The sequence below is a fragment of the Humulus lupulus genome, chromosome 1 (genome assembly GCF_963169125.1).
Source record: "Humulus lupulus chromosome 1, drHumLupu1.1, whole genome shotgun sequence".
NCBI classification, from domain to species: domain Eukaryota; kingdom Viridiplantae; phylum Streptophyta; class Magnoliopsida; order Rosales; family Cannabaceae; genus Humulus; species Humulus lupulus.
Genome location: NC_084793.1, coordinates 29,696,152 through 29,768,240, shown reverse-complemented (window position 1 = coordinate 29,768,240; position 72,089 = coordinate 29,696,152). Strand labels below are relative to the sequence as shown.

General features: G+C 36.2%; 3 protein-coding genes and 1 long non-coding RNA gene across 7 annotated transcripts; 1 reads left to right on the top strand and 3 right to left on the bottom strand.

The window, feature by feature from the left end:
• Positions 1-13,812: 13,812 nt before the first annotated feature.
• Positions 13,813-17,788, bottom strand: LOC133790345 (uncharacterized). Its single transcript, XM_062227952.1, has 5 exons — positions 15,489-17,788; positions 15,158-15,402; positions 14,753-15,073; positions 14,584-14,673; positions 13,813-14,509 (listed from the first exon to the last, which is right to left on the bottom strand). Exon 1 carries the CDS (start codon positions 17,684-17,686, stop codon positions 16,781-16,783), a length of 906 nt encoding a protein of 301 aa, XP_062083936.1. The 5' UTR covers positions 17,687-17,788; the 3' UTR covers positions 13,813-14,509; positions 14,584-14,673; positions 14,753-15,073; positions 15,158-15,402; positions 15,489-16,780.
• Positions 17,789-23,819: 6,031 nt separating this feature from the next.
• On the top strand, positions 23,820-34,788 carry LOC133790322 (uncharacterized). Of its 4 annotated transcripts, XM_062227933.1 has the most exons (5): positions 23,820-24,575; positions 25,700-25,768; positions 26,918-28,080; positions 33,841-33,909; positions 34,527-34,788. In XM_062227933.1, exons 3-4 carry the CDS (start codon positions 26,928-26,930, stop codon positions 33,906-33,908), a joined length of 1,221 nt encoding a protein of 406 aa, XP_062083917.1. In that variant the 5' UTR covers positions 23,820-24,575; positions 25,700-25,768; positions 26,918-26,927; the 3' UTR covers position 33,909; positions 34,527-34,788. The 4 variants fall into 4 exon arrangements, 3 of the variants coding, with proteins under 3 accessions (XP_062083917.1, XP_062083909.1, XP_062083924.1); XM_062227925.1 differs by lacking the exon at positions 34,527-34,788 and having other exon boundaries at positions 33,841-34,526; XM_062227940.1 differs by lacking the exon at positions 33,841-33,909 and having other exon boundaries at positions 23,822-24,575.
• Positions 34,789-35,568: 780 nt separating this feature from the next.
• On the bottom strand, positions 35,569-36,302 carry LOC133821184 (uncharacterized). Its single transcript, XR_009887388.1, has 3 exons — positions 36,103-36,302; positions 35,853-36,017; positions 35,569-35,693 (listed from the first exon to the last, which is right to left on the bottom strand). It is a non-coding gene; the product is annotated as an uncharacterized LOC133821184 (long non-coding RNA).
• Positions 36,303-43,879: 7,577 nt separating this feature from the next.
• Positions 43,880-44,275, bottom strand: LOC133807002 (uncharacterized). Its single transcript, XM_062245145.1, has one exon. It carries the CDS (start codon positions 44,273-44,275, stop codon positions 43,880-43,882), a length of 396 nt encoding a protein of 131 aa, XP_062101129.1.
• Positions 44,276-72,089: the final 27,814 nt, after the last annotated feature.

Here is a 72,089-nt window from a genome sequence, read left to right as displayed (position 1 = left end):
CCATTGCTAACTCAATCAGATAAATAGACAACTCTCTACTGTCTATCTCTACTGGCAATGCTCTAATCCATCTCCTAGAGACTACCAGTTCCCCAGTCGGCAACAAAGTCTAGAATCCCCTAGCATACAAATCACTAGGTCTACACAGCTGATCTATCACTCTAGCAGACACGAATGAATGAGTAGCCCCCAAATCAATTGATGCAGTAAAAGAAGAACCAGCATTAGAAATCTGACCTGTCACGACCGAGGGACTAGCCTCAGCCTCAGTCTGGGTCAAGGTGAATACTCTGGCAGGAGCGACACTGTCGCTCTGGTTCGACTCCTCTTTCCTAGCTTGTGGACAATCCTTCTTCAAATGGTTGACACTCCCACAAATAAAGCAGGCCCTGATCCTACACTCTCCCTGATGTCGTCGTCTGCACCGAGGACACATTGGGAAACTCCTCCAGTTGTCACCCCCGCCCTGACGGTCGCTGAAAGCACCCTGTGCCCTCCTATCCGAGCTAGGAGGAACAAACCAATCTGGGGCCTTTCTCTTCTGCGCAGTAGGGCCACTACCCTGACTAGCTCTTGTAAAAGGAGGCACCGTCCTTCTAGCATCGTGCCTAACAAAGCTCTCTCTCCATATCTGATCCTCGGCCCCCTCAGCTGTAAGGGCCTTGTCCACTACCTGAGCATACGTAGTAGTCCCCGGATCCAAGGTAATCTTAAAATCACGAGCAATCATAACATTCAATCCCCGCACAAACTGATCCCTTCTTGCCGCATCAGCTGGCACCAAATCCGGTGCAAACTTTGCCAACCGGTCAAATCTCAAGGCATACTCAGTAACTGTCATCCGATTCTGAGTCAGGTTGGTAAACTCGTCAACCTTCGCAGCTCTAACTGTAACACTATAATACTTCTCATTGAAAATGTTTCTGAACTCTTCCCAAGTCATAGCTACAATGTTCCTTCTCTGAGTTACTACATCCCACCAGATGCGAGCATCCTCTCTAAACATGTAGTTGGCACAAGCTACCCTCTCATTCCCTTCCTCCCTTATAAAGTCCAGGATGGAAGAAATCATGCTCACTCACTGCTCTGCCCGCAGTGGGTCTGGTCCACCCTCGAAGGTGGGAGGATGCTGCTTCCTGAACCTCTCATACAAAGGTTCCCACCTATTCTCCATAACAAGCTGAACTGGCACTAGTGCCACAACTTGCTGAACCTGCAACCCAACGCCCTGAGGAGGGGCCTATTGCCTCAGCTGCTGAAGCTATTCTTCTGTTCGGTGCAGTCTGGCTTCCATTTTGGCAAACAATTGTTGCCAATTCTGTAGGGCAGGTGGAGGGCGCTGATCCTGGTTGTCATCCTCGGCCCTATTTTCATGGAGTCTGGTTGATCATCGAGGCATCTCAACAATATGCCGGCAATCAACGACACCGCTCATCAGGCATGATAACAACATCCAAAACCACCTCCCAATTCACGTCGACCAACCATAAATAGCAGTCCACATACACAAATAATATACAATACTCAAGGGAGCCATGCCCTATCATCATGCATATGTTACTCATTCATCATGCTCTGTATGAAATAATCAGGCAAACAGGGCATTTAAGCACATAATCAAGCATATAATTCAATCATTACCAACCAACCCTGAGTCGAGATTATCACTGGCAGTGAGCGTACATGTTCGGTCAATCTCCAGGAACCATAAACCTTGGCTCGCTCTAATACCAAGTTGTAACACCATACTTCCTTAGAGTCGTTACTAAGTGAGTTTCAAACGTGCAATTAACTCACTAATCAAGGTTTTAGGTTAAAAGTGTGGCTAAACTGTAATAAAAGTCATATAATTTGAAAATGCAGTCATTCATTGGAATTATAAAGAGTTATACATTTGGGATCCCAAAATACTGTTTAGAAATATTTACAACTCAAAAATATGATTAGAGTCGACTAAACGAAAAAATTTAGATTATTACATAACATCTCCCAAAAATACCCCTGATCGTGGCAGCCAGGCAGGCCTAAGATGTACACGTCGCTCCACGCTCTCCGTACTCATGGTTGGTCGACTTTTCCCTTGCCCTTACCTGCACCATAGAGAACCCGTGAGCCGAAGCCCAGCAAGAAAACTCAACACAAACAATCAACATATAACAAGGCAACCAACAGGCTAAACACATTATGGCCATGCCGTCCCAGGCGCTTTACCAGGCCCTGGGTTCGCGGTTTACACCGTGAGGATGACTCAAGCATCTGAGAAGGGTCTCACCCTACCAGCTTGCACTACGTGTGCTCAACGCCGCTCCCGGCCCTTTGCCATACTCGAGCTTGCACTCCACGTGCTTAACATCGTTCCCAGCCCCTTATCGTACTCGACTTCCTGCCGTTCTCATCCTTCGTCGTTCCCGACCTTCGCCGTTCATTCACAAATATGCAATACATATAATATAATCAATAAATACAAACATAAATAATAGGGCTATGCCCTGCAACACAATCACATAAGGTCGTGCCCTGCAATACAAACTATAGGGCCACGCCTAGCTCTACGGGTACAACAGTTTTCTTACCTATGTTCCAAGCTTCCCGGGCACCGATATCCTGAGCATAGTCCCCTAGTCCGAGCCTTGCTAAAAACCTAGTCACAACGTATCAACAACATCCATCCATTAAGCTCTAATCCATTAAATAACTTTGGGATATAGCTCTAGTCTCCGAGACCTTGGATTCCACCAATCCGGGTGATAAAATCCATCCCGAGCCAAAAACCTTCTCGGGGTCCAAAAATCCCCTAAGAGCTGCGGCCCCATGGCCTTGTACCGTGGCTCGCCTCAACCTCCCCACTCAGCAGACATGCACCGTGGCCCAACCAAAGGGGTGCCGCGGCCCGCCCTTCATCCTGGCCTCCCATCTATTCTAAGGGGTCACGGCTCACCAAGAACAATTTCGCGACCTATAATGACCCAACTACTCTAGACTTTGGACCATTAATGAAAACTACACATAGACCCTATTCCTTAACAAAACTCACAAGTGAAAAGATCATAACTTTATTAAAACTTGTAAAAACAAATGTTAAACTTACATAAAATCTCAAGTAGGATATGGGATCCCATTGTTTTAAAAACAAAACATAATATAATGGTAATTAAAAAGAGATTACATAAATAAGTGCGAAAAATACACATAAAACCATAAGTAAAGACTTCATCCTCGAATCGAAACTCTTGGCTCTTTGATTCCATTCTGCCTCAACACACATCCCCAAAGCTTCCAAGAACCTTTACCGCCACCAAAGTTATTTTCCTGCACATATAAACATAAAAGGAGTGAGCCTAATGCCCAGCAAGGAAAATCTAACATATAACCATATACATAAAATTCATAATGTAACATAAAACATATCATAACACTTATGTCACATACATACTATAATGGCCATTATTACTTGGGGTCCTATAAACTAAACAAGTCATATGCCCATTAGATTAGTGGGGTCTTGCTAGCTAAGCAAGTCATATGCCCATAATCTATTTGGGGCTTATTAGTTGTATAGGTCATATGCCCAAGTCTACAAGCATACTTAACATAGCATTTTACATAACACATATTTATAAGATAACAAAGAAAATCATATAACACATAAGTCCTATCCTATTTTCCTTACTAAAATAACCAGGATATGAGAACTGATTTGGGACCTTAGAACACTCCTAAAAACCATTTATAATAGGGTGAGTATATTGAAGAAAATGGATGAAAGTGTGAAGGAACTATACTATCAAAATACACTTACCAAAAACCTTGTGCTCAAGAACTTAGATTTCCTAACCAAGAATAGGAATAAGGTTAGAATACTGAGTAGAAGACTATGAGAACTTTAAAGAAAATAATACAGAAATGGACTAGAGTTTGGGATACCTTGAGTACTTCTATGATCAATCTAAACCTTGAACCGAAATGTGAATAGAACCTTACTTCCCAAGTGTTTGGTAAGCTTATAGTGATCAAGCTTATAATTCACAACCCAAGTGTTTACACTCTAACACTAACCTAACAACTTGCAGCCTCTAAACTTAGAGTAATAGATGAATAAATGACTGGGTACTAGGTCCTATTTATAGAGTTTAGGAATGAAAAGATCTTCATTTAACTTGAATAAAAATAATGGCTTTTTAAGTGAAAATCATTTGAATTATCGTTCAGCAGAGGCTGAAAACTCGTTCAGAAAGGTGATGGACTTATCAAGAGGTTAAGGATTTAAATGATAACGTTTTTGAAAACTCTCAAAAACACACTGAAGGAGGTGATATATCACCCCCTGTAGGCGATATATCGCCTGGGCCAGTATGCCCGAGGCAATCGTGCAACGTTTCGTGTTTTTCATATCCCCGTACTGCGATATATCGCCCCTATAGCCACGATATATCGACATACGCTGAATATTTAAACACGAAATTACACATTTTTAGCTTAATTTGAATTGAGTAAACAATCTTGACTAAGCCTTTTAACGTTTTCAAAGCTGCTGACTGACCTTAGGATATTCAAATTTTAACCTTAATAAATTTATTCCTCAAAATACTTAATCATTATTAAACATACACATGACATGTGCTATTATCTTATTGGGTCTTATCTAAACCTTATAATATAATTAATATTACCCTCAATATCAGTCATATTAATCAAACCTTAGGTTAAAATTAATATTCCTAGACTATAGGTTAAACTTAGAAAATCTACAAGTGTTACTATGAGTGTCCAAATAAATCCCGGTCTGAACCAAAAATCCACAGTCATAACAATAATACTACTACTACTATTATACTACTATCTAACTAGCTAAGTAAAGTTCTTTGGACTCTACACGACCCTACCCATTCGAACCCAGAAAATCCCCCATTTCAACCACCAAAACCCAGCCAATTTAACTCCAAAATCAATCCAACAACAAAATTTAATTATCACAGTAGTTCTAGAATGGTCCCAACAACAAAACCTAACAAGAAGCTAGCTTAAAACCTCAGCAAATCCCCGATTCAATCTTTAACTTCAAAGACTCAAGAAAGTTAAAACTCAGCCAAGAACTACAGAATTTTTTTGGCTAAAATCATAATTCAAAGCTTACCTTAACCTCTATCTGAAACCACAAGCTAAATTGAGCTAATCTCCAAGTCTAGAGCTCCAATTTGTGACTTCCAGCCCAACAATTCCACTTAACTTCAAACTTTTTCCCTTGGAGAAGTCTAGAGAAGACAAGGGTGAGAGGGAAGGGAGATAGGGTTGGTTTTGAGAAAATTCTAAGTGTTTTTATGTTTTGTCTTACCTAACTTAAGTGACTAAGTGAGTCCCAAGGCTCGGGGTACCGAAAACGTCCTCGAGGGAAAAATGGTAAGTTTTCCCAACATTCCCTCCTAAACGCTCTAACTTCAAATATATCTCCAAATATTTATTTCCATACCCCGATAACTCAGTTATACGTCTATCACTCAAAATACCCCTTGACTCGCCCCGAGTCAGGTATTGGGTCTCGTTGTGACTTCCTAGCTAAACTGTTCCCTAGGACTGTCTCGGATCGTGCATCACAAATATATCACCACTAACACATGGTAAAGATCACAATATACACAAATATTGCATTTATGCCCTCAACGGACTAAAATTACAAACATGCCCCTAATAACCAAATGGGGCCCACATGCATATTTAATTCACCTAAACATCATTTCTAATCATATACTCATCAAATTCACATATTAATACAATAATTCAATTATTGCCCTCGAGGCATGCTATTCAAGACCCTAAACCTTATTAGCAAATTTGGGACGCTACAGCGAGGCCCTCAATAAAGAGCGCCTTGCATCTCAGGGTGAGGCACATAGTCCCTTGGCGGCATCCAAGCGCGGGTGCCTTGCGCACTCGGCCTCGCATAGTGAGGCCCTTAGTCAAGGGTGCCTTGTGCACCCGGCCTCATATGGTGAGGCCCTTGGATGTTGCGAGGTTAAACCTTGCGACTTGGCTTGGGATGCTTTAAGGGGTAATTTCCCATATTCACAACTATTATTTCTAATTGGTCTAATGAAAATCAAGTTTCAGAAAAGTAATTAACTAAAGTAAAATGCAATTAACTTCAAGAAACTAGAAAAACTCAAGAATAATTCAATGGATTAAAGATGGGGCAATTAATTTCATGAACTTTCCACTATATATTTTTCTGCACAATTTCCAAAATTCCTATCTCTATTGTGATAGCGGATTAACAATTGCAAAATTATATTCTTATTAGGATATATAACTATAAACTATATGTAAACTTTCTACATATTTGTGGTAAATTAAACGTAAGAGCAGGCATAATAATCCCTAAGCTACATAAACCATAAAGGTACTCTCGTCCAATATCAAAATTTGTGATTATTCAAGTATAGCATAATTAACCCTCATTGTTTATATTTTAGGTTAAAATCATATAAATCATGTAATTGTAAGTCAATCAATCACAAGCATTAAACAAGAATTGAATAAATCACAATATGGAAAGGAAATTCATATAAATTGCATTAGATAATCATAGAGTTTCAAGAAGAATCCATTAACACCCTTTTAGGAAAAACTTAGTTCATGCTACACATAAAGAAATCCATAGAATTAAGTTTAAAAATCACTACTACGGAAATTAAGAAGAATAAAAGAAGAAAAGAATGGTTGAATCTTGATTATTCAATCTTTAGCCTCCAAAAAGTATAACTTTCAGTCTTCTAAGGTTCAAGAGTCTTTAAAGTCGGAATACATGTGGTTTATATAGTGTCCCAAAATGTTCTGCGCAAAATCCCGCTTCTGCCCTCGCTAAAATGCACTTTCTTTATGCCCATAGAATAAAGCGTCGTGGCTCAAGTAGTAAGAGTCGCGACTCTACTTTGAATGAGAAAATTAAGGTTCTCTCTGACATCACCAAGCGTCACAGCTCATTTGGTTGAGCGTCGCAGCTCAAATTAGCTTCTTTTAGCAATGTGGCTCAAATGGCAGCGCTGCGGCTTTAGTGCTCCCAAGAAATTCCTTTCTGTTTACTATAGCGTTGCGGCTCTTAGGAGGAGCATCACGACTCAAAATCAATTTGCGCCAAACTTTCATCTTCAAGTTCGGGAACCTAGCTAATCGCCAAAATTTCTCCATTAGAGATCTCTTTACCACATTAATTCAACGTGGGCACTTTTCACTCAAAATTACACAATTTTGCCACAATCCTCTCCATTCCCTTAGTTCACGCATAATCCTGAAATCATTAGCAAAAGCAAGTGTAATATTGCACAAAATACAACTTAAAAGACTTAGACTCCCTAAAACACACTCTAAATCACTAAAAAAAAAACTAACCTAATAGTACACTTGCACATTATTGATCAAATTATATCACAACAGGTGGTGAATACTTTTCCAATGAATTCAATGTGTTTTGTGAGATGCATGGTATAATACATGAATGTACATCCCCTTATACTCCTCAAAAAAATTGTATAGCGTAAAGAAATAATAGAACATATGTTGAAATGATAAATGCTATGTTATTACATGCTAATTTGAGTTTTCCATTATAGGGAGAAGCCTTGTTATCCGCTTGTCATATTCTAAACTAAATTCATCTAAAGAAGAATCAAATTTCACCATATGAGATATGGAAAGGAAATATTCCCAACCTATGGTATCTCAAAATGTGGGGGTGTCTTGCTTATTGCAAGAGCACGAAGCCTAAAAGGACCAAGTTGGGTCCAAGGGTCATCAAATGTGCATTTGTAGGCTATGCCTCAAATAGCAAGGCCTATAGGCTATTAGACTTGGAGTCCAATGTAATAATTGAATCAAGAGAAGTTGAGTTCTTTGAGAACCTATTGTATAGTGACAATAAGCCTCGAGAACCGATCTCATTAGAAGGAACTCAAGAGGAATTACCTTCAAAGGTTGTAGAGAAACTGAAATTGCCTAAAAGAAGTCAAAAGCTTAAAGAAAGTGGATCACAAAATGAAACCTCTCAAGTAAAGACTTTTTACCTAGTAGAGGGAAATCATAAGGGAGACACTTTGAATTATCCAATAATACTTCAAGTGGAGAATGATCCTAAAACCTTCCAAGAAGTTATGTCCTCAAGGGACTCTACATTTTGGAAAATGGAAATAAATGATGAAATGGATTCAGTTATGTCTGACCACACTTGGAAGATCGTTGATTAAAGCCAATAGGATTTAGTTATGGATTCAGTTATGGATCAAAGCCAATAGGATGTAAGTGGGTATTTCAAAGAAATATCACACTAATGGGACAACTCAAGCCTTTAAGGCAAGGTTGGTGGCCAAAGGGTTTAGATAAAATGAAGGCATAGATTATTTTGATACCTGTGCACTGTAGCAAGGACAACATCAATAAGATTGTTGTTTGCCTTATCATCAATACACAACCTATATGTTCATCAAATGGATGTCAAAACGACATTCCTAAATGGTAACCTCAATGAGGAGGTTTACATGGAACAACTGGAAGGGATTGTTCTAAGGGTAAATGAACATAAGGTGTGTAAGCTTGTTAAATTATTATATGGTTTAAAACAAGCACCAGAACAATGACATAAGAAGTTTGATGAGACCATTGTTCCGGATGGGTTTAGACACAACAATGCAGACAAGTGATTATATTCTAATACTTGTGATGACTATGTCATCTTGGTGTGTCTATATGTTGATGATATGTTGATATTAAGTAATGACATGAAAGGCATATAAGAAACGAAGAGGTTTCTATCATCCACTTTCAAAATGAAAGACCTTGGAGAGGTCGATACCATACTAGGTATCAAGATTAAAAGAAATGTGGATGGATATGCCTTAGGTCAAGCTCATTATATTGAGAAGATGCCTAACAAGTTTGGTCATCTTGATATCAAAGAGGCAAACACACCCTTCGATTCAAGTCTGAAGCTTGAAAATAATGAAGGGAGAGCGGTGGCTCAACTAGAGTATGCAAGTGCAATTGGGAGTTTGGTGTACGCCGCTCATTGTACTAGAGCGGATATTTCATTTGCGATTAGTAAACTAAGTAGGTTTTCTAGCAATCCAAGTATCAAACATTGGAAGGCCATGGAAAGAGTATTTGGATACCTTAAAAGGACCTAAGAGTTATGCCTCCAATATTCCAAGTTTCCTAAGATGCTTGAGGGGTATTCTGATGCAAGTTGGATATCCGGTGTAGGAGATAATCTTTCCACAACCGATTGGGTGTTCACCCTTGGGTGGAGTGTCGTTTCTTGGGGATCTAAGAAACAAACATGTATATGTCACTCAACAATGGAGTATGAGTTTGTAGCTCTAGCGGCAACAGGCAAAGAGACTGAATGGCTAAGAGATCTCATGTTGGAGATACTGAAAACCGCGGTTGATGTATAGACGATTTCAATACATTGTGATAATCAAGCCACTATGATTAGAGCTTACAAAAAAATATACAATGGGAAGTCTAGACATATAAGTCTAAGACATGACTGCGGGAGAATTGATTGATAAGAGTATCATATCAATTTCGTATGTCAAATCTTGAGAACTTGGCGGATCCGTTTACCAAACATCTTGGGAGAGATTTGGTGAGTTCTACAAATAGAGGGATGAGACTAAAACTCCTTGACCAATAGATTTCCCAATGATGGCAACCCAACTCAAAACTTGTATACATCAAATGTAGAGTTCAGTGGGTAAGACCTAGTCATTGATAAGGTAATAGTTTCAATATTAACAACTTAAAAGTCTCATCTAGGATGAGTTAATGTTGGTTGCTACCATATATATATATATACATCAGAGTTTTATAAATTAAATAAAATGCAAATACACATATACATATATAGTTATAAAATAAACAAATAATTTTAATTAACAAATTGATTAAAAAACACATAATAACGTAAATACACAAAAACACATATGCACTCAAAAATATATATGCAGAAACGCACACACACATATATATGAGATTAACACCAAAAAAATGATAAAAATTAAAGAAACTACCTTAGATTGAGCCACAGACATAGACACGACCAGATTGGGATGGAGACGAAGAGAGAGAGAACCGGAGGGGGGATTTTTGGGTCTGGGACCGCTAGGTGTGATGGCGGGTCTTACAGCGACGCGAAGGAGGGCTTCCGGGGTCAGACGAAGTGGGCTAAGGGGGTCAGACGCTGTGGGGATGGGGGGTATGGGATCAGACGCGGTGGGGATCTGTGTTTTTTGTGATTGCTTGCTTTTGCGTAAATGAAGAAGACGATTCAAATTATAATGTAATGAGAATATTAGCGGCGATATCAAAATGATGTCGTTTTTAAATTAGGAATCCTAACATCATAGCGGTGACAATAGTCGCCCCTAATAATATCAGTCGCCGCTAAATCTTTTCACGAAATAACCCCGCGAACATTTCTCACTTTTTTCAATCAAAAGCTTGATAAATATCTATATTATTAGGGGCGACTCACCCCTATATAATATTTAATTCGCCACTTGGCAAGTGAAAACTTTTAGATGTCGTATCATCTGCAGCGACATTCCACAGTCGCTCTAATAACAAGATTATTAGGGGAAATATAATGTCGTCTTTAATAATATAGAAATGCTAAAGGACACCAATGGTGTCCAACACTTCCATAGGTTATCGTACTGTTATTAATACAATTCAATATCGAGTCTCATATATTTTAATTTAATAACTATTATATAAAATCCTTAACCACTCATGAGACTATACCTCATGGTAATGTTGAGCAACATTGGTGCTAAATAGCAATGCTCTTACTAATATCACCCCTAAACACCTTTATTATTGTAGTGGAACCAAAAACAAATAGAACAAAAGCTAGCACATCAAATCTAGAAGTTCAAGATGCAAAATAACTTAATTGACCTAGCTGATAGAGATAGGCATGCAATATACGCTCATTATAGCATATATATATATATATATATATATAAACACACATACATGATAACACATATCTGTCTTTTCGAGGATTTGCTTGCTAAAAAACCTATCTTTTCGGTTACTGCTTATCGAGGCTTGATTACAGTAAATATTTTCCATTAATGTCTCGGTTACCTACCTAATCGTTTTTTGTTTTAATGGATAAGGGAGTCGTTTAATCGTCTTTATTTGAAAATGGTAATAATATTGATTCAAGTTTCATGGTATCCATATTCAAATTTCAAGCTTTAATGAGGGCTGATTAATACATGATGATCATGTACATTTTAGATGGAAATTACATTTGTATTCGAAACAGTACGTACAGTTATAAAAGAATTCCATTAGTAATTTAATTAACTTCTATGAGTTGATATTGGAACGTTTTCAAAGTCCATGAATTTTAAATTTATATAATTAATTACCAAAGAAGAATTGACATTTATTTCAAAACTCATCCGCCGCCTTTTCCATCTTTCCATTTTGCAAGAGGAATACATTTAATGGGGAATTGTGTTATGTTAAATTTACATTATTACTACTGAGTTAATAGTAATACGAATCAGCTTCCCTTCTAACACCCCTAGCCTATGAAGCGCATGAGACAGCCAAAACATTTATTTATTTTGAAAGGAGCCTAAACATTTATTAGAAAAATGCATTTTATTAGTCATTTGAATCTGTTTTAGTTTTATTAATGCTATGCCATATATTAAAAAAAAGAACACACAATTTTTATAGATAAAAAACACAAAGGAATGTGACATGTGTTCTAATTTCTAAACCACGCAAATTCATTAAGGGGGTGTTTGGAATGCCACCCTATAATTGGAATTGAGTATACTTGATTTTGGGTATTTGTATAACCATGTAATTTGTGGTAATTGAGGTGTCTCAATTACACTCTTTGATTCTCATAGCCTCCATGAGAATTAGGTGTAATTTGATTCTCATAGCCTCCATGAGAATTAGGTGTAATTAGTAAATACTATTAATTTTAAATAGTATTTATTATATAATAATATTGATTTTTAGTATAATTAATAATTATTTTGCCAAACACGACAATAAGAATATTTATAAGTAACTACCACTTGATACCCAAACACACCTGGTATTTTAAATTATCGTGTAATTACTACCCTAGTAATTACACGACGTAGTAATTACATAGGTACTTTGACTACTACAAAAACGGGATTTCCCAACAGTTTTTAACTATCGCTATTGAGCAACGACGACAGTTGACTAACTATCGTATTTGCCTATGCCGACGTAGGGATAGCTACGCCGACAGTTATTAGGTGTCGTCGTTGCTGGCTACGCCAACAGTTATTAAGTGTCGTCATTGCTGGCTACGCCAACAGTTATTAGGTGTCGCCGTTGCTGGCTACGCCGACAATTATTAGGTGTCGTCGTTGCTAGCTACGCCGAAAGTTATTAGGTGTTGTCGTTGCTGGCAACGCCGACAGTTTTTAGGTGTCATCGTTTCTTACAAAAAAATTACTTATTTTTATTTTAAATTAAAAATTATAATTTAAATGAAACATATATATAAAAATCTAAAAAATTATATATTAAAATAACAAAACTTATACAAAGTATTTACAAATCTAATAAAACAAATTTTGGACAAATATAACACTACTACTTGACTCAAAAATCATATAGTCTTGTCTATAAACATAATCATCTTGACCATAAAATATATATAACTAGATTTACAAAGTAAATAATTAACCACTCAAAAAAGAATCATTTACTCTAATAAAAATTACAAATAAAATAAAATACTAAATTCATTTCAAACAATATATCTTTCTTCTTCTTGTCCTTATACTCACTCTCGTCACCAATAGTCTTTTCAAAGTAAGAATTAGCTACCATGAATTTCTTTCTAAAATCATCCCTGAAACATGAAAAATCACATTATAATACACCAAACATGAAAAATTATAACTAGATTTTTATTGTAGTGTAAATAAATAAATTTACTCACAATTGTTACACAACTCTCTTGCTACCAATGTCTCAGTCCAAGTCATAAGTTTACTCTCTTGTTCTTTTAATATTTTTCCATACTCAATAGTTTCAATAAACTAAGTTTGTCTCTCTAATACTTTATTTCACTCAAGGTATATTAAAACAAAATAAAAAAGTCAATATATACCAAAGGACCCAAGTCGCCAATGCTTACAAAAACACAAATTCTTGTGGAAATTTGGCATCATGAACTTAGTGTGCAACATCACTCGCCAACTCCTACAAAAATTTAACATTCTACATGAAATAAGAACTATCACTACAACGAAAATGAGTTTTAGGGGCGACGCATGTCGCCCCTAATAACCCGAAAAGTCGCCCCTGATTAGTCGCCAGTGAAAAAATGTCCCTAAAGGGTACATTAGGGGCGACTCGAAGGGTCGCCTCTGATATTCAAATATCAGAGGCGACACAATCGCTCCTAAAACTTGAAATGTCGCCTCAAAAATTTGAAAATTTTGAGTTATTTTTGTCGATATGTCGCCCCTGATACTCCATTAGTCGCCCCTAATACTATACTATGTCGCCCCAAATGGTTACACGTGGGATATTATCGCCCCTAATACTATTTTATTTATAAAAAAATAAAAAAATTAATTAATTAAATATAATTTTAATTAATTAATTATCGAAATCATTATTTAAAATTTAAATAATTGAAAACAAATATATTAAAAATAAAAATATTATATTAAATATTCAAATTAGTTTATTAAAATAACAATTATACATATTCATAATACATTAACATAGCAAATATTCATATTGTTCATAAAATTTAACAATAATTAATAATAAAATAAACCTAGTCTCCTAAATCTGCTGCCTCGTCCTCCTCCCTATTGTCTTCTTGTTGTGGTTGTTGCGGTGGGTGTGGTTGTGATTGTTGCGGTGGCGGCATCGGCCAAGGATGTTGGGGAGGTAATGTGGACGATCCAGCTCCATACATGTAGGGATACGACGGCTGGGAGGACGGTGGAATCGGCCACGGATAAGGTGTTGCTCCGTACATATATGGAGGTAGCATGTGTTGAGACGGCGCTGCCCCGTACATAGAAGGATGAGTTGGAGCTGGAGATTGAGAAGACGAAGCCCTAGAAATATTGTCACTATCAGGCACAGGCGGCATCTGAACGTTTGGTGGACGAAATGAAGGTACAAAAAATTGAGTTAAGAAATTAACTTGATCAGTCAATTTCTGTAGATTATTCTCCAAATTTTCTATATATTCTCTTGAATGATGAGGAGGAACTTGAGACTCGCTGAAGTAAGAGTGTTGGGTAGATGATGACCCCGACCCCGACCCCTTCAATTTACGGCCCACTCCTCGCACATGTCCACGCCTTTGACCTAATACTTTTTGTAGCACCTCCACCTAATCAACTGATGACGGACTATCATTATTAGAAGCATCAGTGGATGTTTGCTGAGTTTGTAATTCAAAATCAGCCTTCAGTTTTTCCTGTTTTCAAAAAATGTTAGACACTAACATTAAATATAACTCTATTAATATTAAAAAATATAATTCAAACTTACATAATCTTGGCAAGCATAATCGTTCACGAAATCATTTGTTGCTTTCTTCCAATGATAATCCTTCCATGACTCAATGAGGTCCGGGTTCGTCTAAAAAATATAACCCAAATGTTAGAGAACATATCATTTAAAAGAACATAATTTTGATAATATTTTATCTTTTACTTACTTTTTCAAAACGGATGGCTGCCAGCGATTTTGTACCCTGCATTGTAGAATACTTTTGTTTCTTCCGATTTTCCTTATTCTTTACGGAGCGCGCAATAAATTGTGGACTTGTAAATAACTGACAGATCTGCTTCCACTCCTCCTTGTTAACATCATTGGTCGGGTTGTTTAGAACATTATCTCAATCCTCTGGTCCTTTGTAGTGTTTCTCAAAGTGTTCGTGTCTTAGTGTTTTCCTATTACGGTATCGGTCTTTCATCTCTCGATCGATACCATCTAAACACTTTAAGAAATCCTCGCGGCCCGCTATTTGATAATAGTACTAAATTGAAAATTAAACATATTAATAATATATGTACTATATTAAAGATAAATTTTTAAAAAATATATTTAATACTATTTTTACCTGAATTATGCCAAGGACCTGATCATTGTATTGTTTAGGCACTAGTTCCCATGAACCGTAATGTCCGGGAACTTTCGTTTTAATTTGGGTTCCCACAAGGCGGACAAAAGCAGCGTGCTCGCCCCCAACAACCTTGTACGTTTGTGGGCAAAACGTTACTTCCAGTGGTTTTCCATTTTTACGCCACCTCTCCTCTAGATCTTTTCCAATAGCTACGCCACGACCCTTTTTCTTAGTTGGGATTCCTGTATTTTTTTTTATTAATAATACATAGAATATTAGTATATACATGATAAACATATGTGAGTAAATAAAATAACAAAAAAATTACCTGAGTCGCATGTAGTCGGGATCCTAGTAGGATCCAGTGGAGGATCACCGCCAGCGTCTCCACCGTGAGCTCTAGCCACATCTGCTGACATCTACTAACACGACAGTAATTTAACCTATCTATTTTAATATTTAATTATTATTTATAATTAATTTATTGAGTATTATTTCAATTGATTAGGTAATTTGAAACATGCTATTTGGAAACGAACTTTTTATTTCTCAATATGTATAATACTTTGAACACTAGATACAAAACTAAGTAGAATAGTCACTATCCTCACTAATTACATCAACATCTATCGGGCACACATCATCAGTATTATCATCACTAAGGTCGACAATTAATTCATCCTCATCTTCTGCTTCTTCTACACTGTCTACCATATCATCTTCATTGTCATTAATAAATCCATCATCTTCTTGAACAACTAAAGAAGGTCGATGGGCCGTGTTGACTTGAGTCGTTGGTACATCAGATTGCTGAACAACCAACTCTCCGAGATCCACATTCAAAACAAAATTCGATGAGTTGGTGTCATGTACAACATCAACACCAGCAATCATATCTGAAGCATCTGGAAAGTCCCAAACTTGCCGATGATTCACTTCTTGGACAACTTTCCAATCTCGTCCTCTAACGAGATCATCAATGTAGAATACTTGTTTTGCTTGACTAGCTAGTATGAATGGTTCATCTTTATACCATTCACCGCTAACATTGATACTAGTAATAATATTTACAGTGATGGTTTTCTTTTTTTTCGGATCTGTATTGAACCATTTACATCGAAATAATACCACCGAATAAGAACCAGTAAAAGACAGCTGGAGTATTTCTTCAAGTTGCTCGTAATAGTTAAAACCTTCTGTTCCAGCAACACACACTCCACTATTTTGTGTAATTCGATTCTGATCTCGATTGTATGAGACAAATCAAACTCCGTTCACTATACATGCTTGGTAGGAGTAAGCCAATAGATCTGACCCAGATGCTAAAGCTAGTAATTCATCAGCATGCTCTAATGACCCAAGCTGGTGCAAGTCATATATCTAATAATAAAGAAATATATTAGAATGAGAATGTAATTTGAAGTATGCAATTTTCTAAGTACAAGTTACCTTCTTATGAAACCATGAACGAAACTCTTTCTTATGTATCAATTTATGATTGGCAGCCATATCTCTTTGTTGCACCTTAGTTAGGTGTTCCCTGTTAATTAATTAACAATGTCAATATTGTTAATTAAGGAGTAGATTCAACAAAGAATAAAATGAATATTAATTATGTACTTACTCTAAATACACTTCAGTTTCTAGAGAATTATCCAATATGAACCACTCAGCTTTATTCCGAGTATTTTCATCGAGGGGCATGAGAATTCCCTTACTAAGAGGACGACATTGAGATTCAAACACTGTGAGGTGTCGATTCACATACGGTGCATCTTTGTTACGATCAGGCTGATTAAATTTTGTTTCCACACCTTTGAAATACATTGAACAAAATGTCAAAGCCTCGTCTGCAACATATCCTTCTACTATAGATCCTTCAGGACGAGCTTTATTCCTGACATAGTTTTTTAATTTTTTCATGTATCTTTCAAAAGGATACATCCACCTCATAAATACAGGTCCTCCCAATATTTCTTCATCAGGCAAGTGCAAAACCAGATGGATCATTATGTCAAAGAATGCTGGAGGGAAAATCAACTCCATCTTGCATAAAATAACAATCAAGTCATCCTTAGCTTTCTCCATATCAAAAACGTTCAGTGTCCTAGAGCACAATTGTTTGAATAAATTACACAATTCAGTGATGGTAGTGGATATAGATTCTGGTAAAAACTTGCGAACACCTACTGCAAGTAATCGTTGCATTATCACATGACAATCATGGGACTTCAACCCAACAATGTTTGAGTCATTGTCTGTGACTTTTTTCTTTAGATTAGAACAAAAACCATTGGGCATCTTCACTCCTTTCAAAAATTGACAAAAATCTCGCCTCTGTTCAAAAGTGAACACGTATGGAGCATACGGTTTCATTAACCTTTTATTGGCATCCTCGTAAATCCACAACGATTTCCTAACCCCTATATTCTTTAAATCATGTCTTGCGTTAGTGGTGTCCTTAGATTTATCATTATCTAACAAAGTCCCAAGGAGACTGTCGCACACATTCTTCTCAACATGCATCACATCTAGGTTGTGTTTTAACTAATTTGAACTCCAGTAATCAAGTTCATAGAAAATACTTTTTTTCCTCCAATTACTTTCCCCTGCACCTCGCTTGCGCTTCACCCCCCCCCCCCCCCCCCCCCAAATCTGTCATGTTTACCAGACACTTGAAGCGGTAAAGCATTGACTTGATCTAAAACTTGTTGACAAGTATACTGTTGTGGAGGATTTCTTTTCTCAACTTTGCCATCAAATTCCTTGTCCCTTCTATACTTATGATTACTCCTCAAGAATCGCCTATGACCGACATACGATGTCTTACCAATCACTCGAATGGAAGTGGTGTCTTCATTGCACGTTGGACATGCTTTATACCCTTGCCCGCTCCAACCAGACAAGCTACTACGAGCAGGGAAATCGTTAATTGTCCACAGAAGGGCTGCACGCATCTTGAATAATTCATTCCTTGTGTCATCTCTTGTGTCGACCCCGTTAATCCACAATTGTTTTAATTCATCCACCAAGGGTCTTAGAAATACACCCATGTCTTTACCCGGTGATTTTGGCCCAGGAATAAGCAGAGTTAGCATAAAATACTCTTCCTTCATGCATAGCCAAGGGGGGAGATTGTAGTTCATCAAAATCACAGGCCACATGCTGTATGATAAGCTCATGTTGCCAAAAGGATTAAACCCATCAGCAGCCAAGCCTAGACGAACATTTCTAGGATCTTTTGCAAAATTAGGATGGGTGGTATCAAAGTCTTTCCATGCAGACCCGTCAACCGGATGAAGCATCACCCCATCTTCTATTGATCTCCCAATATGATGCCATAACATGTCATTAGCTATATGTCTTGAACTGTACATTCGCTTTAATCTGGGAGTCAACGGAAAGTAACGCATCACCTTGTGTGGAACCTTTTTCCCCTTCTTCTTTTCATTGACCCATCGGCTACTCCCACACACATGACATGAATCTTTGCTTGCATGCTCATTATAAAATAAGAAACAATCATATTTACACACATGGATTGATTGATATCCCAACCCTAACTTACTCAGCTTCTTTTTCGCCTCATAGTGTGTTGGGGGGATTTTATTATCTTTCGGAAATGCAAATTTTAGTAACTTCAACAATTCATCGAAAGAGTTATTTGGCCACTTCCCTCTAACTTTCAAATGCATCAACTTTGCCAAAAAGTTTAAGGATGATATCCAATCACAACCCGAATACAACTCAGCTTCAATCTCGTCGAACAACTCGTCATAATACTGTCCCATTCGACTGCCAGACACACCATCTGCTTCCTCTGCATTTGTCGGTAAGAGGAAATCATCAACGACGTCAACCATCTCGTCTACATCTTCATTCTCCTCAACTACCTCATTGGCGACACTAGCTTCCACCTCACCGTGGTAAACCCACCTTTGATAACTCTGTTGAAAACCCTTGTCAAAGACATGAGCCTTCACTGTATCTATAGTTTGTAGTTTAACATTTAGGCACCTCACACACGGGCATAAAATTCTCCCGTCGCAGTCTACGTGTTCTTTTGCCATTCTCAAGAAGGCTTGGAGACCGTTCCAATAAGCATCACAGTTACGATTCCTTAATGCCGTCCAACTCTTATCGATCGGCATCTACAATACAAGAATAAACAATAATTCAAACTTATTGACTATGTGTGTGTGCCCTAATCCACCTTTTCACTCCACTTCTATAAGGGTAAAGAACCTATCCCATTCAGATTTGTAGTATACATATAATTTAATCTACACTCTTAAAATTGTTTCGTTTATGTAAAAATTTCGGCAGCACCTCCCTATAGTTCTCATAAGTGGGCACACTAAAATTAAGTTTGCCCACTTACGAGAACAAATAAGGAGACACATATTGAAATCTCTATTAACGAAACAATAAAATGAGTACTAGATCAAATTATAGGTACACAACAAATCCAAACTATCCATGCGGACACATACCGTCCTGGATAATTCGGAGAAGCATATTTAAGAGTTCTTACTGACTCAGCTTCACCAAACGGGTCTAAGGCTTTTCGTGATTGAAAATAATTAATAAAACATTATCACTAAGTGATAATATATAAAACGTCTATCCAATCTTTGGCGATCAAACTTTATCACCACAGAAAAGCGTTCAAAAAAAGAAATATTTTTTAACACTAGATGTTTTATGATGTCTTATAAAATCTTATGATATTAAATTATAATTTTGTAATTTATTTTGAAATTATTTATCTAACTTTTAATTTATTTTTAAATTACTAAATTTGTTAATATTAAATAAAATTATAATTTTTTAATTCATTTATCTAATTTTGTAATTTATTTTGAAATTATTTATCTAACTTTTAATTTATTTTTAAATTATATATCTAATTATTTAATTTATTTTTAAATTACTAAATTTGTTAATATTAAATTATAATTTTTCACTTTATTTTAAAATTATTAAATTGTTAATATTAAATTAAATTATTTATCTAATATTTTAATTTATTTTGTTAATTCTAAGTATTCAATGTCTTATTTATTATATTATTATTTATTTAGTCCTCTAACTCTACCAAAATTTTGAAAGCATAACATCTCTATTATAACATATCCCAAAAATTTAAAACCCTACAAAAAACACTCAGAACATTCACAATATACATATTATTAATCAAATTTAAATACTAACACATACTACAATTTTATACACATATATAAATATATCACTAAACGCTTCTCACTTTGTACACGCATTCACATATTAATTATATTAATTAAACCGATAACATAATTAAAAAATAAATATCTTGATGCCACAAAATTATATTATACCAGTGACCGAATTTCCAAGAGATACTCCTTCAATTTCTACACAAAATCAACCCAAATAATTAAATTTAAACAAAATTAAATCAACTTAATATATATATATATTTATATATAAATCCACAATTTTCTTTGTCCCTTGTGAGCATACCAGGAAAATCAAAGAAATCAAAATGTGATAACAAAATTACATCTCAAAAAAATCAAAGAAATAAAAAAAAACTTTCGGACCAACCAAAGATTACCCAAATATTATACATATATTTATAGCATCACACAGATTCCACAAACAAAATCAACACCCAATTCCAACAACCCAAACTTTCGGACCAAATACATAGATATATATACATATAAATAATCAGGGTATACATATTTATATATTATACATATATATATATAAATATATATAAAAGAAACTATATATATACCTATGAATGTCGTGAATGCCGCCTACGTTGATCGGAGAACTTGGGGACACCGCCTACGATGGAGCTGTCCGAGAGGATGCCGCTGCTCGAGAGGATGCCGCTGCCCGAGGAGATGATCGGAGGATGCCGCTGCTCGAGGAGATGATCGGAGGATGCCGCTGCCCGAGAGGATGATCGGAGGATGCCGCAGAGTTTGGGGTTCAGTCGTTTGGGGTTTGAGTGGTTTAGGGTTTGGGGTTTGAGGTCTGAGAGAAGAGAGAGGGAGGTTTGGGGTTTGAGTTTTGGGGTCTGAGAAGAGAGAGAGAGGTTTCAGGTTTGAGATGAGAGATTGGGGTTTGGGGTATGGGTCTGAGAGGAAAAGTATTAATTACAGAGGGGGAAAAAAATTTGGGGGTTTTTATTTTGGTTTCGCGCGTAACAAAAAAATATAGGAGTAGAAAATGATCAGTGGCCGCAGCCACCAGCATTCACTGGCCGCGGCCTGGGAGACAGGGAGTATTGGCCGCGGCCAACATGATCTCCTGGCCGCAGGCTCCGCGCGAACATGGCCCAGAATATGACCCGTGGCCGCGGCCATCAAGAATCACTGACCGCGGGCGTGCGACAAATTTTTCTTTAAAATTTAAATTTTAAATGTAATTATTGGGGGCTATAAAAGGGACTAGGGTTAACTTTTATCATAACTTTGGATTGCGATTTTTAGAGGCTAGAGCAGCAGAGGAGGAGGAAAAAACATCATCATCTATATTCTTCAATCTAGTTTTTCTTTCTTCTCAAAACACTTTTATTTTCATTGAATATTTATGTTTATGAATATGAATATGATTATGGATTAGTTTTCTTTATAGTTAAGGGTTATTTCAAAACCCTAGACATGATATCTTGAATGCATTGATGAATTTTATTTTTTTTATTCCCTTATATTAAATTGCTTCTATTTTTCTATTTGAATGTCATGGATCTTGTAAAATCTTGTTTAGATGGCCACTAATTAAGGTTTTGCATTGTTCTACTATCATCTTAGGATTTCTATTCACCTAATAGTTTAGGATTCTAAGTAAAGTGATAAATTACAATTAAGGTATTGTGACGGGTATTCTAATTGTGATGAGAAATAGAATCTAGGTTAAATGAATTGCATGCTTAATGAATTTGTTGACTAGATTAACCTGTTTCCACAAAGTGTAATGCTTTTACTAGGTTAAATAGATTGCATGCTTAATGGGTTTATTGATGGGTAAAAAGGGTTAATTAAGAGCGCTTAGCTTTAATTAATTATATTAGGGAAACTGGGATAATTGACTGCTTAAGTGTTATCTGCGGGGTTAATAGTTTAATTGGGAATAGGGAATATTATTCATCATTGTTGATAGATTGATCGTTGAAGGTGGAGAGTAATTCTTGACTATTTCTTTAATATCGTTATATCCTTAGTTATTCAATCATTGATATTTATTTCATTTTATGTTTTCAGCTATTAAAACTAAAACCCCTTTTTAATTTTAATCTAGTATTAGCATTGGTCTAGAATTAACTGTCGGCGTTGGGGTCAATAGCGACACATTTTAACTATCGGCATTGGTCTCGAATTAACTATCGGCGTTGGGGTCAATAGCGACAGTCAAAAGCAACGGTGATAGTTATTAACTGTCGGCGTAGAGTCACACTAAGCAAGTTGACTGTCGTGGTTGGGTGTCGGGAAAGCCCAGTTTTGTAGTAGTGAGTGAGAGTGAGGGTGAGGGTGCGGCGACGGTGGCGGTTACAATCAGCTGGCTGAGATCGAGAGTGAGGGTGAGGGTGCAGCGGCGGTGCGGCGGCGGTGAGGCTGAGATCGAGAGTGAGGGTGAGGGTGCAGCGACGACGGTGGCGGTGAGGCTGAGATTGAGAGTGAGGGTGAGGGTGAGGGTGCAGCGGCAGTGCGACGGCGGTGAGGCTGAGATCGAGAGTGAGAGTGAGAGTGAGGGTGAGGGTGAGGGTGAGGTCTACGGCAATAAAGAAATCGAAACTATAAGGCAAAGAGGAAAATGAGGGTCTGCGGCTGTGTAATTAGGTTTTATGCAGTGGAGGTGAATGATAAGATGTATCAGGGGTGACATTTTATAATATCGCCCCTAATAATTTTCAGAAATGGGGAAAATTTCTCAACATCAGTGGCAATTTATACCAATATCAGGGGCGACTAATAATGTGTCTCCCTTGATTTCTAGAATATTAGGGGCGACACGTCGCCCCTAATAATTTTTACAAATGAGGAAAATTTCTAAACATCAGGGGCGATTTATACCAATATCAGGGGCGACTAATGATGTGTCGCCCCTGATTTCTAGAATATTAGGGGCGACACGTCGCCCCTAATAATTTTTACAAATGGCGAAAATTTCTCAACATTAGGGGCGATTTATACCAATATTGTAATATCCGTTTTCCCGGAAGGGCAATTTCGTAATTTTCCCATTGTGTGCATCCTTGTCATTTTTTTTTTTCTTTTCCTTTGATGGATTATTGGATATGTATGACTTCCAATGGAAATAAAATTCATGGTTTCTCATGTTTGAGTTTTTGTGGAATCACAACATGAGAATAATGTCAAGTGAATAAATAATGGCTCGGGTTAAGTTATTTTATTTATTTAAAAATTATAATAGTAATTATTATTACTATTATGAGCATAATAGTAATAATAATATGCTTGAAATTATTTTATCTTATTATGTGTAATTTTTGATTTACCATAATATTAAATATTAGAATTTGTGAAAAGACCATAATACCCTCAAGTTTGGGATTGGTTCAAGGGGCATTTTAGAGACTTTATTTCTTCTGTTTTAACATGATTAAATATTCATAAAATTGATTAAATTTTTGAAATTTAACTGATAATATCAGTTGTGGAACTTAGTCAATTTATTTTATTTTTTTTTAAAGAAAATAAATAAATAAATTCCTTGAAAAGAGGATTTTACCACTTCAAACGCTAATTTATTTTTTTTAAAACCTATTTCCAAAACGTGTTACCATGATAATCTGATGAAGAAATCGTGGGAATATTGAGGGAATCAAAGGATTGAAGAGAGAGAGTGTTCTTATCGTTTTTTTTAAAGAGAAGAAATTTTTGAGTTCTTGCACTTGGGAAAAATCTGGGCAGTAAAGAGCATTGTAGAATCATTCTAGGGGAGGAAATAAACATTTTGAGTGTGAGAAATACATTTATAAAGCCTCGGATTGTGATTCACCATTTTTATCCAAGAAAATGCATATTCTTGGATAATTTTGGATTTAAGTGTGTTCAAGAGTGTATGGTGTGTGTGGGTGGTGATAAACAAGCTTAGGGGACTCCAATAATCGGTTTTGACGTGAAGAAATGGGCTGAAATGGTCTAGAGCAAGAAAAACTAATTTTGAGCTCCATTTTTGGCGGTACACCGGACTTGGAGAAGAAGACTTCGGAACAAGGGGTTACGGACATCTTTTTGGGCTGGGGTCTATTGATTTGAAGTTCTGGACATAAGGGGATCATTTTCCAAGCAAGAGAAGGATTGGAAAGCAGCAAAAGTCAGCCATAGAGTCGCCGTCGCCGGAGAAGAAGACAAAACCGGCGATATTTCCGGCGAACCCGATCTGGGTGTTTACTGAGGTGTTTTTTTTTGTTTTTCAATCTTAAAAATTAGTACATTAATTTTAGAGCATTTTCCAACTGGTTTCATATTTTTCTGATTTTTCTTTGAATTATTATGATTTATTGAAGTTTAAATAAAGATTAATTATGAAAAATATTTTTATTGTTCAGAAAAATATGATTTTATGTTTCAATGATATCTGTATGTTTTAGAATGACTTTGTACGTTTAGATTTAAGTTTTGATCGTATTTGATAATTTTCTTCAATTATTTACTTTTAAATGTGTGATTTAAGAAAATAAATGTGGAAAATTATTTAAAGTATTCTGAAAATTCTGAGAATTTTTGTATATGTTTAAAATGAGATTCTAAGGCTCTCTGTAATTTTATTTCGAATTTGTATCATTTATGAAATTTTCATGATTTATTTGGCTTATGTTATATTTTAAATATAAAAAAATATTAATGCTACTGTTCTGAACCTTAGATAATTTTTGTGTGTTACTGTAGGGTGTAGAAACCGATCTGTATAGTTAGATTCTATTTTTAATCAGTTATTAATTTTTCTTTAATTAATTAGTTTCTCTATAAATTAATTAAGAAAATTAGTTATTTTGCCCAGAAAATTCTAAAATAATTTTTATAAGTTTATTTTGGAATTTTAAACAGTTCTGTATGTTAGTTTGATTTTTGGGCTTGGTTGTGTATTTATTTATATTATTTGGGTTTTATTTGAGAAATTGAGGAAAAATAATTTATAAATGTTAAAAATTATTTTTCTGGTCGTATATGAGAATTTGCTGATTATTTAGGGTTCTGGAAAAGTTATTTATTAAATTTTGTTGTCATATGATAATTTTTATAAAATTATTGAGTCTTTAATGTAATTATGATATTAAAGGGTATTTTGGTAATTTCACATAAAAAGTAATTATATGAATTCATGCGATATGTTAGAAACATCATTGTTTGTGTATGTGACATGATGGTTTGGACCTTTTGTGGAAAATTGTTTTAATTTACGTGTCATGCATGTTAAAATGGCATAGTTAAATTATTTCGATAATTAAGGTTTCGAAACAAAACCTTAACGCCTATTTTATTTTTTTCCTAAATTTTCGCTGTGTAATTGGACGTCTAGGAGCTAGTGGTCATCGAGGTGACGCAGCGAGTGGTTCGAGACACGTCAGCGGAAAACGCACTGTGTAAGGTAAGAAGAGTGGACATCTGCGCATAGGGTGTACGTTATGCGTACAACCTTGTTTTCTTATTTGTTAGTTATGTAATTATATTTGTGACCTGAATTGTTGCATTAGGTTGACTAGCATGAGGATAGTGCTAGAGATTTTAGTTAGTAGACATGCTAAGAGGATAGAGTAGGCGTGCTACTAGATTTTAGCTGCTTGTGTGAGTATAGCACTTGCAGGAATTATCTTGGGTGTGTATAACTCATGATAATAGGATGCCACCACGGAACTGCCGAGTGTGAGTACAGCGCAGGCAGGGCAACGATGTCTCGAGGGAACGGCCGAGTGTGAGTACAGCGCAGGCTAGACTAGTAGCCACCGTGGGAATGCCGAGTGTGAGTACAGCGCAGGCAAGGCAGATTACATTTCATGTCCGATCAACATGACTTGTTAGTATTTATGTGTGTGAGTGTAACTCACATTATGTTAGTGTGATATGGTGTTTATATATCACACGATGATTATTGTGCTTATGATGTTTATTTATGTTTAGTTGAAAGTTTATGTTTTCTGGTTTGGGGAGTTATGTCCTACATAGCTCTTCTTACTGGGCGTTAGCTCACGGGTACTCTGTGTGCAGGTAAAGGCAAAGCAAAGCAGTGAGTGGTGCGGGCTCGAGGCATGGACGAAACATGTTAGAGGCTGGGCTCCAGTTATTTTATGTTTTTAGAAATAAATGTTATGTTTTTAAATTTTCAGACTTGAATGGTTATTTTCCTTATGTTTTGTTATTAAACCTAGCGTCCAACATTTTTATTTTTAAATAATGAGATCTCATTGCTGCTTAAATTTTAAATACATATGTTCTCTTAGTGTCTTAAAGTATTTATTGTTTATTATTTTTAAATGGACTCCCTAAGTAACGTCTCGGGAAATCGGGGCGTTACAGTATGGTATCAGAGAAAAACGGTCCTAAAGAATCTGTGATAAGCCCTAACATGTAAAGTTCATCGCCAAGGACGAGCTCGACTCACTGTACTGTAAGCGGTTAAAGATTACTTAAGAATTTTTGCTTTTTGACTATGCACATTTATGTACTTAGTGTTCTCTTATAATGATCTCTTACCGCAATAATTCCTTTTCATTATAAGTTATTTACGTGTGTGGTTCAGGAAATTGAGAATGCTCCCTCGTAGATCAGTCAGAGTAGGACGTGGTCGAGGTAGGGGGAGAGCAGCAATGAATGCAGCACAGCCCGAACCGCCACAAGGATGGGAGGAACGTTTTGCGAGAATGGAAGAGACCATTCAAAGACAGAACGCAGAGATCAATCAACTGAGGCAGCAAGCTGGGCCACCTGTAAGGTCTGAAGCACCAATGGTTAGTCAGCCACCTGCCATCGTAGGGTTACCAGTTGCGGAGAATCGTATGGAGCCTTTGTTTGAAAGGTTTCGAAAGCAACACCCGCCAGTGTTTGAAGGCAGCATCGATCCTGTCCAGGCAGAGGAGTGGATCAGTGGGATGGAGAGGATCTTGAACATGATGGGAGTTCAAGGAAATGAACGAGTGGTGTGCGCATCTTTCATGCTGAGAAAAGATGCTCGGATTTGGTGGGAGGTAGTGGAGCAATCACGGGATGTTAACACTATGGATTGGGACGGATTCAAACAAGTGTTTAATGATAAATACTACAACTCAGCAGTGTTAGCAGCAAAAATGGATGAATTTACCAAGCTGACTCAAGGTAATCTCTCGGTGACAGAATATGCACAGAAGTTCGATCGGTTGGCGAAGTTTGCCAAGGATCTTGTACCTACTGACAAGGTACGAGCGGACCGGTTTGTGAGAGGTCTAAAACCAATGATAGCTCGGGATGTGGAGATTGTTTCTAGAGGTGCTTTCACCTATGCTGAAGTGGTGGAAATGGCTCTTACGGCTGAAAGAAGCGAAGAGAGAATCTGGAAAGATAATGTTGCTAGAAGAGATGCTAAGAAGAGTGGGGCAACCACCTCCACTGACAATAGGAAAAGGGTACAGGACCAGCCAAGCCAAGCCAGAAATGATAAACGGCCCAAGCCCAACAATGACAACCGTCCTGGTGGAAATGGTAGCAGAAACATTCCACCTTGCCCTAAGTGCACAAAACGCCATCTTGGTGAGTGCAGAGCTGGAGTTTGCTACAAATGTGGGAAGGAAGGTCATGTGAAGCGCAATTGTCCGACATGGGAACAATCTGGCAGTAAGGAAGAACAGAAGAAGGATGACAAGTACGTCCCAGCCAGAGTCTTCACCATCACCCAAGCTGAAGCTGAGGCAAGTCCTTCCGTCATAACAGGTCAGATCCCTATGGCCAATATCACATGTAAAGTTTTATTTGATTCTGGTGCATCACACTCTTTTATTTCTAGTAGAACTGTAAATGTTGTAAATGCACCTAGTGAAATATTTGATGTGGGGTTTGGGACTATGTTACCTTCTGGGGAAATTGTAATATCTAAAAATTGGGTTAAAGCTGTACCTTTATGGATAGGTGGGAGGGAATTGTATGTAGACTTGATTGTATTAGATTTGTATGATTTTGATCTAATTCTGGGGATGGATTTTCTTTCCAAATACGGTGCATCTATCGACTGCAAACGCAAGAAAGTGGTCTTTGCACCGGAAGGTGGAGATTCGTTTGAGTTCGAAGGCATAAGCAAGAAACCCAGAACTCCTATCATATCAGCGATGAAAGCTAGAGAAATGTTGCAACACGGATGTTTGGGGTATCTCGTGAACATGGTCAATGAAACCGAAGAGACAGAAAGGAGACCTGAAGAGACAAGAGTTGTAGCTGAGTTCCTCGATGTTTTTCCAGAAGAACTGCCAGGTTTACCTCCGCACAGGGAGATAGAATTTGTAATTGATCTGATGCCCGGGACAACGCCAGTATCTCGAGCACCATACAGAATGGCACCAGCAGAATTGAAAGAGCTCAAAACTCAATTGGAGGAATTACTAAAGTTGGGGTTCATCAGACCGAGCTATTCTCCTTGGGGCGCACCAGTGCTTTTTGTCAAGAAGAAAGACGGGTCTATGAGGATGTGTATTGATTATCGGGAGCTGAATAAGGTCACAATAAAGAACAGATATCCTTTGCCAAGAATCGATGATCTGTTTGACCAGCTTCAGGGGACCAAGGTGTTTTCAAAAATTGATCTTCGGTCGGGATACCATCAATTGAGGATCAAGAATGATGATATACCAAAGACAGCCTTCAGAACCAGGTACGGGCATTACGAATTTCTGGTGATGTCGTTTGGACTCACAAATGCCCCAGCAGCTTTTATGGACCTCATGAACAGGGTTTTCAAGGAGTACTTGGATCAGTTTGTCATTGTGTTCATAGATGATATATTGGTCTACTCCAAGACAGAAGAAGAACATGAGGTTCATTTACGTCTGACCTTGCAACGATTAAGACAACATCAGCTATATGCCAAATACAAGAAGTGTGAGTTCTGGTTATCTGAGGTTGGTTTTCTGGGTCATATTGTCACCGATGGAGGAGTGAAAGTAGATCCTGCAAAGATTGCTGCAGTGAAAGAATGGCCAAGACCAAAGAATGCCTCGGAAGTCAGAAGTTTTCTGGGTTTGGCGGGCTATTATAGGAGGTTTGTCGAAGGGTTTTCAAAGATAGCCGCACCGATGACAGAATTGACAAGAAAGAATCTGAAGTTCAATTGGTCAGATAAATGCGAGCAGAGCTTCCAGGAATTGAAGAGTCGGCTTATATCAGCACCTGTACTCAGCTTACCCTCAGAGGACGGGCAGTTCGTGGTTTACTGTGATGCATCAAAACAAGGGTTGGGATGTGTACTGATGCAGTCTGGTAAGGTGATAGCCTATGCCTCTAGGCAACTGAAAGATTATGAGCAGAGGTATCCGACACACGACCTGGAATTAGCAGCGGTTGTCTTTGCACTGAAGATTTGGCGTCACTATCTCTATGGGGTGAAATGTGAGATTTACACCGATCACAAGAGCCTCAAATACTTCTTCACCCAGAAGGAGTTAAATATGAGACAGAGGAGATGGTTGGAGTTAGTCAAGGATTATGACTGCGACATACTATACCACCCTGGTAAAGCCAATGTTGTGGCGGATGCACTTAGTCGCAGAGGGCCGGGAATGGTTTCTTATTTACAAGGAGTATCAAGGAAGATCCTAGAAGACATGGAACGCGCTGGTATAGAACTGATCACAGGAAAACTTGCAAAGGTTACACTTCAGTCCACCTTGTTAGAAAGGATCAGGGAAGGACAAAATGCAGACAAGAAGTTAAGTGACCTAAAGCAAGAGATGCAGGATGGGAATGCCAAGGATTTCACTATGTCAGATACTGGACTAATCAGATTCAAGGGGCGTATTTGTGTGCCAAACAATGATGAGCTGAGGAAAGAGATTCTGGCAGAAGCTCATACTACCCCATATTCAGTTCATCCCGGGACCACTAAGATGTACCATGACCTTAAGGTATTGTATTGGTGGCCGGGAATGAAAAAGGATGTAGTGGAATATGTGGCAAAATGCTTAACCTGTCAACAGGTTAAGGCAGAACATCAAAGACCAGCGGGGCTATTGCAACCGTTGAATATTCCTGAATGGAAATGGGATGAGATATCTATGGATTTTGTGACGGGGTTACCTAGGACCACAAAACAGCACGATGCAATTTGGGTAATTGTGGATAGGTATACTAAGTCAGCTCACTTCCTACCAGTGCGCATGACTTATTCTATGGATCAGTTCGCCGAGTTGTACATGAATGAGATAGTACGGCTACATGGGACACCGTACTCTATTGTGTGTGATCGGGATGCTCGGTTTACATCATCATTCTGGGAGAGTTTGCAAAGAGCGATGGGAACTCGGTTGAAGTTCAGTACAGCTTATCACCCAGAAACGGATGGTCAAACTGAGAGAACAAATCAAATCTTAGAAGATATGCTCAGAGCGTGTGTCATTGACTTTCAGGGATCCTGGAGTAGATACTTGCCACTAATTGAGTTTTCGTACAACAACAGCTACCAATCTACCATCGGGGTAGCACCATATGAAATGTTGTATGGAAGAAAGTGTAGGTCCCCACTTCACTGGGATGAACTAGGAGAGAGAAAACTACTTGGACCCGATGCAGTGCAACACACCAATGAGGCTATTCAGAAAATCAGGGCTAGAATGGTCACAGCTCAGAGTAGACAGAAGTCTTATGCAGACCTAAAGCGCAAGCATGTTGAGTTTGAAGTTGGTGATCATGTATTTCTTCGTGTGACTCCAAGGAAAGGAATCTCGGTGAAGAGGTTTGGCAAGAGGGGAAAGCTAAGTCCCAGATATGTCGGACCTTTTGAGATTTTGGATAGAGTGGGCAATGTGGCTTACAGGGTAGCTTTACCACCATCATTGTCCGGGGTGCACAATGTATTTCATGTGTCACAACTTCGAAAATATGTATCCGACCCATCGCATGTGCTGAGCTACGAGACCTTGGGTTTGCAGGAGGATTTGTCATTCGATGAGCGTCCAGTGAAAATACTCGATCGAAAGGACAAAGTTCTAAGGAATAAGACCATTTCCTTTGTAAAGGTATTGTGGAGGAACAGTGTTGTTCAGGAGGCAACCTGGGAATTAGAGTCTGATATGCTGCAGCAGTATCCCGAGTTGTTTGAATAAAATTTCGGGACGAAATTTCTTTTCAGGGGGGGATAATTGTAATATCCGTTTTCCCGGAAGGGCAATTTCGTAATTTTCCCATTGTGTGCATCCTTGTCATTTTTTTTTTCTTTTCCTTTGATGGATTATTGGATATGTATGACTTCCAATGGAAATAAAATTCATGGTTTCTCATGTTTGAGTTTTTGTGGAATCACAACATGAGAATAATGTCAAGTGAATAAATAATGGCTCGGGTTAAGTTATTTTATTTATTTAAAAATTATAATAGTAATTATTATTACTATTATGAGCATAATAGTAATAATAATATGCTTGAAATTATTTTATCTTATTATGTGTAATTTTTGATTTACCATAATATTAAATATTAGAATTTGTGAAAAGACCATAATACCCTCAAGTTTGGGATTGGTTCAAGGGGCATTTTAGAGACTTTATTTCTTCTGTTTTAACATGATTAAATATTCATAAAATTGATTAAATTTTTGAAATTTAACTGATAATATCAGTTGTGGAACTTAGTCAATTTATTTTATTTTTTTTTAAAGAAAATAAATAAATAAATTCCTTGAAAAGAGGATTTTACCACTTCAAACGCTAATTTATTTTTTTTAAAACCTATTTCCAAAACGTGTTACCATGATAATCTGATGAAGAAATCGTGGGAATATTGAGGGAATCAAAGGATTGAAGAGAGAGAGTGTTCTTATCGTTTTTTTTAAAGAGAAGAAATTTTTGAGTTCTTGCACTTGGGAAAAATCTGGGCAGTAAAGAGCATTGTAGAATCATTCTAGGGGAGGAAATAAACATTTTGAGTGTGAGAAATACATTTATAAAGCCTCGGATTGTGATTCACCATTTTTATCCAAGAAAATGCATATTCTTGGATAATTTTGGATTTAAGTGTGTTCAAGAGTGTATGGTGTGTGTGGGTGGTGATAAACAAGCTTAGGGGACTCCAATAATCGGTTTTGACGTGAAGAAATGGGCTGAAATGGTCTAGAGCAAGAAAAACTAATTTTGAGCTCCATTTTTGGCGGTACACCGGACTTGGAGAAGAAGACTTCGGAACAAGGGGTTACGGACATCTTTTTGGGCTGGGGTCTATTGATTTGAAGTTCTGGACATAAGGGGATCATTTTCCAAGCAAGAGAAGGATTGGAAAGCAGCAAAAGTCAGCCATAGAGTCGCCGTCGCCGGAGAAGAAGACAAAACCGGCGATATTTCCGGCGAACCCGATCTGGGTGTTTACTGAGGTGTTTTTTTTTGTTTTTCAATCTTAAAAATTAGTACATTAATTTTAGAGCATTTTCCAACTGGTTTCATATTTTTCTGATTTTTCTTTGAATTATTATGATTTATTGAAGTTTAAATAAAGATTAATTATGAAAAATATTTTTATTGTTCAGAAAAATATGATTTTATGTTTCAATGATATCTGTATGTTTTAGAATGACTTTGTACGTTTAGATTTAAGTTTTGATCGTATTTGATAATTTTCTTCAATTATTTACTTTTAAATGTGTGATTTAAGAAAATAAATGTGGAAAATTATTTAAAGTATTCTGAAAATTCTGAGAATTTTTGTATATGTTTAAAATGAGATTCTAAGGCTCTCTGTAATTTTATTTCGAATTTGTATCATTTATGAAATTTTCATGATTTATTTGGCTTATGTTATATTTTAAATATAAAAAAATATTAATGCTACTGTTCTGAACCTTAGATAATTTTTGTGTGTTACTGTAGGGTGTAGAAACCGATCTGTATAGTTAGATTCTATTTTTAATCAGTTATTAATTTTTCTTTAATTAATTAGTTTCTCTATAAATTAATTAAGAAAATTAGTTATTTTGCCCAGAAAATTCTAAAATAATTTTTATAAGTTTATTTTGGAATTTTAAACAGTTCTGTATGTTAGTTTGATTTTTGGGCTTGGTTGTGTATTTATTTATATTATTTGGGTTTTATTTGAGAAATTGAGGAAAAATAATTTATAAATGTTAAAAATTATTTTTCTGGTCGTATATGAGAATTTGCTGATTATTTAGGGTTCTGGAAAAGTTATTTATTAAATTTTGTTGTCATATGATAATTTTTATAAAATTATTGAGTCTTTAATGTAATTATGATATTAAAGGGTATTTTGGTAATTTCACATAAAAAGTAATTATATGAATTCATGCGATATGTTAGAAACATCATTGTTTGTGTATGTGACATGATGGTTTGGACCTTTTGTGGAAAATTGTTTTAATTTACGTGTCATGCATGTTAAAATGGCATAGTTAAATTATTTCGATAATTAAGGTTTCGAAACAAAACCTTAACGCCTATTTTATTTTTTTCCTAAATTTTCGCTGTGTAATTGGACGTCTAGGAGCTAGTGGTCATCGAGGTGACGCAGCGAGTGGTTCGAGACACGTCAGCGGAAAACGCACTGTGTAAGGTAAGAAGAGTGGACATCTGCGCATAGGGTGTACGTTATGCGTACAACCTTGTTTTCTTATTTGTTAGTTATGTAATTATATTTGTGACCTGAATTGTTGCATTAGGTTGACTAGCATGAGGATAGTGCTAGAGATTTTAGTTAGTAGACATGCTAAGAGGATAGAGTAGGCGTGCTACTAGATTTTAGCTGCTTGTGTGAGTATAGCACTTGCAGGAATTATCTTGGGTGTGTATAACTCATGATAATAGGATGCCACCACGGAACTGCCGAGTGTGAGTACAGCGCAGGCAGGGCAACGATGTCTCGAGGGAACGGCCGAGTGTGAGTACAGCGCAGGCTAGACTAGTAGCCACCGTGGGAATGCCGAGTGTGAGTACAGCGCAGGCAAGGCAGATTACATTTCATGTCCGATCAACATGACTTGTTAGTATTTATGTGTGTGAGTGTAACTCACATTATGTTAGTGTGATATGGTGTTTATATATCACACGATGATTATTGTGCTTATGATGTTTATTTATGTTTAGTTGAAAGTTTATGTTTTCTGGTTTGGGGAGTTATGTCCTACATAGCTCTTCTTACTGGGCGTTAGCTCACGGGTACTCTGTGTGCAGGTAAAGGCAAAGCAAAGCAGTGAGTGGTGCGGGCTCGAGGCATGGACGAAACATGTTAGAGGCTGGGCTCCAGTTATTTTATGTTTTTAGAAATAAATGTTATGTTTTTAAATTTTCAGACTTGAATGGTTATTTTCCTTATGTTTTGTTATTAAACCTAGCGTCCAACATTTTTATTTTTAAATAATGAGATCTCATTGCTGCTTAAATTTTAAATACATATGTTCTCTTAGTGTCTTAAAGTATTTATTGTTTATTATTTTTAAATGGACTCCCTAAGTAACGTCTCGGGAAATCGGGGCGTTACAAATATCAGGGGCGACACATCATTAGTCGCCCCTGATTTCTAAAATATTAGGGGCGACATAATTTTCACAAATGGGGAAAATTTCTCAACATCAGGGGCGATTTATACCAATATCAGGGGCGACTAATGATGTGTCGCCCCTGATTTCTAGAATATTAGAGGCGACATATAGTCGCCCCTAATAGAGTCGCCTCTAAAACCAATATTTCTTGTAGTGTATATTCCAAAATAACTAATAAGAAATGAGCATGAAGTCATTTTCCATACTCTTACAAAAGTGAGACTTTTTTATGTCAAATAATAGTGGTTAGATCTACTGATTTTTCTCTTAAAAACAAAAATCAAAGAATGGTTATATTCTAAATCTCTTACCTGGCATTCCTAGTTGTCTGGGACATTTTGATCTGAAAAATGGAGGGGGAATATTAAAAATGGAGCTGTAACAGGTTCAATCTCCCAGATTGAGACCCTATTATGCCTTTCCCCAGCAATTGATTCGTCCCAACCAACCTAATCAAGTATACAAACAAATGATGGTGGTATTATACAATAATAATAATGAATTCATTTTGCTTTCAGCCACAAATTATCCTTATTCATCAGTATTACAAAAAACATTCTTGAATTTTAGAAGGCAATATGTGAATTTAGATCCAAGAAAATCTAAGCATAAACCAATGTCATATTCTTTTTTCCAGCTATTATCAAAACAGGAATAAAGATTCAAGTATAGCTACCTTCTTGTTCCAGACTCTTCGATTTCAAACATCATATGAAAATGCATGCCTAGTGATATTTGGTTTCCACACACTATCTTGTAGTACTTGGCTAAAGGAATAACAAATTCTGATGGACTAGCGCTGCACATGCAAAGAAAAATTACACAGTTCACTTTGTAGCCTAATTATAATGCCCTCTCAAACTGATCAAAGTGAAATAAGATATTGAAATTTGCAATCATGAAAAATTAGTAGGTATTTGTGTTTCTGAAAAGAAGACAAAAAATGTAGAATCCCAACCTAGGATTGTAGAACACAGTGAAGGGACTATTGTTGGCTGCAACGTGAGCGGCAGTTGCCAGAATTCCAATATGCATACTGTCACTTGACAATACAGATGATGATAGGTTCGTAGGTTGCCTGTAAGCTCGTCTAATACAGAGAAGTAGATGTTGCTTTTCATCCCTGATCACAAACAATGAAGTTAAAAAGGTTTAAACAAAAAGTACTTTACAGTTCATAAAGAATATATATCCTCAGTTCATCATACCTGATAAATAGAACAGAGTCACCAGCAAAATGCCTCTTTCCACTTAAAAATAGACTCCATTATAAGCAATCATTTAACTTTAGCAGGGAAACAAAACAAAAGATAAAACAAGCTCAATTAAATTCCAACTAAGCCAGATATATTCAGTAATTATCATCTTTTGATAGCATATAAACTATCAGAGTTCCAACAAGTAAAACCATTAACTAAAAGATACGAAGTAAAAGAGAGTAAATTTATTTTTCTTAATTTAAACAATAATTCCTGGCTCTCAAGTGGTTGCTTTTTCAAATGCTCCAGATGCATTAGTGTCAAATGCACATAATTGTGTTATACTCAAGAATTAGGAATTTAAGGGAACAACACAAACATATTTACATCCACATGCATATGGTCAGATAAAGCATCACTGAGCCTCTCACATTCTTGTTATGAATATTGATAATTCAGCCAACAATAGTGTTGTGCAAGACTACAAGGAACATTAGGGGAAATACTATAAAATTATAGTACCACATAAGATACACAAAATCAAGAGCTCTTACAGTTATAACCATTGCATAGCTAAGAATCTCAATAAATTCCCAATGCATGAATCCCATAATCTGTGTTCCAAAAGAATCCAATAGCTTTACATCCTTGCTGCTAAATGGCTAATAATTCCTGAAAGATTAAAAAAAAAACCTTCAAAAACTTGTAAGTTGTTTCCATTTTTCAATAAGAAATATAATTTAAATATTTAATTGACGCAGAAAAGAGATTGAAAAGTCCAAGTTGCAATAGATATATGGATTCCACATGATTCAATCAATAAATGCTTCATCAATCATCTTTAGTTTTTTACATGCACAATTAATCATGATGTATCTACTCTTGCTTCTTATAGAACTAAAGGTGCAATAGATGTCTACTGTTGCTTCTTATAAAACTAAGGGTGCTTCTTTTAGGCTTAAGGTTTATAATTTTTTTTTATTCTGTTTGTAGGTAACAATTTTTTTTTAAAACAAGTTAGTTTATTTGGATCTTCTTTTTCCGTCATTTATGTGTCTATGAAGTTTCGAATAGGAAAGAGAAAACTAAATAGAATGAAGTGAACTCTTTTAAAAGTACCTAAAACTGATTATTAACTTGACGATACAATCCGTTAGGCACAAATATAGTTTCATTTGATTCTTGAATACACCTCAACCAATTAGCCTACAACACAGTAGGCATTAACCACAACACATATATTATCTATACCTCTTAAATATATTATCCCACACATGATGTATCACAATAACTAGAATTAATTATATATGAAATAGAATTGGTTATCAAAAAACAAATGAACAATTAACATTGACAACACCCTTCACAATAGAAGCCCCCTCCAACATTGCCTTAATGAATTAAGCAGCTAAGCATTAACCACAACACCATATTGAATCTACACCTCTTAAAAATTCAATTCTTGAAGAGCATAAATACAGATTACTTGTAAATGAAAAACTCAAAATCTCATACAAACCAAACACGACAAACACTTTAAAGAATCAAGCAAAACAACAAGTATCAAACAATTTTGAAATCAAAACAGATCTATTCATACCCAACGACAAAAAATTAACTTCAAACATTAAATTATAAACTCATATTTCAGAAAGGAAAAAAAGATAAAAAAAAATACCTCCATCCCAAACGCACCCACGGCCCCGTCGAAGGCCACTCCTTTACTAAGAACCCAAATCGGTGCATTCACGCCTGTGAGAGAGGAAGAACGAATGAGAGAATGAGAAAGAGAGGAATTGACTGTGATGTGAGAGAGAAGAGTAGACAATATTTGTTGTTTCTTTTTTGGTGTGACAGTAAAATAATCTATAAATTTAAATGGGCCAAAATTTCATTGAGTATTCATTGCCCGCCTTTTTTTTATGGACCCCCCTAGTCTTTAAAAGCCTTATTTTATGACATTTTTATAATAATGTTTATATGCAATGTCATTAATGTAAATTTTTGTTGTAGTGGAAGCAATATTACGGGTCTCTTGAATAAATTGAGCAGTAATATATATGTATATAGGGGATATATATATATATATATGAATGTATTTATATACTCCAAAATTAATTTTAATAATTAAATTAAATTATTGTTACTTTTAATATCATAATTAATTTAAAATTTGATATAAAAATTATTATAAATACAAAAGTTAATAATATGAAAAATTTAGAAAAAAAAATCTAGTTTTAAAAAATTTTAATAAATAGATATTTACATAATTTAATTTATTTTTAAAATTTTATTATTCATTAATTATAATTTTTTATTTGAATTTTGGCGACATTTTATGACTGTCGGCATTGGACTTTTATTAACTGTCGGCGTTGGGGTCAATAGCGACACATTTTAACTGTCGGCATTAGTCTCAAATTAACTGTCGGCGTTGGTGTCAATAGCGACACATTTTAATTGTCGACATTGATCCCAAATTAACTGTCTGCGTTAGGGTCAATAGCGACACATTTTAACTGTCGGTATTGATCTCGAATTAACTGTCGGTGTTGGGGTCAATAGCGACAGTCAAAAGCAACGATGACAATTATTAGCTGTCGGCGTTGGTCTCTATGCCTACAGTTTTTAACTATCGGCGTAGAGTCCCGCTAAGCAATGTTGACTGTCGTGGTTGGGTGTCGGGAAAGCCCAGTTTTGTAGTATTCCAAACACACCCTAAGGTAAAAGCAAACTATTTTCATGTATAGTTTAAAATATAGTGCACAATGTGTGCATTTTTTTTATATATGTTTAGACCATCTTAAGTGGAAAATGTGAAAAATGTGCTATATTTGACACAAAAAGTTCATAAGAAATATATTTTACACAACTTTTACAACTATGATCCAATACACAATTGTAAAAGTTGATGCAAATATGAATTTTTCATTAATTCTCATTTAATATTTATTAAAAATATAAAAATTAATAATTTCTTTTTTTCATTTTATTGTCATCTAAAAATCTAACAGAAATGGCCACAAATGCCTCTTTTTCATCACCACATACAATTACCCACTTTTTTATTTTTCCTTATAAACACTTGTTTTTTATAGTAAAATTTTCAAACTATCATTTTTGAATAGTTTGATTGTTTCAAACTCTCACACTTAGATTATTATTTTTTCAAATTTCTCAATTCTATATACTTTCATAGTCTCTTTATTGACGTCGTTTTTCATCAACTTAAATCTGAAGAGCACTAAACACAGAATTAAGAAAATAAATCAAAACAACCAGGATTTTACGTAGTTCAGCAAATAAAATCTGCCTAGTCCATGAGTCAATATTATTGAGTGGTGGTATTCTCTTAAAGCTTTTACAAAGCAATCTTGCAGAGTATTCTCAATATCAAATTGTGTGTATCTACAAATGAAATTCTCCGGTCTATTTATAGACTGGTTAACAAAATATCTTCCCTTATATTTCGGGAAGTTACAATTCAAATTTGAAATACGTGTATAATTAAATATATTAATCATGCAATATCCCATGATAATCGAGATTTATTATCAGATAACAACAAATCCCCAAGAAATAGGGATTTCCTAACAGCCACCGCATTCAAACTAGGTTACCGACCTCGAACATACAATTTACACACTTTCGAGATCGACCAATATCACGAGCTCGTCATTCTGGTTAGCCTCATCCTTAGCCAGCAATTTCATCGAGCTTAACCCTCGAAGATCAACATTTTCGAGCTTGAAATGAAGGTTTGAATTGCCTTAAAATACTTCGGAAAATATCCATTCTTTCGAGCTTGATGCTTAAACTCGAACCTTCTGAACTGGCGCTTCGGTCATCAATATGAACAAATTAGGAAACATGTTAATTTATACAAGTGCTGAGCTCTTACTTAGCATTTTTGAGCTTACACTTTACGAGCCTATATTTCGAGGCTTATTTATGACGATTTCGAAATTTGGGTGTAACACTCTTAATATCATATTCAAATAAATATAATTTATTTGTTCACAATTTTAAATATAAATTATTATTGTTCTTCAACTTTTTTCCAAAAATTATAATAAAAAAACTTGTTATATCAATTAATACTAATAATTTTAAATATAATGTTAAGAAAGTTTAGAATTTTTCAAAATAAATTATTGCAAAATAAACACATTACTTACAATTTCATTTAAATAATTAAAGAATAAACTCATTAATTACATTTTCATTAAATAAAAATTTGCATTGTCTCTACAAGATATAGGCTCATAGATATTTTACTCTTACTTTACTAAATTTTAAACTCGTTATTTGCAATTTCATTAAAATAAATAGTAAGGAGTAAACTCGTTGTTTACAATTTTGTTGTAAGTAAATAAAAAATTATTTTCTCCACAAGCATAGAATCTAGGATAATTAAATCACTTGTTTGTAATTTCAAATTTAAAACATAAATTTATTTTTTAATTTCTATTCCAATAAAAGTGATTAATTTTCAATAAAAAAACTCAAATGATAAACAAAAACGTAAACGTAAACTACTTGTTTACAATTTCAAACCAACTTAAATATAAGTTGTAAACTATCTATTTACTATTTCAAATTTAAATATAATGTAAAAAACTTATTTATACTTTTGAATTTTTAAGGAAATAGTAAATTGGTGTTCTTGATTTTTGTTTACATTTTAAATTACTTTTTTAAAATGTAAAAAAAAAATGCTCTATAATTTTGTACCTCAAAATAAATATAAATTTGAAATCCTAATTCAATAAAAATTAATAATTTTTTTAATATATTTTTCATATATGTTAACGCTATTTTAGTCAAATATTATAAGAAAAAGAGCATAGATGTCATTTTTTTTAAATAGAGGGTAATCTTGTGTATTATGTATGAAGAAAGGGTATTTATGTGGTTATCCCATTTAATTGTATAAAAAATATTTATTTACATTTAATCCTATAATAAAAGTAATAATAAATATTAAAAATGTCATAAAAGTAAATAAAAAATTAATTAACTAATGTTACTCCAAATATACATCATGTTAGAACATCTTATGCAAATCTATGATATATATATATATATTGCTAAAATATAACACACTTTTTTTTTAAAAAAAAAAACCTTATCCAATGGTGTGCTAAAAGTTGATCCAAATTTGAATCAAAATATAGTATGTAAATATTCATTTTTTTATTTATATTTTTGTCATTGCTTATTATTTTATTATATTTTGGTATCTTATTTATTGTTGGCATTAAATGTTCATTTTTTATTTTCTTTGTTGCCATTACTTATTATTATTATTATTATTATTGTTGTTGTTGTTGTATCTTATTTATTATTAACATTAAATGTAGACCTTTTAACATCACTTTTACATTTATGTGCATTGGAGCACTGTAAAAGTTGTGCTATATATGACATTTATTGATTTTTTTGTGTTAAATTTGGCACAATTTTTAAATCTCCCATTGGAGAAGGTCTTATATTATGCCCTAAATTTTGTACTAATTTTAAGCATGTGTTAAATTTGACACAGCTTTTGGCACACTATTTGAGTAATTTTTTTGTAGCGTGTGCTATATTTTAGCCTTGCATCACCAATTTGGCACTCTATTGGAGATACTCTTAGTGTTATTTTATAACTTATTAATTATGTGAAAATTCTACCATCTAATCAATATGATCAAATTAACAAAATGAGTTTAGGAACTATTTATATATTTATGTATGAGTAATGATTTGTGCACAAAAATATTACACCAACTAATGTGGTAGTTTCATTTAACTAATCAAATTTATTTCAGGCAACACCCACTATTTTAAAAAACTAGTGTTGCGTCAGTTAGTGTAATATTTTGGTGCATAATTAATTTTGGTGCATATAATATTATTTTATATATATATATATAAATTGGACATGCATGGTTAACTCATTTTCGATTAGATAAATGGCCTGAATTTTTACATAGAAAGCCATTTTATAGAGCAACGAGGTTCTTTTCTCTAAATAAATAAACCAATAATATAAATGAAAATTAAAATGGGTCTCTAAGATTAGGCTAATAATCCCTTTTAAAAAAAATTATATTAATAATGCATAATCAGAGTGATTAAAAAAAAATCAGATTGAGTACGTATAATTCCATTAATATAAAATCATATACATAGTAGTATCAAGACACAACAATGGTATTAATCAAGAAAGGGTAAAAAGGACCAAAACCTATACTAGACCACAAACTTGGAGTTTTACACCGAAACATTAACACAATCAAGAAGAACACAATTGGGATAATAAAGGTGAATAAGCCACCACTAATTCTAGTGTTTGATGATGCCTTGGCTGATTTTGTTCTTCTCCTTTCCATGCAAGCTCTCTTTGATTTCTTCGCCAGTTGAAGTTGCACAATCTCCCTCACCAACCTCCGGTCATAAGCATCCAATGCCGGCCCTAGTGGAGGCCTCGGCGGCTTCGGCGCAACCTTCTTCGAGTTCATCTTAGTATCTTTATTCTTATTATTACACGAACATTCTCGACAAATATAAATACTCGTCTCTTTCTCCATTCTCCTATTACTACTTTCTATTACTAACTCCACCTTTTCATTTGTGTTAACGTTACTATAGCCAGATTTTACCGAATTGGAACGTGAATTGAACCTATTTCGAGTACGATTATATATTGATTTAACAACAAAGCCCAAAATACCACGTAGAGCTTTTGAGAATATTATTACTTTCGTATTTCGATGATCTTCATATGATGAGGTTGTTCTTCTTCCACTTTCGAGATCTAATTCAATATGATGATCTTTCTCTCTTGGTGCCATGATTAGTTTCGCCTAGGATTAATTATATGAGTTTGAAACACAAAAAGGAAAAATAGAAATAGTTCTTACAAAACTATGGTAGACTTCTCAACAAACAAAAAAAGGTTATATATATAGAGGGTTAGAATTTGAAACCCTAGATCAAGATCACCATTCATGCAGCTGAGACAGTTAGTCATTACTGGATATAATAACCAAAAAGAAAGAAAAGGAAGAAACCAATGACTAAAAAATTGACAAGAAACGGTGATAACCACCATATGGTCTTATCAAATAATTTACCAGAAAAAACCATCATTAGAACTACTACTCTAAAAAGCTGCGATTAATCCTTAAACCGTCTTCTTTTAGACACAGATATAACATTGATAAAATTAAATAATCTATTTTCACTTGTACAACGTTGTGGTTATTATATCTGTTATTTTCTTTTTTAAGATTATATGTTGGTTTTATTCATTTATTGGCGTTATGGCAGGTAAAAACAAATATCATAAAACAACTAATATAAGGTGTCAGCCTGACATGGTTGACCAATTAAAATATTTGTACGTTAAGTTATTGTCAAAACAATGAAACTGTATGAAAGAAACTGAAATCGGGATATTTAGCACTACTGGTCCCTGAACTATACCACTTATTACAATTTGATCCTCAGAAGTTCAATATGAACAATTAAATCCTTAAAATTCCAATCCAATATGAACAATAAAGTCCTTTATTTGTAGTAACAAAAATAATAGAAAACAATAAGTAGAGTTGTATTCGCCTGTCATCATATCTGAATGTAAAGAAAAATTAAAAAAATTATCTGCACAATCTAATAAATTAATGCACATTGAAGCTGCTGAAACTTAATTTTAAAACGAAAAAACAATAATAAGTAGTTTAGTTCAAGAACTAGTGGAGTCAAAATCCCTTGAAATCAAATCAGAAACGTACATTTAGATTTCCTTGATTAGCTTGTGACCAATTCTAAACGAAGCATAAACATCAATACAAGCACTCTTAACAAGCTCCTTCTCAAGCTTCAAAGACTCAAAATCATGACTTAAATAAACAATATTATCCTTACGTGGTTTCGACCGAGGAAGTTTGACCAATTGATAAGCAAGTGTTTTGAGGCCAATCAGCTCTGCTCTTCCACCGAAGCTAAAGGGGTAACGTTCTTTAGCCAAACTACGTACATCAATCAACCTCTTCATCTCATCATCGCAACATGATATTCCATACTCATGACGTAGATTAGAAACGATATCTTCAACTCCAACTCCCACAAATGTGTTGTTTGGATCACTAATAAAGCTCTTCAGAGATCGAGTAATGACGAAACTGCTCATGTGGGTGAGTTGGATAAAGAGACATTTGGTGCCTACACAGAATTGCATGGTGGAAATTTTGTGGCTCATTGGATTGATAGGACCCCATTTGCAGTTGAGCCCTATAATCTTTTGTGGTTGGGGAATGGAGTCAACCACGTTGATCTTCCACCAGTATTCGACTATGGAAGTGTGACTGTTGCTTCTATGATTTGACCGGAGTATGAGACCAAGTACACTGACACCACCATTTTTTTAATTGTCGTTTTTGGTCTTTCACCTAATTAAACCCTATGGATGCTTGATGTTTCGAATGTAATATTTATATTTATATATATATACATAATGTTAGATTATATTTTGGGTTTAATGGGAATTCAAGAAGTCAGAATAACCATATGTATGAGATTAATAATGAAAAAAGAGACGTTTTGGAAGTTGTTGCGCAGTATATTAATGGGTCACCGTTTTCAAAAAAAAAGGTTCACTGAAGTGGTTTATATAGTTTCTTTTCACAATAATAAAACGAGCATTGAACACAGGGATTATTTGTTAAATTTTTTTTAAATATATATTTGTATAAATCAGTATATGTAGTCTTGTGATTAGATATTGTCATTCCATAATCTCAATATTTGATATATTAGATCGTAATTATCAGAATTTAAATTTATTGTCCAAAAAAAATTTATATCTTGAATAAGACACTATTTATATTAATTTTTTAACAAAATATTAATTCTAATAAAATATAATTTAATATGTGTCTTAGTCTAATTAATTAACAAAACATTAAATCATAGTCTAATTAATTAACAAAATATTAATTCTAAGATACTATTTTATTTTGAAAGGATAACAAAATACTTTTAATATGTATGTCTCAGTCTAAATTATTAGACAACAATTAAAATACATTTTTTAGAAAGAAAATTATTAATGTTGTCCATATTTTCACCTTCCCTCTCCACACATATCACTTAAGAGTGATTAGTGATGAGGTATGTAAAAACTGAAGACTTTTCAGGTTTAAAAGTCAAAATGAAAAATAGGGAAAAAAATTTAGATTATATATAAATAGTGGGACCCACATTTTTTTTATTAATATTCAGATTTTTCTTCTCTTTTCTTTCTCTCTCCCCCACACTCTTCTCTTCTTCTTCTTCTTCTTCTTCTTCTCTCGGCAAACCATGGCAAGGCACCAAACCCAACCACCATCGGCCACCACTTTTGACGCACGACAGCTCATCGATTTCGCCTTCTTCGGCGACCTCAACTGCCAAGCGGCATCGCCCAACTCACCGTCAATTGTTCAGAATCGCCAGTCAAAGTCTTGGTCCGTCAACTTTGACTGTGTTTTTCGGCCAACTTCGACCACCTCTCGACGAGTGGTTGATACCCTTGGAACCATCATGGAGAGAGGAACAAAACCCACTAAGCCATTCTGGTCAATTCGCCGTTTTTCTCCGACGAGATTTTGGATATCTCCGCCCTTTGGAAGCGTTTTTTCAGCGACATCGGCGGTTGTTTGGACTAATGAGTTGCATATTTTTTATGTACTCATTGAGGGGATCATTTTGATATATGCCATGCATATTTTCGTCGACGTTTCCGATACACCGCTCACTGCCGCCACCAACTGCTATTGTGCACCGCTTGGGTGAGGTTCTAGAACTTGAAATTTTAAATATGGTCATATTATATGTCATTGGGCATGATTTTGATTAAGGAATGCAATGATGATAATCTTTTGCTCATTTGATGCATGTAGGAAAAACGTGATATTAAAATCGGACTAAATCACTCTAGGATCATCGTTAAGCTTAATAGTGTCACTTTGAGCTCAGATTGAAAATTCTGAGGTAGGGACTCAACTTGACTATTGGACTTATTTTACGCGTATTGAATTGCATTAAACATATTCCAATTTTGATATTTATAAAATGTTTGAAAAATTAAAAACTTAATATGCATGTTTTCTGATCTGTTCTGAGGGCACTGAGTGCCAAATATATTGTTTTCACATATTTATGCAGGTTATGATTTTTGGGTTTTATTCAAATGTAGCTATTATGCTGCCCAATTTTCTAAAATATAAAGGGAATATGTTTCTTTCTTTTCATGTTTATCTGCATTTGGTTGTATTGATGAGAGCCATAGTGATCATGATTTGTGCATGTTGGTGTTCACGACCTAGTCTCTGTGTCATCATAGGTCGATCAGGTGTCCACTCACCTGTAGGTGTAAAGACCTAGTATCTGTATATAGGAAGTGTTTTGAGCCTCCCATTTGTGGTGGTTATCAAGTCCGGCTACCCAGTTTAGGATGTCGGTTTTTCTATGATGGGTAACGGGAACTAAGGATCTGGTGGACGGTGTGATGTGCACTTGTAGCTATGCTCTTATGATTATTTGTGGTTTCTCTCTATTTTGGTTTATACATGATGATGTATGTTTTGTTTTCAAAGCTAACCATGCAGGGGTTGTATTAAACTTCTGGGTTCTATGTTATTAGTCGCTTTCCTACTGGGCTTTATAAGCTCACCCCTATCTCTCCCATTCCAGGAGCCTAGTGACGCGAATGTGGAAAAGATGAATTATCGATGGAGCCAATGTGTTTAGCCTATTTCTATTTAGTGTCATTGTCTTATCTTTTGAACATTATATGTATTCGACTTCGAATCTAATGATTGGTATATCTGAATGAGCTATGAAATAGTTAGGGATGAGGAATGGTGGATGCTAAGTATTATTTTGGGTGTTTATGACTTATTAAATTTAACTGTTTGGTAATTACATAAATGTGGGAATATTATTGTTCTATGTATAATAATAAATGATCATGTTTTTATCACTAATATTTTTATATATAATTATAGGAGCTATTCCATTATTTTAACTTATAATTATAGTACTATTTACAATAAATTAAATGATCATTTATAAAGATTATTTTCCGACAAGAGTCAAAGTTTGACCTTTGACCACCCAAGTTGTGGATATTATAAATCTGCCACGGCCTAAGGCTCGGGCCGTGACAGAAAAATGGTATCAGAGCACCGGGTTTAAATACCTCGGAGTGTGTCACCAAATAGATTAAATTTATTTTAAAATAAAGTATTTTGATCTATAAAGGCATATGTATATAGATAGCATCCATTCCTCACTAACTAGTTAGCTTTTGATTTACTGACCTAAGAAAATGCCTTTGAAAGGAATCTACATTCCTGAGATTCCCTGAGAAGGAATAACATGGAGAAGGCCTGCAAATGATGTCCCTGAGGCTGAGATTCCCTCTCCGCCAGCTACATTCCCAATGAATGCCATTCTTGAGGCTTTAAGAGGCATTCTTGCCCAACAGATGGATCCAACTGCCCAACAGAGAAATCACTGTCATATCTTCCACCGGATTCAAATGCTTGAGTTTAAAGGTGGACGAAATTCCATGGTGGTTGAAAGATGGTCGAGGTAGATAAAGAAGAGTTTAAACATTATGGGAACACCTGAAGAGTATCATATTAATTTTAATGCGTCCAAGTTGGAAAGGAGCACACCGGATTGGTAGAGAGCCTTAAGTAGAATGAGAGGAATTGATGGGATGACTTGAGGAAATTTTGAGAAGGGTTTTCAAAGAACAACATTTTAACCCATCTCATAGGAGGACTTGATTGGATCATTTGATTGCTCAAGATCAATGATAGGTTGATGAGATCACAGAATGACTAGATAATGATGGATGTGAGTAAATGAATTTTACATGAAGTTTGTAGAGTTATCTTCCTATGCTTATGTCGGTACGGTCGATCAACCTCTTTTGATTGAGCAGTTCCTTTGTCACTTAAACCCTTCCTATGACCTTTGGAAATTTGAATGAGTGTGTGACAGCAGCCTTACGGACTGAGGTTCATCAAGAAGGAATTGAAAGAAAGATCTGACCCGAGAAAGAGGAACTGATAGGAAAATGAACAAGAAGAACCAAGGGCGATGGTTATCCCAAGGACAACGACTTAGTGGGGAGCAATAGTACCGAATATTCAGGAAAGACTCGAATTGGGCTGTGGGTGTTTCAGTTGTGACCAACAGGGTCATAAGAAGAAAGATTGCCCAAGACGACTACAGAGGTTCCAACCACCACATGGAGGACCCATAGGGAGATATTGTAACGTCCTGGTTACCCCAGAACAGTTACAGTGAACCAAAAATTTAACTCGTTACTTGAGCTCTTTGGTTAAAAATGTGCTTATAGGTATTATTAACAGGTTAAGGTAGAAAACCAATCAAAAGGAAAGGATATATTTTATTTAAAACATAAAACTGTCCATGGGCCCATCAAAAACATTTACAAGTTATTTACAACTCAAAATGGTCATTACTGTTTAAATTTACAACCCGCCGACCTAAGCGGCAAAAATAGGGTAAACTCTTCAGTTCCTCTGAGAACTCCTTGGCCACGGTGGTCAAGCGGCCGCATATGTACACATCACCACCTAAGCTCTCCACTCAAGGCTGGGTGAGCTTCTCTTTCCCTTTACCTGCACCACATAGCACCCATGAGCCAAAGCCCAGCAAGAAAACACAACATAGCATGAATATAATATCAACAATGATCATAATAATCATTCAGGAGTTTCAGTCCAAAACAAATGAGTGACAATTGCAAAAGTCACTAAGGTGGGTTCCGTTCCCTCTAGCCATGTGACGATAAGGTCACTGGGGCTTTACAAATAATTGATCCTTTCACTAGCTTAGACAGGATAGGTGCCTAATGAACTAATCACCAACATAACCTACCTCATGGCCATAGAGTCATAACCATGGGATTCTGCTCCCTAGCCATGTGACAAACTGTCACCTAGGCCTTTGGCCCTGGCTCTGAGTAACTAATCATAGACTAGATAAGCGCTTATAAGTTTCTTCAACCTTAGAATCGGTCCAGCATTAATGCTCCTAGAGTCATTCAACGCTGATATCGATTAGATCTAATCTTTTATCGGCCCTGCGTTCAGGACGCTTATGCCGTTTTTGACTCTCAGGTCAATAATATGCGACCAGTGCTGACCCTGACTAATCAGTACCATACTCAAGTAAGCAAGCTCTGCTAAGCATTTAATATGCAATCAATGTCCACATTTATCAACCAACATGCCTCAACAATAATCATGCATTTCATATACACAGGGTGCAGTTTTCTTACCTCTGATTCGAGCGAGAATGAATAAAAGAACAACCCTTGAGAACGATCTGACTTTTAGTCCTTTAGCGGTCACCTAGTCATAACCAAATATGGGACACCATCAATAAAATGAATAACAAGGGTTCCCAAACCAAGATCTAGCCTCCGGGACATCAATCCCCACTAATTCGGGTAGTAGGAACAATCCTGAGGCCTAAAACCAAGTTCCCGAGGTCAAAACACTCAAACAGCCTCAAAACCTTGCCTAAGCCGCGGCCCTAGCACCTTGAGCTACGGCCCCCATCCACACCAGGAGCAAGGGCCGCGGCGCCCCTTACCCAGGGCCGCGACGCCCAACACGCCCAAAACACTTCCAGCTGCTTCTTCGATCTTGGGCCGCGGCACCCAAGAACAGGGCTGCGGCCCCCCACCCAGAACCAACCAAGAACTTGATTTCCTTCATCCTAAACCTTCCAAAAACACACCTAAACACTTCCAAAACCAAAAATCAAAGTTCCCAAACTTCCCAATGATCGAAAACCATCAAATCCCGAGGCTCAAATGAACCAAAAACTCAACGATTCCCAAAATCCAATTCGAAGCTTAGAAACTCTAAAACTCAAAACTTAAAACTTAGATTACCTTTGATTGGGTTGTTTTCCGTCAAATCCTTCGGTCAAGAGGCTTCTAATCTTTCCTAGGATCGCTATGCCTCAATCCTCGCTTGATTCTGACTCCTAGAACTCAAGATTTCTTTGAAATTTCCTCGAACGGTAAAATGAACTAACAGGAAGAGAGAAAGTGTTTTCTAACGTACGGTTCTATCTGACAATTTACTTCAAGCTTAAGTAACCTCAAATAAAACCTAGTGCTCGGGGTCCCGAAAACATCCCCGGAAACATTATAGTCAAAACTCCCAGAATTTCCTTCTGATCTCAATGACTCCCAATTTATCATCAAATAAACATTCCCATTACTCAATATCCCAATAAATGACCATGTTATGACAAAACCGCTAATCCACAATATAAGACCGTCTCATGCCGAATAGATCGAATATATCTCCATAATAATGGGATCTCATCCATAACTCACAATATGCACCAAAATACACAAATATGCCTGCAACAGTCCAAATTACCAAAACACCCTAATAATCAAATGTGGACCCACATGCATGCATATAACATCATATTATAATATAATTCACATAAACATGCACATTATCATTTAATGGCATAATTAAATAATTATGGCCCTCCCGGCCTACTAATCCAGCCATTAAACTACATTAGGGATTTCGGGGCATTACAATTATGCTAGGTCTACTCATTTCAGAGGGCAACCTAAGAGTAACCAGTCTCAGAACCTGCGCCAGGGCAACAATCCCAATATCAACATTAGTTCAAGCCCCAAGGTTTAGGATTCAACCCGGGGTACTCACAGAGTTTCCAAACTCCTATTTCTGATGGGAGTCAGAGAGGGTTCAATCAAGGAAAAGGTTCTGGTGCAAGCACAAGCCATCCTGGTCAAGGAAAAAGGAAAGCAAAGGAAAGAGCCTCTGGTCAAGCTTATGTTCTTGGTGGTGATGATGTGCAAAGAGGAACATGCCAAGGAGTTGTGGATGGTATGGTTCTTATCTCACACTCTTAGGCTCATGTTTTATTTAATACTGGCACATCAAATTCTTTTATATCTTGAAGGTTGCTAGCCTGCTGTGTTTGAGTTGGAAAAAAATTTAGTCCTATATTGCCGTTAAGTATGCCTATGGGATGGCATGGTGAAGTATCAACCATCTTCAAATCGGTTTGTATTGTGTTTGAAGGGCATAAGTTATTAGGAAACCTGATGGTGTTACCTATGGGTAATTTTGATGTGATTCTTGGCATGGATTGGTTGTCTAAGTACCAAGTCATTGTAGATTGCTCACGCAAAAGGGTGACTCTTTTAACTCCAAGTGGAGATTTCATTGTACTTCGAGCCAACATGAATGCAATAAGGTAGAATCTTATTCTTAAGGCATGTTTAGGTGGGAAAAGAAACTTAGAGTGTTACGGGAGTCTATTTGCAATTGAGGATGAGTCTAGGCCTCTAGACAAGTTTCCTTGGATGTCAGTGGTTAGTGGCTTTCCAGATGTGTTTCCTGAGGATTTGCAAGGACTACCACCTGATATAGAGATCGAGTTTTGCATTGATTTGATTCCCGAGACTCAACCAGTTTCTATTACACCTTATCGAATGGCACCTACAAAGGTTGGCAGAATTGAAAAAACAATTGGGTGAGCTAATGGATAAAGGTACATCAGGAATAGTACTTCCCCGTGGGGAGCTCCAGTTTTGTTTGCCAAGAAAGCTGATGGATCCTTGCGATTATGCATCGATTATAAGAAATTGAATCAGATGAAAATTAAGAACAAGTATCCCTTGCCAATGATGTAGGAGTTGTTTGATCAACTCATAGGTTCAAAGTATTTTTCCAAGATTGACTTAAGGTCATGTTGTCATCAATTGAGGATTAAGGAAGAGGATATTTCTAAAACTGCTCTCAGAAGATGTTATGGACACCTTGATTTTTTGGTGATGCCATTTGGATTGATGAATGCACCTGCAGCATTTATGGACCTTATGAATAGAATCTTTAGACCCTATTTGGATAAGTTTGTGGTTGTTTATATTGATGACATTTTGGTGTATTCCAAGACACTTGAGGACCATACAGAACATTTAACAATTGTATTGCAAACTTTGAGAGAGCATATATGCTAAGAAAGAGAAACGTGATTTTTGGATGAGCGAGGTCAAATTCTTAAGGCATGTAATATCTAAAGAATGCATAACTATGGATCCTGCAAAGATAGATTCTATCTTGCAGTGGGAAAGACCAAAGAGCGTTACTTTCAAAGTTTCTTGGGTTAGCAGGTTACTATCATCGCTTTGTGGAGAATTTTTCTCAAATTGCTATGCCTTTGACAATGCTAACAAGAAAGGATTTAAAGTCCACGAGTGATGACAGTTGCGAAGAAGCTTTCAAAGAACTTAAGCCAAGATTGACTATGACGACTATTCTCGCTGTGCCTAATAGTGATGAACCTTATGTGGTATTCACTGATGCTTCTGGAACTTGTTTAGGTGGAGTTCTCATGCCAAATGGCAAGGTTGTTGCCTATGCTTCATGCCAATTTAAGCCACATGAGAATAACTATCCTACACAAGACTTGGAACTTGCAGCAGTGATTTTTGCCTAGAAAATTTGGAGATGTTACTTATGGGGCAAACTTTGAATTATATTCTGATCATGAAAGTTTAAAGTATCTCTTTACTCAAAGAGACTTAAATTTGATGCAAAGAAGAAGAGTTGAGTACATGGAAGATTATGATTTCACTTTGCAATATCATCCTGGAAAAGAAAATGTGGTCGCTGATGCATTAAGTAGAGAACCTCATGGCACTTTGGCTTGTGTTGGCTCTTAAGGATTGGAAAAGAACGATCGTGGTGGGTGATTATGAATTAGAGTACTAGGAAGGAAAATAGATTGTTAGTGTTTCAAACGTAGTGGTTACACCAGTGATACTTCATCAAGTTAAGCAATGTCAGTGGCAAGATGAGAAATTGAGACTTATCTGGAATCTTATCTGAAACGGTGAGCAGTTAGATGGATGGACAATAAATGCCGAAAGATTCTTATACCATAAGGGAAGATTGGTCGTTGCAAATATCCTTGATCTTAGAGAGTCTGTTATGATCGAGGCTCATAGGTCTAAATTTTTTGTACATCTGGAAGCACAAAGATGTACCAAGACTTGAAAAGACAATACTGGTGGGAAGGTATGAAGAGAGATGTGGCTAACTTTGTAGCTAAGTGTATGGTTTGCCAGCAGGTTAAAGCTGAGCAACAGAGACCTTCAGGGTTGCTTCAACCTTTACCTATACCAAAATGGAAGTGGGACAAGATCATGATGGACTTCGTGACGGGATTACCATTAACACCATTAAAGCATGACACTTTCTGGGTGATTTTCGATCGTTTGACCAAATCTGCTCATTTCATTCCAGTTAGGAAGGATTATAAGGTTTCTAGACTAGCTCGACTTTATGTGAGTAATATACTTCGACTGTATGGGTTGCCTTCCAGCATTGTTTCTGATAGAGATCCTCAATTTACATCAAGGTTTTGGTGAGCCTTGCAAAAAGATTTAGGAACTGAACTTAACTTGAGCACCGCTCACCCCCCTCAGACAGATAGACAGTCTGAGAAGACTATCCAAACTTTGGAGGACATGCTTCGTTCTTGTATTTTGGATTTTTGGGGTAGCTGGGGAGAACACTTGTCATTGGTGGAATTCACTTATAATAATAGCTACCAGGCCAGTATAGGCATGACTCCTTATAAGGCCTTATATGGGAGACCATACAGATCACCTTTGTGTTGGGCTGAATCATATTAGCATGTCACAATTGGACCTCAAATTATTGCTAGTACCACTGAGAAGATCAAAGACATCCAAGAGAGAGATAAGGTTGTTCAAAGTCGTTAGAAGAGTTATGCTGATCTCCATCGACGAGAAGTTAAGTTTGAGGTTGGTGACTATATCTTCTTGAAAATTACTCCATTGCGTGGTGTGATAAGATTGGAGTGAAGGGTAAGCTAGCCCCGAGGTATATTGGACCTTTCGAGGTTATCGAGAGGGTTGGGGAGGTCGCTTATCGATTGAACTTACCATCGTGGTAGGGGCATGTTCACAATGTGTTCCATGTGCTAATGTTGAGTAAGTATGCTCCAGACCCGTCGCACGTCATTGCGTATCAGGCTATCTCTCTTCAAGAGGACGTGACATATGAAGAACAACCTATCAGAATCCTGGCGAGAGAGTTAAAGGTCCTAAGAATAGAGAGATTTCTGTAGTCAAGGTCTTATGGCAGAACAATAGAGAAGACGAGGCTACTTGGGGGTTAGAGTCGGAGATGTATGAGAAGTATCCTCATTTGTTTAATTTTCAGCTTGAGGTTGTACTTTGAAAATTTCGGGACGAAATTTCTTTAAGGAGGGAGGAATGTAAAACCTGAAGACTTTTTAGGTTTAAAAGTCAAAAAGAGAAAGAGGAAAAAAATAATTTAGATTATATATAAGTTGTGGGACCCACTTATTTTTTTTACTAATATTCATATTTTTCTTTTCTTTTTCTTTCCCTCTCCCCGACACTTTTCTCTTCTTCTTCTTCTTCTTCTTCTTCTTCCTCTCTCGGCAAACCATGGCAAGGCACCAGACCCAACCACCATTTGCCACCACTTTTGACGCACGACAGCTCATCGGTTTCGCCTTGCCTCAGCGACCTCAACTGCCAAGCAGCATCGCTCAACTCGCCGTCAATTGTTCGGAATCACCAGTCAAAGTTTTGGTCCGTCAACTTTGACTGTGTTTTCCGGCCAACTCTGAACACCTCTCGACAAGTGGTTGGTACCCTTGGAACCAGCGTGGAGAGAGCAACAAAACCCACTAAGCCATTCCAGTCAACTCGCTGTTTTTCTCCGACGAGATTTTGGGTATCTCCGCCCTTTGGAAGCGTTTTTTCGGCGATTGTGTAGAGTCCAAGAACTTTACTTAGCTAATTATTTAGTAGTATTATAGTATGTATAGTATTATCTTTGTTACTGTGGATTTTTGGTTCAGCCGGGAATTATTTGGACACTCATAGTAGTACTTGTAGATTTTCTAAGTTTAACCTATAGTTTAAGAATATTAATTTTAACCTAAGGTTTGATTAATATGACTGATATTGATGATGATATTTATTATATTATAAGGTTTAGATAAACCCAATAAGATAGTAACACTTGTCTTATGTATGATTATTAAGGAATTATTATTTTAATGATAAAATAAGAGAAATATAAGACTTAGTATTCACCAAAATCTGATAGGAGCATGATAATTGTCACAATTTTATTTATTTGTGAATTAGGTTGTAAATAGATTTTTCGTAACTTTAGGGTACTGTAACTTCCGACCTGTTTTTGACCCAGTTACATTAGGAATTTCGAAAAATAGTATTTCTTAAAAGTTGTAGATAATTTAATGAGCTTTCTAACGGTATAAAGAGATTCCAAATCGGAGTTCTACAACGTCAGATATGTTAATTTTACTGAAGGGGAGTTTAGAGTTACGAGATTTAGGGAGTTAGAAGTTAGGATTCTATTTGTTTTTATTATTTTAAAAATCAAGCTTTGAATCCTTAAATCTCTCTGAAAAATTTGAACAATGCCTAAGCCTTTAGCTGAAGGATATTCAAATATTTTCAATTAAATTTATTATTTTTATTCAAAGCTAAAAAGAAGATTTTTATTCCTAGAACTCTATAAATAGGACCTAGTACCCAGCCATTATTCACCTTTTGCTCTAAGTTCAGAAGCTGCTAGTGTTAAGTGAGTGTGAGAGTGTAAACACCTGGTTTGGGAAAACTATAAGCTTAAACATCATAAGCTTATCAAACACTTTGGGAAGTGAGTTCTATAGTATTTCGGTGGAGGTGTAGATTGGTCTTACAAGTCTTTGAGGTAAACCAAAACTTTAGTTCATTTGCTTTATGTTATTTCCTCTTTCATAACCTTCTACTCAGTCCCCTAACCTCATTCTTATTTTGGTTAGGGAATCCAAGTTCTTAAACACATAAGTTTCGGTAAGTATGTTTTTCAATGGTTTAGTCTTTCCATCCTTTTCATTTCTTCTTCTTCATAAGACTCACTCTTTCTCATATGGTTTTAGGAGTGTTCCAAAAAGTCCCAACTCAGTCCACATATCCCGGTAACTTTGGTAAGGAAAATAGGGTAGAATCTATACGTGTATTGCTTATGTGTTATGTTATGAAATATGATATGTTGTGAATATGTTATGAATGTGTATGTTTGTAGGCTTGGGCTTATGCCCTATTTGACTAACAAGACCTCAAAAAGATTATGGGCATATGCCTACTTAGCTAGTAGGACCCCACTAATCTCATGGGCATAAGCTTGTTTAGTCTATGGGACCCCAAGTAATAATGGCCATTATAATAAGTGTATGTATTAAGTGTTATGATATGTCTTTACGTTTATTATGAAATTTATGTGTATGACTATGTGTTAGATTTTCCTTGCTGGGCCTTAGGCTCATTCCTTTTTGTTTTATGTGCAGGAAAATAGCTTTAGAGGCGGTAAGATTCGTGACGCTTAGAGGATGTGTATCGATGGTGAATGGAGTCAAGGGGCCGAGCGTTATTCGATTCGAGGATGTAGTCTCATTTTACCTCTTTATGGTTTTATATGTATTTTCCGCATTTCTTATGTAATTCTTTTCATTTAAATCATGTTTTTGTTTTTAAAGACAATGGGATCCCATATCCTTCTTAGTATTCTATTTTGTAAGAAACTCTTATTTTCACAAGTTACTCAATAAAATTATGGTATTTCCGCAAAATTGTAAGTTTTATGTATAGTTTCGTTAATGGTCCAAATAGTCTAGATTAGTGGGTCATTACAGATTGTTTGGACTAATGAGTTGCATATTTTTTATGTACTCATTGAGGGGATCATTTTGATATATGCCATGCATATATTCGTCAATGTTTCTGGTACACCGCTCACTACCGCCACCAACTGCTATTGTGCACCGCTTGGGTGAGGTTCTAGAACTTGAAATTTTAAATATGGTCATATTATATGCGTTGGTCACGATTTTGAATAAGGAATGCAATGATGATAATCGTTTGCTCATTTGATGCACGTAGGAAAAATGTGATATTAAAATCGGACTAAATCACTCTAGGATCATTGTTAAGCTTAAGAGTGTCACTTTGGGCTCAAATTGAAAATTCTAAGGGGGTAGGGACTCAACTTGACTATTGGACTTATTTTACTCGTATTGAATTGCATTAAACATATTCCAATTTTGATATTTATAAAATGTTTGAAAAATTGAAAACTTAATCTGCATGTTTTATGATCTGTTCTGAGGGCACCGAGTGCCAAATATATTGTTTTCACTTATTTATGCAGGTTATGATTTTTGGGTTTTATTCAAATGTAGTTGTTATGCTGCCCAATTTTCTAAAATATAAAGGGAATATGTTTCTTTCTTTTCATGTTTACCTGCATTTGGTTGTACTGATGAGAGCCATAGTGATCATGATTTGTGCATGTTGGTGTTCACGACCCAGTCTCTGTGTCATCATAGGTCGATCAGGTGTCCACTCACCTGTAGGTGTAAAGACCTAGTATCTGTATATAGGAAGTGTTCTGAGCCTCCCATTTGTGGTGGTTATCAAGTCCGGCTACCCGGTTTAGGATGTCGGTTTTTCTATGATGGGTAACCGGAACTAAGGATCTGGTGGACGGTGTGATGTGCACTTGTAGCTATGCTCTTATGATTATTTGTGGTTTCTCTCTATTTTGGTTTATACATGATGATGTATGTTTTGTTTTCAAAGCTAACCATGCAGGGGTTGTATTAAACTTCTGGGTTCTATGTTATTAGTCGCTTTCCTACTGGGCTTTATAAGCTCACCCCCTATCTCTCCCATTCCAGGAGCCTAGTGACGCGAATGTGGAAAAGATGAATTATCGATGGAGCCAATGTGTTTAGCCTATTTCTATTTAGTGTCAGTGTCTTATCTTTTGAACATTATATGTATTCGACTTCGAATCTAATGATCGGTATATATGAATGAGGTATGAAATAGTTAGGGATGAGGAATGGTGGATGCTAAGTATTATTTTGGGTGTTTATGACTTATTAAATTTAACTGTTTGGTGATTACATAACTGTGGGAATATTATTGTTCTATGTATAATGATAAATGATCATGCTTTTATCATTAATATTTTTATATATAATTATAGGAGTTATTCCATTATTTTAACTTATAATTATAGTACTATTTAAAATAAATTAAATGATCATTTATAAAGACTATTTTCCAACAAGGGTCAAAGTTTGACCTTTGACCACCCAAGTTATGGATATTACAAATCCGCCACGGCCTAGGGCTCAGGTCGTGACAGGGTAAGTCGTGAAATAGTTGGAGTGCAACCTCTCCAGCAAGTTTAGTTCGGGCGAGCCGTGGACATCTCTGAGGTAGGTCATGCCCTGAGGTCTGTCTTTGGGGCGAGGGTTCCTCCAGGTAAGGCCACCTTCTAGGCTAGTTGGTAAGTCGTGAATGATCTCCGAGCGAGGTCCCCCTCTGAGGTCTGTCCTTAGGATCGAAGGTTCTCCAAGTGAGGCCACGTCCAGAGCTCTCTCCTCTCACTTGTCCTCCAGGTCTATGATTCCAGTTCTTGGACCTAGGATAGCCACCAGATGTCAGTCACTGTAGTTGTGGGCTATCAGGCAATCATCGTACAACTTTTGGTGATCCTCGATTAGTGGTGTTGAGTTCGTACACTCGACAATCGGCATTTCTCACAACGCTGCTTGACATGGGCAAACGTGCACCACGCCCTGACAGTCACAGATATGTTCCCCATAAGTTGGTATGTGACTTTCTGGAATGGGCCCCGTAGGATCCGTGTGGGTTATAGTCTTTATTTTAACACATCCCTTTGTGTATTAATTTAACATTAATACTCTAATATTTATGAGAGATGATTAGCATTAATGACCCCAGCCTCTATAAATAGGGTTGGGGTATCTCCTTGTAGAGGGTTGGATTTTTGAGAGAGAGAAACTCTGTACTCATTGCATTATATACACTGCCTGAGAATCACCATTGAAGCTTGCTACCTCAAGCTTCAAGCTCACTAAATAATAGAGACTCGTGGACTAGGGTTCTTATAACACCTTGGATAACCAAGATCGTTACACTATGTGTTTAAAATAGTGCTTAACTCGCTAAGCAAGTCATTTCAACTTAAATGTGTAATTAAAGACTAAGTCAAGGTTGAGTATTAAAAGATTTGGTCAACAAAATGGTTATTTTGCATTAAAATATTAAGTTTACGCACGGGATCCCAAAATCCGTTTACAGACTTGTAAAAGATAAATAGAATACAACTTAGTCGTCCTAAGTGGCAAAACAAGGTTTAACCCTATCTCTTTCCAAGCTATCCTGACCGTGGTGATCGAGTAGGCTGCATATGTACACACCACCCCTAAAGCTCTCCAACCCATGGCTGGTCCCGCTATCCCTTTTCCTTACCTGTACCACGTAGCACCCGTGAGCCAATGCTCAGCAAAAAAACTTAAACCAGCATACACAACTAGGCAACAATATAAAAGTAGTAAACATAAATCATCAGATTCAATTAACAATAGAATATAAATAACCAACCAACAGTAATATTCAACTCAGTCAAATATGTAAACAAAACTCATCAATTAATATAAATGATTAAGTGTGAACCACACTTTTGTTTATGGTATAATACACAGGCCCGGCGCCCTTAGGCCGAGTCCCCTGGTCTCTTAGCCGACCCTAGAACCCTTAGGCCATGTTGTGTTCTGCACGCTTACTATCAGCCCCTGACACCCTTAGGCCAGCTTGCAACAGATATAATCACAAATGCACAATGCATAGCAAGTAATCAATGGTAGTGTATACAAGCATGCCCATCCAGATATTCTCAGCTACAGATATGTTCATATTCATAATATATTCATATAAGGGGTTTAAGCCCCATTCACAACTCGAGTGCAGTTTTCTTACATCAATTCCCAAGCAGCTAGCGTATGATAGCCCCGAGCACGATCCCTAATCCTGAGCCCTTGTGGTATAACCTAGTCACAATGCGATAATGGATAACCATTAAAATCTTATTCCAATTAAAAGCTTTGGTATAATATATGAGTCTTCGGGACCTCGAATTCTACTAAACCGGGTAGTAGAATTCGTCCCGAGCGCTTAGGTTAAAGTTCCCGTCATTAAACCTGAAGTGGCCTAAAAATGACCTGGCGGGCCGCGACTTGCCCCTAAAGGTCGCAGCGCACCTCCCAGGTCAGAGAGTCCCCCGACTGGAACCAGAATGCGGGTTGCAACTTGCCTTAGAGAGTTGCTACACTCCTCCAAAGCAGAAGCCCCTACCTGGGCTGGGTTCACCTGGGTCGCGACGCTCCAAGAACAGGGTCGCGACTTGACCCTACGAACCCAGGATTTCCCTGTTTTTCCTCAGCCAAAAATCCATCAAAACTTCCCAAATAAATTCTAGACCTATAATTCAATCCACAACATAACACCAATATGTTACCAGCAACAAAACTGTAATGACCCAAATTTCCTAATAAGGTTTAGGACCTTGATTAGGAGGCCGAGAGGGCCATAATTAATTTATTATGCCATTAAATGATTATATGCATGATTATGTGAATTATATTATTATATGATGATAATTGCATGCATATGGGTCCACTTTTCATTATAAGGGCATTTTGGTAATTTGGTCTGTTGAGGGCGTAATTGTGTATTTCATGCATGTTGGTGAATTATGAGTAAGACCACATTATATGTGTATTTGTACGAGCCATTCGGCATGAGACGATCTTTGAATGCAAGTTATCGGTCTGGTCATAACGGGGTTAATTGCGGGGCTCGGGGTAAGTGTCGGGGTAATTTGGTGATTAGAACATTGCCAGGAATAAAAGGGTAATGGGACATGATTTATTAGCATTTGAGAATATTGAGAATAACGGGAATTGGAGGGCATTAATTATGATTAACGATATAGGAGAAAGGACGATTTTGCCCTTGGTAGCCTTAAGAGGGCTTTAAATGACCTAAGGGTATTTTAGTCTTTTAACCCTAAAGGATATATATCAGCCATTAGAAGCTTAGAAGGCTGTAGAAAACAGAGCATCATTTCTTCCTCTCCCAGTCATCTTCTTCTCCCCTTCTTTCTTTGAAATTTTGAACCCCAATTGAAGATTTAAGCTAGGGAACCAAGCCTTGATGACCTAGGATTATGTTATACCATTGAAGAGGGTGTGATACTAAGATTGAGTTGTTTATAGCCATTAAAACTCTGGTTTTGCTCTGTTTTTCTATTGGATTTCTAGATTGGATATTGAGGATTGATGGGAGTTTTTGGCAAGGGTTGCTTGGGTTATGATGCCAAGGACTTGTGTATATGGTTTTGGGGTTCACTTGGGAGTTTAAATGAGGTTTGGAAGCTTGTTTTGAAGGAGTCGAAGGAGGGAAAAACCAGGGTTGAAAACTCTGGTTGTAGCGCTACAGCGCTAACCAGGGGTATTCTGCCCTGCTTGTAGCACTGGGGCGCTAGGGGGGTAGCACTGTAGCGCTACCCTGCTTTTCCATATTCCTATTTTGGGCACTTTTGAGGGTTTTTGGCTCGGAGTTTCAATTCCTAAGGCTCGGGATCGAATCTACTCACCGTTTGGGTACAATTCAGGGTCCCGAGAGTGAGGTTTAAGTCAAGAACCTTTTATTGTTGATTTTCATTAATGGAGGTTATATTTGGTTATGGCTAGGTGACCACTAAGGAATCAAAGGAATCGATCGTTCTCAAGGGTCGTTCTTGTATTAATTCTCGCTCGAACTAGAGCTTAGAAAACTGCACCCCATATATGACATGCATGATTTTTGATGTAGCATGTTGAATGCTCTATCTGTATATCTGGAATGCATATCAAGTGCTGGGCAATTTGCTATCTATGAATGGTACTGACTTATTAGTCAGAATCGGCAACGGTGTCTGTAACGCCCTGGTTACCCAAGAACAGTTACGGTGAACGGTGAACCGGAAATTTGACCCGCTACCCGAGTCCTTTGGTTAAAAACATGCTCTAAGTATGATTAACAAGTTAAGGTGGAAAACTAATAAAAAGGAATGGATATTTTTCATTGTATACTGCTCTGCAGAGCTAATTAAACATTTACAAGTTGTTCTCAGTACAAAATGGTCATTACTGTTTCAAATTTACAATCCCGTCGACCTAAGCGGCAAAATAGGGCGAACCCCCTAGTTCCTCTAAGATTGCCTTGGCCGTGGTGGTCAAGCGGCCGCATATGTACACATCACCACCTAAGCTCTCCACTCAAGGCTAGGTGAGCTTTTCTTTCCCTTTACCTGCACCACATAGCACCCATGAGCCAAGGCCCAGCAAGAAAACACAATATAGCATGATATAATATCAACAATGATCATAATAATCATTCAGGACTATCAGTCCAAAACAGGTAGGTGACAGTCACAAAAGTTACAAAAGTGGGTACAGCCCCCTCTAGCCATGTGACGATAGGGTCACTCGGGCTTAACTGATAAGTGAACCTTTTATAAGTTTAACCAGGATAGGTGTATGGTGAATAGTCACCAACATAACCTTCCTCATGACCATAGAGTCATAACCCTGGAACATCGTTCCCTAGCCATGTAACAACAGTCACCGGGGCCTTATGCCCTAGCTCTGAATAACTAGTCTTAGACTAGCCAAGCGCTTATAAGTTCATCGACCTTAGGGTCGGTCCAGCATTAATGCCATAGAGCCATCAATGCTGATATCGATTAGATCTAATCTTCATTCGGCCCTGCGTTCAGGACTCTATTGCCGTTTCTGACTCTTAGGTCAGTGTCCCTGACTAGTCAGTGCCATATACAAGTAATTAACATTCACTAGCATTTAGTATGCAATCCATGTCTGCATTCATCAACCAACATGCCTCAATAAAAATCACGCATGTCATATACATATACAGGGTGCAATTGTATTCATACATTGTTTTCTTACCTCAGATTCGAGCTAGAATGATTAAAAGAACGATCCTTGAGAACGATCAACCTTTAGTCTTTTAGCGGTCACCTGATCATAACCAAACACGGGACATCATTAATAATAATGATCAACATAGGTTCCCAAACCAATATATAGCCTCCAGGAGATCAAACCAAACTAATCCAAGTAGTAGGAACACTCCCGAGGCCTATAACTAAGTTCCCGGGGTCAAAACATGCAAACGGGGTGAAAACAGGGGCAAGGGTTGCGGCCCTGGCACCTTGATCCGTGGCCCCCAGAATTTCCTGAAGCAAGGGCCGCGGCGCCCAGCAAATACAACACTCCCACCTGCTTCTTCAAAGCAGGGCCGCGGCACCCCAAGAACAGGGTCGCGGCCCCCAACTCTGGGTCATTCCCAAATGTGTTTTTAACACTCCAAAGCCTCCAAAATCATACCTAAACATTCCCCAATCATCAAAACAAAGTTCCCAAGCTTCCCAAAGCTCCAAAACCCAAGGTTCAAACCAACCAAAAACTCAACAATTACAAAGTCTAATTCAAAGCTTAGAAACTCGAAAAACTCAAAACTTAAACTTCGATTACCTTCAATTAGGTTGTTTTCCATCAAATCCTTCAGTTAAGAAGCTTCTAATCTTTCCTAGGATCGCTATGCCTCGATCCTCACTTGATTCCGACTCCTAGAACTCAAGATATCTTCGAAAAGGCTTAAACGATAAAACGAACTAACGAAAGGAAGAACGGGAGGTTTTCTAACGTACGTTCTATCTGATAAGCTACTTCAAGATTAAGTAACCTCAAATAAAACCTAGTGCTCGAGACCCCGAAAATACCCCCAGGGACATTATAGTCAAAACCTCCAAAATCTCCTCCTGATCTCAAATATTCCCAATTTATCATCAAATACACATTTCTATTACCCCAAAATTGACCCCGTTATCACAAAACCGCTAATCCATTATATATGACCGTCTCATGCCGAATAGCTCGAATATATCTCCATAATAATGGAATCTCATTCACAAATCACATTATGCACCCAAATACACATATTCACCCTCAATGAGTCAAATTATCAAAATAGCATAACTATTCAAATGTGGACCCGCATGCACGCATATAACATCATATCATAATATAATTCACATATACATGCATATTATCAATTAATGGCATAATTAAACAAGTATGGCCCTCCCGGCCTACTAATCCCGCTATTAAACCATATCGGAGAATTCGGGGCATTACAGTGTTAGTACTAACTATGAAGCTGTGACTTACTAGTCTAGTTCAGCAGTAGTACCGAGCACTGGTTGTATGGTATTGGCTTATGAGTCAAGAATGGTATTAGGGTGTTTAACGCAAGCCGAAAATATTAGATCTAATCAACATAATCATTTTCATTAGAAGCATGAAATGCTTGACCGACCTTAAGTTCTATGAAAACTAAAAGCGCGTGTCTAGTCTAAAGGCTAGTTATTTAGAGCCAGAGCCAGAAAGGCTAAGGTGACCTACACGTCACATGGCTAGGAGGGTATGTGACCTCAGAGATAGACTTATCAGTCATCTAACCGAGATAGACTTATCAGTCATCTAACTGAGATAGACTTATCAGTCATTTGACCGAGATAGACTTATTAGTCATATGACTGAGATAGACTTATAAGTCATCTATACAGAGATAGACTTCTCAGTCATCTGACCGAGATAGACTTATCAGTCATCTGCCTAAGACAGACTTATTAGTCATCTAACCGAGATAGACTTATCAGTCATCTAACTGAGATAGACTTATAAGTCATCTATACAGAGATAGACTTATCAGTCATCTATTTAGAAAGTGACTTATTAGTTAACTATTCAAAGAGAGACTTATTAGTCATCTACCTTAGAGTGACTTATTAGTCATCTACCTCAGAGCGAGAGACTTATTAGTCTTCTACTCAGGGCGCTGGACTCCACAAATATTTATTTGTACCTACTTCCATGCATGAGTAGGGTTATTACTGCTAGGCATGCCTATTAAGACTTAGTAACATGTTATTACTTGTTCATGAGCATATTAAGTTTTCTTTCTAAGCTTCGGCTCATGGGTGCTATGAGGTGCAAGTAAAGGCAAAAGAAAGTAGGACCATCCTTGAGTTGGAGAGCTTAGGTGACGACGTGTACATATGCAGTTGCTCGACCGCCATGGCCGAGGGTTTAAAGAGGAACTTGGGTTAAACCTTATTTTGCCGATTATGTTGGTTGGTTGTAAATATTTTGTTGTAATTAAACTTTAAATTATAATTTTGGGATCCCAATGTATACAGTAAACGTATTAATGAAACGTTGTATCTTAACCAAAAAACTTAACCCTAAACCGCTATTCATACTTAGTTACACGATTATGCCCAAATGACTCGATTAGTGAGTTTAGCACTGTTTAAAATATACACCGTAACGGACCCTGGAGTTTAGGGCATTACAAAAACCCCAGCTCAACACACTCAAACTTCCATCCAAGCTAAAATTCATAATATTAAACCTTAAAGCTAAGAACAACCACAAAACCAAAACAGAGCACCATTGAAACAACAATTAAAACTCACCTTAGCTGTGAATTACTCCCCCTAGCTATGGCTAACCAACTTCTAGGCCTCAAGTCTTCAATTCCCCAAGCTTTCAGCCACCAATTCAACTTAGCTTCCTCAAAAATTCCACCAAATTGAGAGAAAAAAAGAGAGGGTCCGTTGGGAGAGGAGAGAGGATTGAGTGTTCTGTCTTGTTCAGGTTTCCAAAGGCTTCTAAGGTATTAAGCTTATCCTTTAGTGATGGACCCAAAATGGGTATATTTTACATATTTATAACTCGCAAGTGCACGAATCGTATATGAAGTATAGTGTTCGTGTAAGCACGAGGTCGAACCTAAAGGAGTTGTCTAAAATAAAAAAGAATACTATTTTAAACCAAAATTAATAAACTCTAACCTAACTCTAAATATTGATGAGATTTTCGTATCAAGAAAATAAAATAAAAGATAACAATAATAAAGATATTAAAGGAAGAAAAAATAAACAAGTTAGGAATTGTAAACAAGTTGTAAGAGAAAGATTATTAAGATAATAGAATCCACAAAATATAAGTTCAATAATATCTATAAGTACATTGATTCCCAAGTTTTATTAATAGTAGAAATTAATCAAACTATCACCTATTCAATTTAGATATTATTTTTAAGCACAAGTTATTATATTAATATAGGATTTATCTTCACTTTTAGCAATATAATATCAAAGTATTTAGTGTGAATCAATCTAATGAACAACAACAAAATCAAGGAATATTATTTATAAGGCAAAACAAAATATTTTTGTTCTAAGCATTTGATGTGCACAATTTAATAGCACACCTTAATCAAAGAATATTATGATTTTGTACTAATTAAGGACAATGCGTAAATATATGCTATCAATAAAAAATACATAATATTTAAGATGAAAGAAGATATTTGAAGAAGAAAAGATCTATAAACTTTGTTGCACAAATTAAAACACAATTTTTTTTATTGGTAATATCTTAAGCTTATCAAATAATCAATCTTGATTTTTAAGATGATTTAAGCAATATTATTTTTCATATAAACTCATAAGAAGTAGAAGTGTTCTATTATGAAATATATATATATATAAACTTAAAACTTGACCCAATAATTAAAAACAAAGCTTGAAAACTTTTCATATTCTTAAGAGAACTACAATTAAACTTAGTTAAGGTTTTTAGTTGGACATGAAAAATATCACCAATGTTTTTTTAACATTTTATAACAAATGAAAAACACACATAAACAAAAAGAAAATAACTTTAAACAAAAACAAAAACACACACACACACTACCCCCAAACTTAAATGAAACATTGTCCTCAATGAGTAATAAAATGGAAAAAGTTAAGAACTACTCCCTTGGATGTATGCTTCCTTGATTTTGCTCCTTTGTTTTCTTCTCTTCTATCTTTTTTTTTTCTTTTTGGGCAAGAAGCTTCCTTCAAGCTTTTGAAAACACATGAAATATACACAACAAAAGTGAAATATAAAATGAAACATGAAAATTATGGGTTGCCTCCCACAAAGCGCTTTAGTTTATAGTCTTTAGCTCGACTATAATTTTTCTTTATTTTAACCTACACCCAATCGATGGTGTATAATTTCATTTGTAGGGTGAGTTATGACTTTGATGCAAATGCCATTAATAATAATTGATAACATCACACCTACAAAAAAATTAGAAATATGCAATTTTGATGGAATATCAATGAAATAAGAAAATTGCATATCTATATTAGACTCATTTTTATTTTGAGTAAATATACAAATTTGTTCAATTATGGGCTCTTGGGATAATTATATCTTTTTCATTTTCCTCATGAGCCTCGAAAATTATCTCATCCAACTCTTTTGTTTCATTAGGAGGTTGGATGCATATTACAAGTTCTTCAACAACTTCATTCTCTTTTTCACTTTCAATTTGACTATTTGGCTTGGAAATGGGCTGGTTGGGATAAACTTGATTTTCTGACTCTATAACATTTGCAAGTTGTCCTACTATTGTCTCAATTTTTGAGATTGACTGAGACTGGACTTGCAAGATTTGGTAGGTTGATTGCATGAACTATTGTAGGGTATCCTCTAAAGATGGGCTCGTTTCTTATTGAATGGGATATGATAGGTCGAATTGGGCATGACTTTGATTAGGCATGTTGAATTGATGCCCTTGATTCATTGGAGATTGGGTATCACTCCATGAAAATTTTGGATTATAGGCGGGGGTAAAAGGGATATCAAAGGATTCATGCACATCATACATATCATTAGTGTAACGCCCTGGTTACCCCAGAACCGTTACGGTGAACCGGAAATTTGACCCGCTACCCGAGTCCTTTGGTTAAAAACGTGTTCTAAGTGTTATTAACAGGCTAAGGTGAAAATCAATAAAAAGGAAAGGATATGTTTTATTTTATACACAAAACTGTTCATGGGCCCACAAGAACATTTACAAGTTATTTACAACTAAAAAAGGTCATTACTGTTCCAAAATTACAAACCCGCCGACCTAAGCGGCAAAAATAGGGTAAACCCCCTAGTTCCTCTGAGAACTCCTTGGCCGTGGTGGTCAAGCGGCCGCATATATACACATCACCACCTAAGCTCTCCACTCAAGGCTGGGTGAGCTTTTCTTTCCCTTTACCTGCACCACATAGCACCTATGAGCCAAAGCCCAGCAAGAAAACATAGCATTATATGTAAACATTATCAAGTGATTATCATTATAATCACACAGAGCTCATAGCTCTTAAACAGATGAGTGAATATCACATGAGGTTCTAGAAAACCATACTGAGTGACTGACGAGCAAGTCACTAATTTAATCAGAAGAGTGGCTGCTAGGTAAGCCACTAGCCTTAAACAGATGAGAGACTGATGGGTAAGTCTCTAACTTAACAGATGAGTGACTGATGGGTAAGTTACACAAGTGCTTATAATATTCATTGAACTTGAGGTCGGTCTGGCATTAATGCTCTTTGAGCCGTCCAATGCAGATATCGATTAGATCTAATCTTTATTAGCTTGCGTTGGACACACTAAAGCCGTCCTGACTAATGATTCAGCACTATGTGACCAGTGCCCAGTACCATTGCCGAACCTGACTAATAAGTCACAACTTCACAGTTAATACTAACACCTTTGCCAAATCTGAATAATGAGTCAGTACCATGCACAAGTGAGCAAGATTTTCTAAGCATTCAATAATCAATTCATGTCCACATTTACACAATCAACATGCCTCATGAGTAACCATGCATGTCACATATGGGGTGCAGTTTTCTTACCTCTGATTCGAGCTAGAATGAACAAAAGAATGACCCTTGAGAATGGTCTAGCTTTTAGTCCTTTAGTGGTTACCTAATCATAACACATTAGAGGATACCATCAATAACATGATAATCAAGGGTTCTCAAACCTAGATCTAGCATTCGAGACATCAATCCTCACTAATCCGGGTAATAGGAGTGATCCCGAGGCCTAAAACCATGTTCCCGGGGTCAAAACATGCAAACGGGCTCAACCCTACTCAAGAGCCGCGGCCCCCAATAAAACCTGAAGCAAGCGCCGCGGCGCCCAACACCAAGGGTCGCACCCCCAACTTTGGGCCATTCCCAAACGTGTTTTCAACTTCTCAAAGCCTCCAAAATCATACCTATACATTCCCCAATCATCAAATCAAGGTTCCCAAGCTTCCCAATGCACCAAAACCCTCAAAACCCAAGGTTCAAACGAACTGAAAACTCAACAATTTACAAAGTTCAATTCAAAGCTTAGAAACTCTAAAAACTCAAAAATTTAAACTTAGATTACCTTTGATTAGATTTTTTTCCATTAAATCATTTAGTTAAGAAGCTTCTAATCTTCCCTAGGATCGCTATGCCTCGATCCTCACTTGATTCCGACTCCTAGAACTTGAGATTTCTTCGAAAATGCTTCGGATGGCAAAAATGAACTAACGAAGGAGAACGAGAGGTTTTCTAATCGTACGTTCTATATGACAAGCTACTTCAAGCTTAAGTAACCTCAAATAAAACCTAGTGCTCGGGGTCTCGAAAACACCCCCAGGGACATTATAGTCAAAGCTTCCAGAATTTCACCCTGATCTCAATAACTCCCAATTTATCATTAAATAAACATTTCTATTACCCCAAAATTGACCCCGTTATGACAAAACCGCTAATCCACTAAATAGGACCGTCTCATGACGAATAGCTCGAATATATCTCCATAATAATGGAATCTCATTCACAAATCACATTATGCACCCAAATACACAAATTTACCCTCATTGGGCCAACTTATCAAAACATCATAATATTTCAAATGTGGGCCCACATGCATGCATATAACATCATATTATAATATAATTCACATAAACATGCATATATTCATTTAATGGCGTAATTAAACAATTACGACCCTCCCGGCCTACTAAACCGCCACTAAACCACATCGGAGAATTCGGGGCATTACAATTAGTTTCTCCATAATTTAAATTTGAGTGCTCATAATAGTTGTACTCAGAATTCCAACTATAATTAAAATGATCCATTTCAAGAGACTTTTTAAAAAAAATATATATATAACAGAAATTAAGAAGAGTACTAAACACAATAATTAAGGAAAAATTAAGAAAAAAGTAAAATTAAGACAACATAAACAATATTAAGAAATGAAAACAAGAGTTAGGAGGCACAAGTGCCATCAACTAACAACAATATAACAAAATAGAATAAAAAGCTAGGTGGCACAAATGTCATCAATTATCACAAAATAAGAGAGAATAACACAAGAGCTAGGAGGCACAAGTTGTTGGGGTTTTATGCCCTAATTAAAACTCAATTTCTTTGTAATCATTTATTATCAATAAAAGAATAGAAATCATTTTTTGACTTGGTCAATCACTTTGCTCACATATTTTATTTTCATGATTATTTGTTTAATATAAACTTCTATTAAATCCCAAGCATATAGCTAATCGTATTTATAGTGATGTAATCACAGTGGAATATAAATATGATTATATGCTCAAAATAAGTTAGTCCTAAGATTAGTCAGTGCAGGATTTATACTGACTTGCCAATCTACGATATGATCTACTTAGACATTGTAGTGTTATGTTCTTTCCAGAACATTAGTCAAGTAGATAAGATCGGATGTATTTGTTACATCGGACTGGACCGATATTGACAGTTTATAGGATAAGTAAACATACTGTTATAATCTATTCTAGGCATATCATATAGTTGACCATAGGTCAATTCAATCTCAATTCTAAGTGGTTAGTATTCTAACTGATTGTATTATTTGAGTTCTTTGACTTGTTCGTTACCAGCTTACCCTACGGACTAGCCCATATTTACATTTTGGGAGCTCGATAGTATAATTGAGTGGGAGTGTTAATCATAGATATGAACATCTATAGCTTCTGATGAAGAAGTTAAATGATGATTTTCTTTTAGTTTGGTTCAAGGTGCTAAATGATAGAGATCTCATTTTAGTAATTAATATTAGTATACTCAAATATTATTTACAAGGCACTAAGTGTTTTAAGGATAAAATACAACGAGGGGTAAAACGGTATTTTAGTCGCATATCATTGTAGACTGTCTGTAGAGGATTGAGTGACAATTATGGTTGTAACAATGGATAATTAATAGTGTATCTATATTTTTTATAGAACGTTCTATAAATTCAAGAGTGCAATTCCGAGTCTTTAGTGGAGTCACGAGGAATTAATATGTTAGTAAATTTATTTGTTAGATTTATGATAACTTATTGGAGCTTGATTTCATGGGGCCATGGTCCCCACTGTACCTTAGATAAAATCATCTAGATAGTCTCAATTAATTGATTTAATTATCAATTAGAATTATCAAAGTTGACCACGTCAATTTTGGATAGTTTCACAAAGTTATGTAATTTTGAGAAAAAAGAGAAATTATGGCAGATTTATTAATTAAGATAAATTATTATCTAAATTAATCAATAAGTTTAAATCAAGGTTCAAATTATAAATAATTAATTTGATAAAAGATTTAAATAATTATTTAATTAATTAAATCAATAGAAAATAATACAAGCCTTGATTTTAAGTCCAATGGGCTTATAATCAAATGTGAAATTTCACAGGCCTAAAGCCCATGATAATTTCGACCTAGGGCTGTTAATTGGATATTATTTTATTGATTTCTTAATTAAATAAATGACCTAATTGAGTATATAAAAGGAATGTTAAGAGAGAGTTGAAATCACAAGTCAAGTCACAAGTTGAAACTCAAGTTTCTGATAGGTTTTAGATTATCTCTAAACATAAGTCTTTTTCTAAGCCTTATTGTTCTTTTCTCTTCTTCTCTGGGTATCTATCTCAT

What these genes read in the sequence shown, in the direction of transcription:
- LOC133790345 (XM_062227952.1), bottom strand. Translation starts at nt 17,686, where the DNA reads ATGCATGTTGAGAAGAATGTGTGCGACAGTCTCCTTGGGACTTTGTTA.
- LOC133790322 (XM_062227933.1), top strand. Translation starts at nt 26,928, where the DNA reads ATGCTCCCTCGTAGATCAGTCAGAGTAGGACGTGGTCGAGGTAGGGGG. An exon ending in AAGTCCTTCCGTCATAACAG is followed by an intron (nt 28,081 to 33,840) that starts GTCAGATCCCTA and finishes TTGGACGTCTAG; the next exon opens with GAGCTAGTGGTCATCGAGGT.
- LOC133807002 (XM_062245145.1), bottom strand. Translation starts at nt 44,275, where the DNA reads ATGAGCAGTTTCGTCATTACTCGATCTCTGAAGAGCTTTATTAGTGAT.